Source organism: Sapajus apella, unplaced genomic scaffold, assembly GCF_009761245.1.
Source record: "Sapajus apella isolate SASKATOON/1434 unplaced genomic scaffold, GSC_monkey_1.0 scaffold84, whole genome shotgun sequence".
Lineage (NCBI taxonomy): Eukaryota > Metazoa > Chordata > Mammalia > Primates > Cebidae > Sapajus > Sapajus apella.
The window spans coordinates 6,273,942-6,346,030 of NW_022437024.1; the positions used below are offsets into that span (position 1 = coordinate 6,273,942).

A 72,089-nucleotide genomic window follows, 5' to 3' on the forward strand; every position below is an offset into this window, starting at 1 on the left:
AAATAATTTAAGAAACAAACTACATGTCAGGTAGTGATAAGCAAGGCATTATACAACAAATAATGATGAACAGTGATTCTTGAGAAAAGAACAGATGAACTAAGCCATAAGCTTAGCCCAGTTTACTCTCTGTAGAAAATTTCCAGAATTTTGTACATGGAGGGGAAATTCAGACACAATTTGGAAGTCTCCCTGAATGAAGGAGATGGAGCTGAGATTAGAAAAATGCAACATGGCTGGTGTTTGCAGACTAGAGATGCAAAGAGACACCTGTAATGACAGAAAATTCTAGATAACTTCACAGAGTAATCTTAGAGTCCAGTTGAATACTAATCAGGGCATGGATATGAAGAAACTCTTTGAAGCCATAAAAAGAGCCACCCAAAAGGATTAGGCAGATCAGTGTGTGGAGCTCTACAAGTTTGGGAGTAGTGCCTTTTCCAGTGGAAAGACTAGAAAACCTCATAATTCATGGAGCATCAACTAATGTTGTCACTCGGTAGTGCAGAAAATTAACTCTTAACTAAATGCAATTCTGGACTTATCTAACAAAGTTAAAAGCAAGAACCAAAATGATCAGATTGATTCTATGTAACATGTGTGCTTATTGTTCTCTGAATTTTTTTTTCAAATATCTTGAACACTTCGCTCTTGATTTCACATCTTTGCTCACAAGTTATCATGTCAACAAGGCCCTATCTAACTTGTGTTTAAAGCAACCATACCTCTCTCTTTTACTTCTTCCATGCCTATCTTCTTGCATGTTTTATTTTCCTCTGTAGTCCTTAGACACTCATCATTTTCTAACATCCTGTGTAAGTCACATGTTTTGTTTATTATTATGTCTTCCCACTAAAATATAAACTTTATGAGACTCTGGAGTTTTACATATTTTATTTGCTTCTGTCTCCTCGAATTTTAGAATAAAGCCATTGCCTATAATAGATTGTTGATAAACATTATTGCTTAATTTTATTTTGAAGTATGTGTTATATGTTTGCAAGAGGAAAGATAAGAATGAAAAGAACACACCGAACTAATAATACTGAATACCCTGGGAGAGATCATCTGAGGATGGTATAAGAAAACTGCCAGCATTTTTGTCCCTTATAACTTTTATATTATTTTCAAACACTTATTAACAGCATGTATTTCTGTGATAAACTAACATTATAATAAAATTATTTATTAAAGATAATACAGTGTCTGTGTTATAATATACATTTCAAGTTTATTCTATAAGTATACTATGAGCTCCAGCTATGTGCCAGACACTATGCTGAGGCCCTTGAGAAATGGCATTGAACAAAAATCAAAAGTACATTGTTTTTTTTTTTTTGGAGCTTGAAGTAATGTAATACGGATATACTCACTGAATAATAATTGCAAATACTTTTTATTGCTTATACCCTGTACTTCAAATGTTACAACTGTGTTTATTAAAGAAAATGTCAAACTGTCTTTCAAGTTACCTGGAAGGGGCACAAGAAGTCTCTGGGATGTTAGAAACGTTCTACTCCATGATTTGTTGACTGTTTTACAGGTTTAGACATGTTAAAACTTATGAAACAGTACATTTAAAATATACATACTGTTGTATATAAGTGATCTTAATGAAAAATGCAAAACTGTATATGTTTTCTTCAATTGTAAATATAACACATGCTATTGCAGAAGATTCGAATGAGGAAATTCATTTTTTAAATAATTAACAAAGCCTGTTAATGAGATTTGGGATTTGGTTTCGATTAAAGATTTAAAGGATCTTAATAAATATAAGCTTGAAACTCATTTTTATAATTCATGTAAGATTCTTGAGCATACAATTCAGCACAATAAATACAACATTTAAAAATGTGAAATAATTTTTAATTATCCTTTGATTACAAATATATTTCATGATCATGTACAGAAAATTTTGGAAAGCACAGAAAAAAAAACATCTAAAGGCTAATCATCTTTTAGCATATTTCTTTGCAAAGATTTTTCTAGATATATTTATACACAAATAAAATCATATGGCCTATATTTTTGTATCATGTTTTCATATTTATAATTATAAATAAAACATAGGCATAGTCCCATAAAATTTCCAAAAAAAAACCTGTAGAAGTGATTTTAAATTGGTATTTATTTTTCAGTAGCACTGAAGGAGTATGATGTAGTGGAAACAGCCACGTAGAGCCAGTTATATTTGGTTATGACTCTCAGCTAAGCCAATAACTGGCCTTTGACCTAGATTAACCCTTTCATCTATATCGAGATGTGTAAATAACTATGTAAAATAGCACAGCAATATCAACTTTGCAGGGTACTTGTGTGTATTTATATAAAATATATTTAGATTATCTAGTATAGTGCTTTACTGATTAGCTATAACCTAGATTTCTAAAAATGTCAGGATAGGATTACTACTCATAAATAATACCACACATATCATTCTATATATACAACTGAAACAGAAAAAGTTCCCTAGTCCTCTCACAGGGCTTGAGACCAGGAAGTGGCTTGCTTCTTCAGTGCCCTGCCGCTCAAACCTCTAAAGGGAACATACAGAGGAAAGGAAATTGTGGGTCTCTGACCCCACGGCAACATCTTCGGGAGAATGTTTACAGCTCCTGAAGCCCTAGCGGGCGTGTGTTACCATGTGTTCTTTTAGCTTTGCCGTCTGTAGGCGGCCTGTGTTAACCAGCTCAATGAGACCCTCTGTCTTATCACAAGGACAGAGGCCTTTCTATTTCCTGGAGTTCTTGCCTTGGTGTACTTGAAGAATTGGATCACACATGGGCTTGGAGAATGAGGGCAAAGTTTTTTTATTGAATGTGGAAGCAGGTCTTAGCAGATGGATGGGGGGCCAGAAGGGGAGTGGACATTTTCCCCTGGAGCTGGGCCACTCAGCTGCCGGAATCTCCTCTTCCCCTGCCATATGCCACGTGGTTGGTCCAGTGGGTGGCCTGGTGGCATCTGCTGGTGCCTGTAGGTGTGCGCTTACCTGGTGCGTTCCTCTCGGCATCCAGTCGCTTGTCTTCTTCCGCTGGTGTGTCCCTCTCAGCGACCAGCCGCTTGTGTGGACAGGGGTATTTGTAGGTGCAGGAAGTGGCGTGGTCGGCCAGGGTGGTCTTGGGAAATGCAACATTTGAGCACCAAGGCAGGAGTGCCTGTCCTCACCTAAGTCCGTGGACACAGGCCCAGGGGTGGAACCCTCACTGGGTACTGCCGTTCTCTTCCCAGCACTTCCCTGAACCCTTTCATACATACCACAACCAAGCCTATCACTATTTCTTTTACATTATATCCTTCTAGTTTCTAAATGTTTATTTTTGGGATTGGATCTTTAAAAATCTTTTAGCAAAAGTAATTGAGTATACTTTTTCAGGGCACTTGCATATCTACAAATATCAGTCTTCATTTCTCAAACAGAATTTATCTGTCTTCATAAATAGAGTTTTACAAACGTTTGCCTTGAAACTGTTTAGACATTCTTTTTTTAAATTGTACTTTAGATTCTGGGGTACATGTGCAGAACATGCAGAGAATTGTTGCATATGTACACATGGCAATGTGGTTTACTGCTTCCATCCCCCTGTCACCTACATCTGTCATTTCTCCCCATGTTATTCCTCCCCAACCTCCCCACCCCCACACTGTCCCTCCCCTACCCCTTCCAACAGACCCCAGTGTGTGATGGTCTCCTCCCTGTGTCCATGTGTTCTCATTGTTCAATACCTGCCTATGACTGAGAACGTGCAGTATTTGATTTTCTGTTCTTGCGTTAGTTTGCTGAGAATGATAGTTTCCAGATTCATCCATGTCCCTATGAAGAGCTTGAACTCATCATTTTTATGGCTGCATAGTATTCCATGGTGTGTATGTGCCACATTTTCCCTGTCCAGTCTATCAGAGATGGGCATTTAGTTTGGTTCCAAGTCTTTGCTATTGTAAACAATGCTGCAATGAAGGTATGTGTGCGTGTGTCTTGGGACTTATTATTATATAGTTTGCCACCTATTTCATGGGTGTCTACTAATTCTTCTCTCAATTCTGATGTTTGCTGAGAACAATGGGAAAATTACATCATAATATTTCAATTATATTTCTCTTTCTTCTAAAGTATTCACTCACATGTTTGGGTCATTGCCCTCTCAAGTAATTATCATGCTAAATTACTGAGCTCCTACTCATTTTTTTGTAATTTCAAATAAATTGCTATGATATTTGTACATATCCACGTACTTCCCACCTTATAATTGCCTTTTTTTTTTCTCTTCCTAAAGGAACCCATCTGGGAATTTACCTTTCTCCAAATTTATGATTTGAATGCAACATTTCTCACATCTGATCATCCTCCTTTCTTCTCTTATTTTGCTATCTCTGGTCTTTCTCTGCCTGTAATTCACTTGATATTTTTTATTCTTTCTGAGAGATTAAGTTCATATAAAGAACCACTATTTTAGCTAAGAATGTGTATACACACATGTGTTTCTTAGTCTGCAAACAAATGTATTTAACTGTAATGTTTAAGAATAACTTTATTAATAATGATCAAATTCCATAATTCCACTATTTTTAAGTGGATTAATGTGCCATATATTGTGGAAAACACAATTTGCATGAAATACAGATATTTCACGGAAGGCCTCAAAATCTTCTGATCAAAATCAAACAACTGGTTTTTCATTGCAATTATAGTTGCTGTTTGAGTTAATTAAACACAGTACCCAAGACTCAATAAAAAAATTTTAAGCTTCAACTGTGTTTTTGTATAGAAATAACTCTAAATTTTATGAATCTAAATATTATATTACCTTGAAATGGAATCTACAGTTGATAAAACATATATCAGCCTGATTTTACATAAGTGTTTTTACAAGTTTTCATGTGTCTAGTTGTTAAATGCTCATGTTGAGTTCTATAAAACGGTCTAAAAATCATACAGGCAACTAACTCATGGTTATACTTTCTTTCATGTAAAGTCAAGTAGTTCCATCACTCACATTTTTCTTAATTCATTAGACCTCAGTTGCTCCAAGATCACTAAAATGTTGGTAAAGTTTCACATTGACACTGATATGTTATAGTCTGCAAATTTCCTCCTTAGAGTAATTTATATTTCCATTATTAAAGATAAACTTGCATTACATCTATATCCAAAAGGAAGAAAAATAATGTTTGGTGGCTTATATATTTGAAAATTATGATGAAGTTTTTTCTTTTCTTGTGAAATAATATCTTGTCACTATAGACTATATTTCATATTTATAGTGTGCCTTTATTTCTTTGGGAATTTGAAATACTCTAAATAATTTGGGCTTTGCCTGGTTCTCCAGAATTGTAGAATATGACTGATAACTGCCTTTAGAATTCCTAATAGCTAAATTACAATTATTATGCAAAGCCCTACAATAGACAGTTATATGGATTGTTAAATGACTTTGCCTTTTTTGCAAACTATAATCATTTTCCTTTATTAGCTGAAGGATTTTATAATTTAAGGAAGATGAGAAACCTATAAGTCACGCTTTCAAATAAGGAACATGGATATTGCAAACATTAAATTTCCCCATAAAAATGTTAAGGCATCATTAAACTAGGTTCAGATTAATACAATTCAGTCAACTCTAGATAGATATCTCCCATAATAAGCTGAAACAATACCTAGTGATCTAAGATGTAAAACATTTTACTACAGCCAATTTATAAACCTATAAAACATACAGGTATCATTCAACCTCTTTATTAATAGTGCATGCCTTGTATTAAATCAAAACCATTTTAAAGACCCCTCCCCTTTGGCATTCCCTTCCTCAGCTGTTGCCCCTCATTATGTGTTATCTCCCTGAAGCTCATCCAAAATGAATGACAGCATCTTTCTTACTAGAAGCAGCATAGGCAATTCCTAGCCTAGTGATACAGCTTGGTTAGCCCTGAGATTTATAGACACACTTGCTGTCCTCACACTACAATATTCTATGGCTTAATATTGATGTATTTGTTTCTCTGAAGGTATATGTGCTTTTTGCTCACTTTAGAAAATGCAACTTATTGTTTTTAAGGTTTTTCAAGTTGCTTTACAAGTAAATTATGTTCGCAAGAAAACTGATATTGGGACAATATCATCTTCTAGACAATTTTGAGTCTGGTTGGAGAATTCATTTTATCACCTCATTTTCTTTAGTAAGAAAGCCAAATACTTCATATTGGCTGAGTTGCTGAGGGTTTTAATGAATTATTTTTTCTGGTTGTCTATTGCCATACAACAGTTCCAAAATTAAATATATATATATATATACATATATATATTATGCTCGCAAACCTGTAGTTGGGGAAGGGTTCTGTGGAAGTAACTTACCTCTGTTCCACTTGGCATCAGCTGGAGTAGCCCAAAGGTTGTAGGCTGGAATCACCCAAAGATTTGCTTGTATATCTATCTGGTGGTTGTGTGGTCATTAACGCTATGTGCTATCTCCAGCCTGGTGCCTTCAAGATAGCTGGATTCATACACGTTGACTCACAGCTTCCAAAGCAGAGCCACATAAGACAGAGAAACAGATGGGAGCTCTGTCTCCTTTTCTAACCTGGCTTCATAAGTCATACACATTACTTCTACTTCAATCTGTTTGTTAACATGAGTCTGTAAAACTGATACATATCAATTGGAAGGGAATTGAAAAAAACCTTTTGATGGGAGAAGTATCAAAAAATGTGTGTATGTGTTTTAAAACTGTCACACTATCAAAGGTGGAATTAATCTAATAATTTCAAATATCACTGAAAAATAATTAGCTATTCATTTCTGAAATCACTGCATAAAAATTTTAATATAAATTCTTGTTCTTATTACTACATTCCATATATTCCTTATGACAAGGTATGTCATACAAGGTTAATTTTCTAAAACATCAGAGTAAAATTAAAAATTTAAAACACATGGAAATATAAGTAGTATCTTTAACAGAAAACTTTGATCTCTGACTTATTATAGGTACGTATGCATAAATTAAACTATTATAATTTAAATACCATTTAACATTAGAGTTACTACATTTAACATAGGTAAATATGCTATTTTTAATGAAAAATTGTCCCCAAGTAATCTTTCTTTAACTGGAAAAATGATTCTAAGAAATGAAGACCAAATCTCTAAAAATGAGATGATCCAGAAGAAAAACAAAACAAAAACCAAATTAAAGTATAATTGCTTATACTGATAAATATATGTATACATAGCCAATATTAAAACTGTCAAAGATTAATAAAATGTTTATAAACAGTTGATCGTGAGTGCATCATTAAATTTGCTAAGATAACTTTATACAATAGAAGTTTATTTTTCTTTCACATAGCAATCTAACATAAATATTCCTAGTTGATAGGAAGCTGTCCTCACTTATACCTGATATGTTAGTGCCAGCCAGAAGAAAACTGTGCCTCATGACAGTCTTAGACAGAGATGGCCACAAAGTTTATTAACAGATGGAAATTATCCCAGTTGGCAGAATTTCAAGTACACGTTGTTGCTACCTTGTAGGGTAACAAAAGTGACATTTAGGATACTATTTCTAGGCAGTGATTAATAGTTTTTCCAGTTTGTCAGAGATATATAAAAGGTAAAGCTGGAATATCCATGACAATAAGTTTTAAAGGAAAGTATGTAAATGGATAGCTCTCAGAGGGATCATGAAATACACAGAGCTTTGGGTATCATTTTAACATCCAGCAGAGAGATAACTTTACAACCAGCTGGACAGGATGACCTGGCCATCGGATATCCACCTGACTCATTTTTTGGCCATCTCTCCTATGTAACTGACCCACGATAACAGTGGCCATGGTGGCAGGGATGGAAGCAATGCATAGGTCCACAATATAGGCTTTCCCTCAATATGGCTGATTAAGCACATCCCTTCTAAGCATCCAACCAGTCAGTTTCCAAAAGAAAACCTCCACCCTGAGTATGGCACCATTTCTTTGGTGGCTAGGAGAGTAGATAACAAACTGCAGATTAAATGCTAGCACCCAGATTTTGCTGTTCCAGGATCCTATGATCTGCATTGATATTGGACAGCACAATGCAATGGTAGTATCCATTGTTGTAAAACAATGCAGTTGATCTACTGTTAACTCTGACCCATAGAACAGAGTCCTTACTAAGCTTCTCAGAGTTATCTCTGCCAATTCATCAACGCATCCTTACTTCCTGAGTAAAGGAAGTTCCCCTGAATTCTCCCAGGGATCGAAGTCAGATGGTGGGTTCTTGAGACTAATCTAATCTATTAATCCTAAACTCCTCCTTCACATCTTTATAAACATTCTAAACCTATTTTGTACAATACCACATAAAGTTCTATTTTCCCATTACTTTCACTTTAGTGTATCATCAAGATCAGGCTTCTAAGGAACAGCACATCTATTTAGACCAGCTCTAGGTGTCACTCTTACAATGTTGCATTGTGACTCATGGTGAGTGATATCATGTCAGTAAATTTTCTTCTATCCAGTTTGATATTTTGTTTCAACTCTCTCCAAGGCCCCTCCAACACTCTCTATTAAAGATCTTCATCAATTGTCCACCTTGGTCCCCAGTTTCTTGACAATGCTTATTAACCAAGTGTGTACATGTAGCATTGTTTGTTGTCATAATTTCCAGTTTTGAGACCTAACTTTGAATGTCAGCAATTTGGTCACAATTAAGCCTTGAATCTCAACTTGAAAGACATCTTGCATCAAAGGTCCACAAGGGCTATGGCAGTGGCACTCTGGTCTAGGAGGTAGATGATTTTCTTCGGAAAGATACAGTAAATAGGGTAACCTGAGAAGAACCAAATGTTTGTACCTAATCCACAAATACTCATTTCAGGGCAACAAATTCCTTAATTATAAATTCCCCAATAAGTTTCTACTGCTCTCTGTTCTATGATGTATGAGTTTCTAAATCTTTTTATCTAAAAACGACCTTAGCTCTATAAATTAATATATCTGTGATAATGACCCTTGCTAACATAGTGTGTAACATGAAAATGAGGAAGGGTAGACTTTTTCACCATCAGAGCAACTATAAAATATATATATATTATTGGGGAATGAATTTGATTAAGTCCTAAGTCATATTACAAAATATGCATAGTATTATGTAAGCTACTGAATTATTGTAAAGATACTTTTAAAACAAATGCATGCAATTCTATTAAATAAGAACTTTCACAGATTGATAAATTAAGCTCTGTGACATGTTAACTGTATGAATATAATGATCCATTTCGTTCAAAAGAACCATATAAAATAAAGGTAAAACAAACTATGTCATGATTATTTAATAAATTCATATAAGCAGAGTTTATTTGGCAAGGCAAATTGAAGAGCTGTCCATCAGTACATTAGGGTGAGTACAATGCTATACAGTAAATTAAAGGCTCTGTGTGAAGCAGAGTAAACAGTCTATAACAACCAAAAGTGCAAACTGCATGTTTGAAAACACAGCTGTGGTACATGTTGAATTATTTCATATCTCCAAGGAATTCTTTTTACAAAAAAAAAATTGCATACAAAGATTAGATGCATTATCATGTGAATGTTTGAAACTCTCTGATATAACAAATCTCCCAGGATTACAGGTCTACTAAACAGATTTCCTTCTCTTTCCAAATACATTATTGATCAATTTGGCCATTGATTTAGATCCACTGGGTCGTCTCTTTTCTTTAAGTTTGACGTTTATCAGGATGTCCTTGATAATTCTGATGAACATCATTTCCACCTCCAGAGACTGCTCTGCTGCAGACAGTTCACAGAATTGGCATCGGTTATCCAGCGCCAGCTTTTGCCCTTCTTCCCAGCCAACCTCTCGCACATGACAAAGATCTCGTTTGTTGCCAACCAAAAATACTGCTGAGTCCACAGCTCTAAAATAGAGATACACAATTTTTAGCAAGATTGTTTTAACAACTTTTTTTAAACACATAGATTTATAGCCAAAGGATTATAAATTTTAAAAAATGGAGTGTGTATATGTGTTACTTATGGTCATGTGTAGTTACGCATAGCCCCATTTGCTTAAAATCATTTTAGATAGAATGTAGTAAATGGCACAGAAGCAACAAGGTTCTTAAAGCCTAGGATTTGAAGTAATGTGGACCTATTATTGAATTCTGGCGCTGTCTGCCAACTAAGTATGATTACCTTTCCCCCTTTCAGTGTCCTTTAATGTAAAAATGTGGTACATATTCATCATGGAATACTATGCAGCCATAAAAAAGAATGAGAGCATGTCCTTTGCAGGGACATGGATGGACCTGGAGGTCATTATTCTTAGTAAACTGATACAATAACAGAAAACCAAATACTGCATGTTCTCACTCATAAGTGGATATAAATGTCAAGAACACATGGACACATAGAAGGGAACAACACACACTGGGGCCTATTGGAAGGTCGAGGGTGAGAGGAAGAAGGGGATCAGGAAAAATTAACTAATGAGTTCTAGTCTTCATACCTGAGTGATGAAATAATCTATACAACAAACTCCCATGATACAAGTTTACCTATGTAAAAAACCTGCACACCTACCCTTCAACCTAAATTTAAAGCTTTTAATATATCAAAATAATCCTCCTCACAAAGAATTCTCACAGAGATTAAAGCTCATGGAGATTATATACGTGAAATGATGTATACAAATATATCTAACATAGGCTCAGGCAATGAAAGTTGCTTACTAAGTATTATTTTTCACGTTCCTTATCAATTACAAGAGAAGAGCTAGCAAATGTCTCTTTACTCATAGAGTTATTGTAATTGAACAATTTAGATAAAATTTTCGTAAGCAAAAATATTATTCGATACTTATTGCTGTTTTTGCTTAGCTAATATCCATTATAACATACTCTAGAGAAAATTGTATTACCTCACAAACTTGTCCAACTCTCCTGTTTAAGAAAATGTGTCTTTGTTAAGATAAAATGTCTCTGCAACTATCAAAATATCCTCCTTGGTTATAGTGAAGCAATATGAAAATAGAATTTGAATTGAAGATACAGTAAAATCACTAGGCTTTAAATGGCATGGAATGCTGCAAAGATATCTACTGTAAGGAAAAAATGGGTGAACACAGGCAGTCTTCAATTGGTATTGGCTCCGATTTCACTAAAAGTTGGTTTCATTCAAATGACAATGTGTGGTGAACTTTAAAAAATGTTACTAAGGTCTTTTTTTGTCTACTTTGTGAAATTATTGAAAAGAGTAAATGAGAAGGAATATATACAAATGTTTTCAAGGGTGGGACACAAATGTCAGATATAATTTAATGAAAGTGATATACTTTGCTTTCCTAGTCTTTTACAGATTGAAAACTGAAAATATTCAAAGAATTATCTAATCAACAAATTAGAAAGATTTCCTGAAAAATGTCCAATACAAATTTTTATGCTTTCAATGTGTTCTTAAATGTCGTTGAGTGATTACTTTGATTTGAAGAAGTATCAGAATTTTATTCCTGTCCCATACCTACATCATGATGCTTAAACATAAGATATTTAATGATTAAAACAGTGGAGTCCTAAAATATCAGTCATCTTATAGGATATAAGAGCTATGCGGCACCTCAGTAAAATCACATGTTTCTCCTATCCTGCTGCCACCAGTTAAATTAGAAAAATTTAACTGGTGGTAGCAGGATAGGAGATTAAAGTGGCTCTAGAGATTAAAGTGGCTTACTTAAGGCAAATCAAAGGAAAGCAAGAATGTACATCATCTACCTCCAGGGAAATACACCTTATCAATGATTATCTCATGATTTCTGTATAGTGGACACTTAAAATAGATATAAAACGTACACATGCCATTTCTCAGTAATAATATTGTGCTTTTTTTACTTGCCAGATTAGAATGCTATTTAGATTCGAAGGACAAAATTGATTAAAAGCACAAGAAAGTTTAACAATCACCAGGCGCGGTGGCTCAAGCCTGTAATCCCAGCACTTTGGGAGGCCGAGGCGGGTGGATCACGAGGTCAAGAGATCGAGACCATCCTGGTCAACATGGTGAAACCCCGTCTCTACTAAAAATACAAAAAATTAGCTGGGCATGGTGGCACGTGCCTGTAATCCCAGCTACTCAGGAGGCTGAGGCAGGAGAATTGCCTGAACCCAGGAGGCGGAGGTTGTGGTGAGCCGAGATCACGCCATTGCACTCCAGCCTGGGTAACAAGAGCGAGACTCCGTCTCAAAAAAAAAAAAAAAAGAAAAAAGAAAGTTTAACAATCACATTGAGCAAAAATAAATACTTTATGGAAAAGGTCAAAAAGACTGAAAAATGGGGAAAACTAAAATGGAAAACTCAGATGCTTAAACTTTCATCTGTTAATGAAACAATGGCTTACGGAACAACCATGTCTTCCTTCATAGTTCTTTGTGTCAAAACAATTAGGAATAAAGAATTGTTGATCAGTCCTTTATTGTAGGAGGTAAAATGGAGAAAAATGTATTCTCATATTTAGAATTTGTAAACAGTTTGATTATTCAGTCTATTTTGCTTTGATAGATTGAACAACCCAGTGACTAGAAATTGGATTTCACGGGATGCCAAATGTAATAAATCTGGATTTATTTAGTATCCTTAACAATTTTGTGAGAACGAAAAGGAAAGGTTGGAAAGCAAACTATCTTATATACAAAAGACCATTATTTTTCAAGTGAGTGTAATGTTAACAATAGAAGCTGTCTTGTAAAATAGCCATTTACTCAGGGCAAGTAACTGTTTATGTCAGCCAGGATATAAAGCATTCTCATTCCTTTTACTACATGTGTAACTCCTGTGGAATGGGAAGGTGAATTGTTCAGGGCTGTTAAATTTTGTAATTGGAAGGCTGTATTAAGCTCTTCCTAATGATGCTTACAGCTATATGATGATTTACTAAAAAGGAAGGAGAAAGGAATGAAAAATACCTTACCTTTTACAATGACTAGTTTGTGGCGCCCGGATTCTGTAGATCAGTGCTTTCGCAAAAGCAAACGAAGACCTATCACTGATGTCATACACAATAACAAACCCATCTGCCCAGTGAAGCTCACTTGTGAGGGAGAATTTTGCTTTCTGTGTCTGAAAATAAATCAAGTACGTTAAAAGTGTTGGGATCTAATACAGTTAAATAATAGAGACCCATTTCAGCTGAAGGAGATATCAGTAAGCTGAATACTAATATTTTCTAAAATACAGTTTCTTTGTTTCTCTTTTATCACTCTTTCTCCTTAATTAAAAGCGATTAAATGTAAAACAGAACTATAATAAAGTTATATTTATCTCATTTTATAACTTTTCTAGAAGACATCTCCACTTTTTCTGAAAATTTGATGAGCTACAATAATTGTCTTTTGAACTAAAATCCACACATTTGTTTTGAAAATATATAATTTTTAATCTATGTTAGTAAATGGAATACCTATTGATTTTTGGTACTGGATTTAAAACAACAAAAAACAAAAATATTATAGAGGTTTAGCTAAAATATTTAAGGTATGTTTTTATTTACCGAAAATGATCTGTCTCATATAGCTGCTTTGAAACCCTGAATGGATGTACGTTTTTCTCTTACTTGTATAATCCCATTTTAACTGCTTTAGCATATGAATGGACAAGGAGGTTTGCACTGAAAATCTATTTTACTTATTATGTTCTATTGACAACTGGTTAAAGTGTAACTCAAGGAAAATATAAAGTGAATTGATAAGCTACTTAACTATTAACTTCTGACAGTAACACTGTGACCTGATAGAAATATGCTATAGATACAGCCTAATGCTGCAATTTTAAAGATATTTGTGATATTATAATTTTTACATGAACTTACAGAAGTGCAAGATAATGAAATTGACAACACTAGAAAATAATCTCTTAAATTAAAATGAGAAGAAACTTCTGTTTTAACACGGTAACTTTTCACTTACCCCCATACCATCTTCAACTCATGATTTTTTTAAAAAAACAATCAATCAGTTAATCAATGAAAAGACTGTTTTATTTTACTTACTTGAGAACAAGAGTCATATATTTCTAGATTTAGTTGTTTTCTTTCCAAACACATATGCTTGTTATACACAGAGTCTGCAAAAATATGCATATCCACCATCAGTATGAAAATACTCCAAATGTGAACTCATACCTGAATCACAGTCTGAAAAATTCAACCACTCATATTTTAGTGGAATCATATTGTCGCTTTTTTACACTACTGGTGACTGAAGGCATGTATTTGTTGTATTTGCTCAGATAGGTTTCTTACAAATGAATCTCACCACTGTCTCTATTCATATACATGCCTTTGTGCTCATATACTTATATTCCATTCTATTGCCGTAGATGGAACATCTATGTCCCTATCTAAAGCAAATCCATTCCCTCTCAGCTAGGGATGATTTCTTCTCACCTACTGAAAGATATGGCTTCAGTAATCCTACTTCCCTCTCATATATCATATTTTTTCTTCTTTATTATATAAGCAGCAGCATCTTACAAACCTGAAAAATTTCTTCTAACTTAAATGTAGTATGACTTAATCCTTAATTCCGTATCTTGATTTTTTTTTTGCCTTATTGATACCATTAATGTAGTTGGTCACTCCTGCCTTCTAAAAGTTTCCTTTACATGACCTTCAAGGCAACACTGTCTCCATTTTTTTTTAATTCCTTGTTGGTCTGTCTTAATCTTTCTTGTTCACCTCCCCCACCCACACTGTCTTCTCACATTTCAAACATGGATCCAGTTCATAGAGTCTTTCTTTACCTAGATTCCTTTTCAGATCTCACCTAGACTCAGGTCGACACATGACAATTATTTCAGATGAACCCAGCTTATATCTGAAGCCAACCTCATCCCTGAACTCCCGACACAAATAACTTGCTATTGGACACCTCCACTTAGATACTTGATAGATATCTCAACTTTAACACACCTCAGGCTGAACCCCTGATATCCCTGCAAAGGCTGCATCTTCCACAATTTTCCATTTTGTTAAATGGCCTATACATAACTCCAGTTTCTCAGGTGAAAAACCTTAGGATTATCCTTGATTATTTATTTGTCTCATGTCACATATTTATTCCAAAATTTATGTATTCCAAAATTTATGTATTCTAAAATTAATTTATTCTAAAATTCGCTTTTAGTCTACCTTCAAAGTATATCTTGAACTTGTCTGTATCTCCTCATCTCCATTGCTAAGACTAGTCTAGGCCACCATCATTACTTGCCTAATTTATCACAAAGCCTCCTAAGTCATCTTTCTGTTTCCATCCTTCCTCTAACCTCCTTCCTGTTCCTAGCGTATCCTCGACACAGAAGGAAAAGTGAACCTTGTAGCCAGATCATGTCACTTGTCTGGTCAAATTTATTTAATGACTCCTCATTTCTCAGAGAGTTAGAGTTGGCTTCTTAACTCCTACCAGGTTACATTTAATGAAGTTTGTTATAGTTTAATGAAAGCTTAAATTATGTTTTCAGCCTGTTTCCTCTAAACTTTATAGATTTATTATAGGCTCCAAACCACAATATTTCCTTCCAGTCATTTAAAATTATTCGCTCTCAAATCTCAAAAACAGCCAGCAAGTGTCATCAATTCTCACATTTTTAGAATTGTATTATTTCCCCCTTCTAGTTTTAATTTATAAAGAGGAGTCATTTTTGCTAGTTTGCCCTCATAGAGTTAATGAGTTTTTGATCATTTGATTGTCTTTTCAAAAATTCCTCTAGGTCTTTTATTTTTCATTGAGCTGTAGCAGCCAGAATGTGTAAACATTTCATTTGTTTATGTAACTATACTATATCAAAGATTAAGTTGGGGGCTTTTGTTGCTATTGTTTTTTGGATGGCATATTGTTTTATGTTTGCTTTATTTCTTAGCTCTGGGACATCTTCTCATGCTCGAGTCCTAAATTGTATGTTACATTGACCCTTTTGACTGATGTCATTGGCCTCACAAATGAAACAACAGGAACTTTTTATGTTCTCAAATTTCTATGATCAGTTTTCAGGCTCTTGCCCTTAAATGTTCATAATGTCATATGGACTGAAATATCATGTTGAATTCATGTAGGAAAAAACACAATGTAATACATTAAACCTATTTTCTGAGATACTCTAGTTATGCTACTTCGTGATTGAATGCTAAAGATTTTTGTTTGTTTCTCATAGAAAACGCACTTGCAATCATAAATTCCTCTTATTCCAAATAAGCAATAATCAACAAAAACATTCCCCTTTTTCCCAATTTTTATATTTTCTGTAATCTGCCATTCTTATATTTTAAAAAAAGAAAAAATATTCATGCCCTCATCTCATTCCTTCAATCAGGTAAAATATTAGTACCATTATGTTGTTTAATTGGTAAGCCAAAAATATGCTCCGAATTATTGCAAAATTTCTCACTTTTTGTGTTGTACTATTTTCCATATATTATGTTAATTCTAGTCAAAAAAACAGAAATTTATAGAAAAATTTGTGAAATAATATTAAAATTATATCAGAATGCCTTGACCTTTGTTTTAGAATTTTTCTACATTTATGTAAATGACTTAGATAATAATGATATAATCTTAATCAAGGCATAATTTTCCTACTGTTTTCTTATGGTTTTACAATAAAAATAAACTTTATACTATTGTTAGTTGTGGTTTTAGTGTTAATTTTCTCTTTTTTTTTAAGAATGTGATTTAATTTCATATTTGTTTTATACCTTACAAAAAAGATGCTCATAGTTACAGTTCTACAATATTTTGAAGAGAGGATCTTAGTTTTACTGTTTTTCCACTTCCAGACTTTGAAACCAACTGACTTTCTAATACATCTTACTTAATATCAAATTGGGTGAATTTTACCACAAAACAACATTTAATTCAAGTTCCTATTTTGGCATTTCTAATCAGAATATGTGAATAAATAAATAGCTTTAAATACATAAAAATGATATAGTCTATCAAAATGCTTCTCTGTTCCTAAGTGGGATTTAATTATGTTAAAAATTTTAAGGTAAAAATGTCTAGAGTGGTGACTTACCAAAATTAGAAGCATATTCTCCAATGAATCGCTTAGTAAGAAACCTCACTGTAAGGGCTGCAAAGTAAACAATCTAGATTTAAGGCTGTTATATTTTATGATCCAGATAATTTGTTTATGTGCATAATGTTTTAGTTCTTAGATCAAAAATATGCAAAAATTAACAAAGACATTAAAATTTTATTAAATTCTGTTCTAAATAGTAGTTAACAATATTTCCATGATACAATCAAATGAATAGAAAGCTAGGAAGAAAGGGATCTTAAAGTTCTGCACATCTAAATCACTATGCAGTTCATTCATTACCACAAAAACATAAGGCCACTTATCTTTTGTAACAGAAACAGGTTTCTCATTATATTTGAGATGCAAGAATTTGACCATCTGTTTATTTTCTCTCTATCAGATTCAGTCTGACTTCAAGGAACTATATGTAAGAGTCACAAGGACACTACCAAGTATTTGCAGTTATTTAAAGACATAGGGACCTACAAATCCAGGAAACAGAAAAAGAATCTCTGTCATCCGTTCATCATGTTGCAGCTCCCGCGTTTGGCCAGTTAGGATGTTATGATTCTTTAGGTTCAAGTGGCTCTATTGGTGGCATCCTGCCATTATAATGTGACCAAAACCAAAGCAAAACAACAAAACGAAAGCATGACTTCCAAAATTAGAGTACGTATTGCTCAGTTCCAGGACATCCACCAAGCAATGACCCCTCAAAGTTCTTTTATCTCAGTAATGCTACATTTAAAATAGTGTCCACAAATCTCCAAGCAACTCTCTACTTTAGTTTCAGAGCAGATGAGTTCTATCAAGATTGCTGTTTGGCAAACTAGTGAGTATGAGGGCAGGTGTGTTGAAGTGAGGTGTAAGTGGGATAGTGATGTAACGATTTCCTGTTATTCCTATGAATTGTAAACATCAGTAGAACAATATGCAAATTAACATTTCAGATAGTTATCTTGCTGTACCTGCTTACATATTCTATAAACATGCAGTTACTTGCCTGTAAAAGTGAAAACTCCTAATGAAAAATAATGTGCATATCACCCCAGTGAGATAGTTATTATAGATGTATTTTCATATATATATATGAAATATATATATTAAAAATACATGGTTAATGGTTAACATGTCAATGTTTCTCACTCTTTCTACACTCAGTTATGCTATAGAAGACATCACCACTCACCAGATTTGCCTGTTCCTTCACCACCCAAGACAGCAAGCTTCACATCATTCATCTTGCTTTTCTGCTTCTTGGTTAGTCCTGTCTTCTGGAACTATGTTGCCCTGTGACAAACATTTTTTTTAACTTCCTTTTTATTGCTACTCTCACTTCTCTAAGAACAGCTCCGCCCCATATTCCTATCAGCCAACAATAACTTTAAAAATGTTTTCCTAGAGTAGTTTCCAATTCAGTTTTAATATAACATTTTTAAAAAAACTGGAGTTACCGTTTAGACAAAAAGGCTTATTAAGACAATACGTATATATTTATAACAAAACCTTAGCTTACAATTCTCTGTTTTTGTGTGCCTGAAATCTACTTTCTTTTAGGGCCTAAAAAAGTATAATTTCTTTTCATTTAAAAAAGTTTTAGAGGCTGGGTAAACATTTCTGTATATTTACTTTGATTGGATTGGTTTGTTTGTTGTATTAGTATCAGAGCCTGTATCTGCTAGGATTTCTTCTGTGAAAAAAAAGGGGGAATCCCCTAATTCAATCACAAAAAGAGAATAAGTATCTAGGCTTTAGATGTTTAGGTTTGACACCAATGCAAATAAATAGCTAGACCGTGTTTGTAAATCATATGAGGTTCTCAAGAAACAAAATGAGCACTATAGAGTTTTAACTTCTCCAGTGCCTTATTTAATAAGTAATTTCTCCTTTAAAAAATATTTTGTCTCTGGGCACAGCGGCTCATAACTGGAATTCCAGCACTTTGGGAGGCCGAGGTGGGTGGATCATGAGGTCAGGAGTTCAAGACCAGCCTCACCAACATGGTGAAATCCCATCTCTACTAAAAATACAAAAATCAGCTGGGCATGGTGGTGCATGCCTGTAATCCCAGCTACTCAGGAGGCTGAGGCAGGAGAATCACTTGAACCTGGGAGGCGGAGGTTGCAGTGACCCAAGATCACACCACTGAACTCCAGCCTGGGCAAGAGAGTGAGACCCCATCTCAAAAAAAAAGTTTTGCCCATAGGCAACAGTAACATTTCTGGAGAAAAATAAAGCAATCAATGTCATTTATTAGAAAATAAACATAAACCTGTCATATTTCCTTATGTAGAACATTGAAATTAGAAAAAAGAAAAGAGAAAGGAAAGAAAATTGGGAAGTAGTATTCTGGCATAGTTCATTCATGCTGTATAAGAAAGAGGTAAATTTAATATGCAAAACGATGAGTTTTTCATACTTCTTTTTATCAGATTTCCCTACCACTCCAAGTACCCCGTTATTTTCTTTCTCTTTTATCTCCAATTTAGTTATATACAAATTCTACAATAAATAAGTCTACATGTGTGTACTAAATTTTGAGGCCCAACTGAAAAAGTTTCATTTCCAGACTAAGTTGATCACAGGAGTAATAATTTGCTTTTTTAAAAAAATGCATTTATTTAACAAACATTTCCTACTTGCAAGTATATTTTAAAGCTATGTTAGGCTTAATAACGCACTATTGTTAAATCATGAATTTCCTGCCTTGATAGAGTTTACACTCATCTGTTAGAGAAAAGGGAAACAATTAAAATTACAGTAAATAGAATTGTTGCTAAAATTGGACTGGGGAAAGCAGAACACATGGATATAAAGGTCTTCAAAAAGTAGATAAATCTTGAAACATGAGTAAGAACCACAGAGAAAGTGAAGAAAAAGTGATTCGTGATTAAGGAGATGTGTCTATTCCAAAAGAAGAAACAGACTCCATAAAGGAAAAGGAGCAAGAGAGAGGATGACAAGTTCTGGGATCAGCAGGTAACAGCTGAACCAAGTTACACTTTTTCTTTACTACAAATTTGAAAGAAATAGATATGATCCCTTTAATTTCTGCAGTTATAGAAATAGTAAAAAGAACAACTGTTTTTCAAAGGAAATTTGCCAGCCGATTTATTATACCATGGAATTATTTTTTTTTTCTCTATTTGGAGAAATGCTATTCTTGTCTTCTTAAGAAACTTTTGGTGTTTTTAGATGTTGAGTTCCTAGGAAGGCAAGATTTAACTTCATGACATACATGATATTGAAAGCAGCATATGAATTGTTGTTATCAACGTACAGGCATTCTTTTCCCATGTCCTCTTTCTACCTGCTTCCACTTGGATTCCAAAAGAGGATCTAACAAGAAAGCAGCCTGGCAGTGGAATAGAGTGAAGTTGTAACTGGAAGAATACAAGCATGAACATATTTTCTTAAGAACCAGAAGCACCATTTTTTTTTAGATGAAAAGTACTAAATATCAATCAATATTCTAATAGCCACATTATTATACTATTAAAAGTTTCTTACAGCTCTCTAAAGAAATAATCATTCATATCCAAAATCAAATCATTTACTCCTATATTTATTCATTTATTTATGACGTAGGTCCCATTACTAACTTCTAACATAATAGAAATATAGGCTTTTTCAAATAGAAAAACAGAAACAAAGGAAAAAGGAAAAAAGAAAGAAAGAAAGAATGAGAGAGGAAGGAAGGGAGGGAGGGAGGGAAGGAGGGAGGGAGGGAGTGATAGAGGAAGGAAGGAGGGGGTGAGGGAGGGGGGAGGGTCGGAAAGCGACTGGGAGAAAGGAAGGAAAAAGAGGAGAAAGGAAGGGAAAAGAAGGAAAGGAAATTGGGGCAAGGGGGATTCGAATGCAAATAATATAACTGAAATTGAATGTACATTTAATTTTTATATAAAGAATTCTCTAATGCCTACTGCTGATTATAAAATAAACCATGGAGTCTGGGTTTTTGAGTATCCATCACCTGAATAGTAATACATTGTACTCAATAGGTAATTTTTCAGCCCTCACCCCTCTCCTGCCCTCCACCATTTAGAGTTTCCCATATTCTCTATTTCACTCTGTATTTCCATGTGTACACATTATTTATCTCCCACTTATAAGTGAAAACATGCAGCATTTGACTTACTGTTTCTGAATTATTTAGCTTAAGATAACTGCCTCCAGTTACATCCACGTTGCTGCAGAAAACATGATTTTATTCCTTTTTATGGTTGAGTAGTATTCCATGGTGTGCGCACACGCACATGTGTATATACATATATATGTATATATGTATACACACACCTATACACATATATACACATGTATGGATATACACACACACATACATATATGCGCATCTATACAAGTATGTATAGATATATGTGTACATATGTGTATATGTACATATACATATGTACATACATGTGTGTATATATCTATACATACGTGTATAGATGTGCATATCTATGTGTACAGATGTATATGCTATATATGTGTGTATGTATAGATATATAGAGATATATACACACACACACATATGCACCATAAAATACTACATATATGTACATATATTTACACACACACACACATATGTATACTATATATATACACACACATACACAGAACAGGTATATATAAAATATAGAAAATATGGGGTGTAGGGGTGTGTCTGTGTGTATGTGTATATATATATATATATATATATATATATATATATATGGGTGTGTGTGTGTGTGTATATATGTACATACACACCATATTTTCTTTACCCAGTCAAATTTCAAGTTTGATCAAACATTAAGTGATGGTTATGTTAGTCTCATGGGATACTTACCAAGTGTGTTTATTTGTAGGTTTATTCACAACAAATAAAAACTTACAAATGGATTATTATAATCAAAATTATTAGTTTCACCTCTAATTATAAGTTACTAAAGGGGTTCAGCTAGAGATTTATCACAAATCCTCCAAAATCTCTTCCAGAGAAATTATCCACATCTGGACATTTGCCTAGCCAAATGATGAAGCTATTATAATAATGGCCACTAAAATACAAAAGCTTCTATTAACCCACAACCCAATATTATTTTGGCTATAATATCTATTTCATAGAACTAATAATTGCTTATTTCAACAATCTCCTAACAGTTCAACATCACTTTATACATACAACATCAGGCTGCCCATGTAGAGTACTTTTGCATGTGATTATTTTTGGTGGGTTGTTTTTTATCAGAACAAGTATGTGAAACTGATAATTATGAAACGAACATACTTCTCACATTGTTTTGTCTGTGAAGACTATTTTTAGGGCCTATTCCTATTTTAGTAACAGATTTCGCTTACAGCTACAGTACTTGCAAGTCTTACTTCAAAGTTGACACATCACATCATATCTGAATACTGAATGCCACCCTATGGTGAAAGCTGCAACTCATTTATATTTTCTTTTCTCTCTCCTCCCCTCCTCATCATCCTGTTTTCCTTCCTTCCCCTCCCCTTCTTTCTGTGGCTATTTCTATCTCTGTGTCTTTACCTCTTTCTTTCTCTCTCTTTTTTTTCCTTTTCTTTCCCTTTTCCTTTCCTCACTTTTTACTGGGTTCTTTTAGGAGCTTTTCTGTATCAGTGGTATTCTAAAATTTCACAATGATATCCCTTGTTGCAAGTCACTTTTTTCATTAATTGTACCAGTGTTCACTTTGCCTCCTAAATATGGAGATTCCTGCTTTTCAGTTCTGGGAAATTTTGTTGTATTATCCCCTTACCAATTTATTCAAATCTGTCTTCCACATTCCGTGTGTCAGAAACTCTTACGTTAGTTGAACCTACAAGGTTGATCTCCAATGACTCTCTTTCTTTCCTATTGCCATACTGTCACCTTTGTGGAGTACAAATATGTATGGAAGATATATATATATATCTTCCTTTTTATTGCTACTCTCACTTCTCTAAGAACAACTCCACCCCATATTCCTACCAGCCAACATTTTGGAGTCTGAAGGACAGTGGCCTTCTTCTCACAGCTCCACTAGACAGTGTCCCAGGGGAGACTCTGTGTGGGGGCTCCATCCCCAAATTTTCCCTCTGCTTACTCTGGTAGAGGTTCTCCATGAGAGATTTGCCCTTGCAGCAAACTTCTGCCCGGACATCCAGGTATTTCCATACATCCTCTGAAATCTAAGCAGAGGTTCCCAAACCTCAACTATTGTCTTCTGCATACCCACAGGCCCAACACCACATGGAAGCTGCCAAGGGGCTTGCATCCTCTGAAGCCATGGTTCTGAATTGTGCCTTGGCCCCTTTTAATATGGCTGGAGCTGGAGCAGCTGGGACACAAGGCACCATGTCCAGAGGCTGCACAGAGCAGCTGGGTGCTGGGCCTGGTACAGGAAACTTTTTTTCCCTGGGCCTCAAGGCCAGTGATCGGAGGGGCTGCTGTGAAGTCTCTAAAATGCCCTAGAGACATGTACCTCATTGTCTTGGCCATTAACATTGGGTTCCTCATTACTTATGCAAATTTCTGCAGTGGCTTGGACTTCAATTTCTCCCCAGAAAATTAGTTTTTTTGTTTCATGGTCAGGCTGAAAATTTTCCAGATATTTATATTCTGCTTCCATTTTAAACATAAGTTCCAGTTGCAGATCATCTCTTCGTGAACACATATGACTGTATGCTTTCAGAAAAAGCCAGATCACATCTTGAATGCTTTGCTGCTTAGAAATTTCTTCTGCCAGATAATCTAAATCAACTCCTCTCAAGTTCAAAGTTCCACAGGTTTCTAGGGCAGGGGCAAAATGCTACCAGTCTCTTTGCTAAAGCATAACAAGAGTGACTTTTGTTCCAGTTCCCAATAAGTTCCTCATCTCCATCTGAGACTGTTATCAAGCTGCAACCCAGGTGTGAGGTGGGCCTCTGGTCTTCTCTGAGACCCAAGGGGTAAAACAGCCACTTCTCCTCCTTTTGTGATTAGAGGATTCTGACTACTGTTTTCTTGCTGACTACTAGCCAGCAACCTTTTTCAGCTCCTGAAGTGTTCCTACAGTTTCCTGCCACTTGGCCTCGTTCATATGCCCTTCCTCAACATGACCGCTTACTGCTTTAAAGCCAGCAATGAAGGAGAATCTCTTTCATGCATGCTAGCAACTAGCAAAGAAAGAAAGATAGGATGGACGAATGGATGGATGGATAGATAGATGATAGTTAGATAATTTATATATATAATACATTGAACATATACATAAATAAAATATACTGTATACATATGAAAACACTATAAATATGCATGTATGGAATATAAATATGGTTGTGTGTGTGTGTATGTGTATTTCACAAAAGTGACATTCTATCACTTTTGCCATACATTAGTGGTTAGAAGCAAGTCACAGGTCCTGCCAGCACTCCAGGGTTGGAGATTATACAACATTGTGACTCACTTGTTCCTATGGTTTGAATGCTTGTTCCCCTTTCAAAACTGATGTTGGAATTTAATTATCAATCTAATGGCATTGGGATGTTGGGTCCTTAAGAAGTGATAGGCCAGGCCATAAGAGCTCTACCCTCATAAATGGATTACATAAAGGGCTTTTAGGAGTGGGCTCTTTGTCTTGCCTCTTCTGCCTTCTGTCATCTGAGGATCTAATGCTCCTTCCCCAGAAGAATGCAGTGTGCAAGATTTCATCTTGGAAGAATATAATGGCCTCATCAAACACCAAACCTTGTGGCACCTTAACCTTAGACTTCCCAGCCTGTGAGTTAATAGACTTCTGTTCTTTATAAATTATCCAGTCTCAGTGTTCTGTTGTTTACGCCCTCACAAAATACACTAAGAATTTTGGGATCACTGAAAGGCGTGTATGTCACATGCCTTAACTTTTTATTTGACGCTTCTTCTGAACAAGATATATCTGTCTTTTGTTCCGTTCACAAAAATAAGTATTATTGATGCCAATATGATCACATTTTTACATTAACGTAATAATTTGTGGCCATAACTAGGATTGAATGTGATATTCTGAGCCAGAAATCTCCCTATAATCTCATTGGCCATTATGTCATGAAATTTTTGTCCTAAAAAATGAATTAACAAATCAGCATTTGAAAAACTGAAGTATTTCTGTTTGCATTACAGGCATACATCTGAGATATTGTGGGTTTGGTTCTAGACCACTGCAATAAAGCAAGGCATACCAATTTTTTGGTTTGTCAATGCATATAAAAGTTACATTTACACTATACTATAATTGATTAAGTGTGTCATACAGTGACATACAAAAAAATCAATGTACATACCTTAATTTAAGAGTATTTCACTATACCATTTAACCCAGCAATCCCATTACTGGATATATACCCAAAGGATTATAAATTGTTCTATTATAAAGACACATGCACACATATGTTTATTGCAGCACTGTTCACAATAGCAAAGACTTGGATCCAACACGAAGCTCATCAATGATAGACTGGATAAAGAAAATGTGGCACATATACACCATGGAATACTATGCAGCCATAAAAAAGGATGAGTTCATGTCCTTTGCAGGGACATGGATGAAGCTGGAAACCATCATTCTCAGCAAACTAACACAAGAACAGAAAACCAAACACCACATGTTCTCACTCATAAGTGGGGGTTGAACAATGAGAACCCATGGACACAGGGAGGGGAACATCACACACTGGGGCCTGGCGGGGGGTGGGGGGCTAGGGGAGGAAGCATTAGGAGAAATACCTAATGTAGATGACGGGATGATGGATGCAGCAAACCACCATGGCACATGTATACCTATGTAACAAACCTGCACATTTTGCACATGTACCCCAGAGCTTAAATTATAATAAAAACTATAATAATAAATAAATAAAGTATTTCATTGCCCAAAAATGCTGACACAAAGATACAAAGTGAGCATCTGCTGTTGGAAAAAAAAATGGTGTTAACAGACTTGCTTGATGCAGATTTCCCACAAACCTTCCATTTGTAAAGAATGCAGTATCTGTGAAGCAAAATAAAAAAAAGCACAACGAAATGAGGAAAACCTGTATTTCACTGGATAGTGTCAGGAAGCAAGCCACATTGCCCATAAGGTGCTTCAGAGAGTAAGACAACCATATGTTATCTTTCTTGTTTATTCTCACTGGCTAAGTCATTTATTTTGAAACATAAAAATCAGAGCTGTCATTATTTCAAAAGTTCAATAAATACATAATGAACACCTATTATGTGCCAGACACTATCCTAAGGTATTAAAAGTGAAAAGGAAATATGAATAAAATGTACATCCTTTTCCCTTGAGGAGTATTCATTCTAGTTAGAAGATTTAACATTTATGTAGTAAGTGTAAATTCAGGGGTAAGTATAGGGTGCCAAGGGTCATCAGTAAGAGAAACCTAGCTAAATTCTAAAAGAAAGCGGCAGTAGGCTAAATAATGGCCCCCAAAGATATTAGAACCTAACCTGGAACTTATGAATGTTGCTTTATATAGATAAAGACTATTTGTAAATGTAATTAAGTTAAAAATCTTAAGGTAGGAATGTCGTGGGCTGAATGTTCAAGTCCTCCAAAAATTCATGTGTTGAAGCCCAGACCCCAATGTGATGGTATTTACAGGTAGGAGCTTTTGAGAGGTAATTAAGGTTAGATTAGGTCACAAGGTGGGACCTTCATATTGGAATTAGTGCCCTTGCAGGTAGAGGAAGACAGAAAGGTCTGTGTCTCTCCACTGTATTGAGTTCTCACTAAGGAAAGGCCATGTGAGCAGACAGCAAGAAGGTGGCTTTCTACAAGCCAGAAACAGCACCCTAACAAGACACTGAGTATGCTGGCACCTTGATCTTGGATTTCCCAGTGTCCAGACAGAGAGAAATAAGTGCCTGCTATTTAAGCCATCTAGTTTATGGTATTTTGTTATAATAGCCTGAGCTGAGTAAAACAGGAAGATTATATCAGATTGCCAGTGTGAGCCCTAAATTCAATGAAAAGTGTCCTTATAAAAAAGAGAAGGAGGTTTGACACAGAAGAAGAGAAGGCAATGTGACCACAGAGGCAGAGATTGAATTGATGTGGCCACATGCCAAGGGACACTGGAGCCACCAGAAGCTGGAAAAGGCAAGAAAAAAATTGTCCCCTGGTGTCGCTGAGGGTGACGCCCCACTGATGCCTTGATTTCAATGTAGTGAAACTGAGCTCTGATCTCCAAAACTCTAAAAAAAAAAAAAAAAATAGATGTATGTGGTTTTAAGCTGCAAAGTTTGCAGTAACTTGTCACATAACATAAAAAAACTAATACTGAAGGTATTGCAGACAGAGCTAACAGCTTGAGCAAAATCACAAAGGTAGAAAGCAGTATGGTAAATCCTGGGCACTGAAATGCCTCTGATTGAGAGCCAAGAATTAGGTAGAAAATGATGGGAACTGGGGCACATTTATAAGACACAGGTAATTCATAGTGACCTCATATGGCAAGCTATGGACATTATCCTAAAGGATGCAAAGAGATATCAAGAAATTTTAAGTATGAGAGGAAAGGTTTTTGATTATACGTTCTACTCTGAAAGTAACATGGAACATGGTTTGGAAGTAGAAAGAGAGGAAATAAAAAGAGAATGAAAAAGGAGAAGCAAGGATACCTGTTAGAAGACTAAGTACCCTCAGAAAGGGTCTTGACAAGCATGACAATGAGATAAAGGGAAAATGTTGGAGAAGTAGCCAATAAAAATCTGAATATCAGCAAGATTCGGTGATTGTTTTGTGGCAAGTCAGTTCTCCCTGACAGTCACACAGAGTCCTCCATAGCACTCCAGTTATACTGGCAAATTTCCATGGCATCTGCCTTAACCTTAGGTTAATAACTAAACAAAGGGAAATTGATGTCCAGACACCAAAGCCAAAAATGAAACACGTTTGGTCAGAGCCGTCCCCAGGCTTCTAGCAAAGCCCAGGGCAAGTCAAGATAAGGGAAACTTTCTCAAATTCCTTGTACAAGGAACTGTTTGGGGTCCACAAAACCTGGGATGAATCAAGACAGCCCTACATTCTTCCTTGTACCAAGACTCATCTTGAATTAAATAAATTTGTTGGAGGTCTGAAGCAACTCTCTAGATCCAAACCATAGGTAACTTAAAATAGAAGTAATCAGCTTGGTACTAGGGGCCTCATAGATTAAGTAGATTTAGTGGACATTTCTTCATCATCCCAGTACCAGGGGCCGCATGCATTAGTGTATTTAGAGGACATTTCCGGCCTCTGATGTTTTAGTTAAAACAAAATTCATCACCTATAGACATAGGCAAATATGATACCGCACACAGGCATATAGTTCAAAACAGGTATAAGCACTGGAAAAACTTAGAATTCTGAATTGGTCTCATGGATTATCTCTGATCTTCTCCTTGTACCTGGTTACAGAAATAAACTCTTTTTTCCCGGTTCATCTGCATCTCATTTTTGGGCTGCAAGAACACAAAACAGGACCTGGTTCTGTCCAGGAACAGTCTGATTAAATTTTGACTTAAACAATTATGTTGATAGTGGTGTCATTAACTGCATTAATTTTTGTTATTTTTACTGCAAGAAATAGTTTAAAGGAACATATGTTTCCAGTTTTAGACGTTAAGTTTAAGATACCACTGGGGCTGTGAACTTAATCTGTCCAGTAGTGAGTCGGCTGTCCAATGCTCAAGCTAAGAGAAGTAAGAGAAGAAGCAGAGGTGAGGGAGCATACGTTTGTCTTAGCAACGCTTTCAATGCAGAGTTAAGTTTGCTTTTGTAACCGGGTTTATAAATTGATAGTGAAAAAGCTTCTGAAAAACATTCATTTTGGTCTCTGGAAAAAAGAGAATGCTGTTTACATAGACTTTTCCACATTTTTAAAAAAACACTTTCTTTTTGTATTGTTTGGAATCATTTCAGAAGGAGTGGTACCAGCTCCTCTTTGTATGTCTGGTAGAATTCAGCTGCAAACCCATCTGGAACTGGACTTTTTTTGGTTAGTAGGCTATTAAGTGCTGCCTCAACTCCAGCCCTTGTTATTGGTCTATTCAGGGTTTCAAATTCTTCCTGGTTTAGGCTTGGTAGGGTGCAAGTGTCCAGGAATTTATTCGTTTCTTCCAGGTTTACTGGCTTATGTGCATAGAGTTGTTTGTAGTAATCTCTGATGGTAGTTTGTATTTCTGTGAAATACTATGCAGCCATAAAAAACGATGAGTTCATATCCTTTGTAGGGACATAGATGAATCTGGAAACCATCATTTGCAGCAAACTGACACAAGAACAGAAAATCAAATACTGCATGCTCTCACTCATAGGTGGGTGTTGAACAATGAGAACACATAGACACAGGGAGAAGAGCATCACACACTGGGGTCTATTGGGGGGCTAGGGAAGGGACAGTGGGAGGTGGGGAGGTTGGGGAGGGACAACATGGGGAGAAATGCCAGATATAGGTGCTGGGGGGATGGAGGCAGCAAGCCACATTGCCTTTTGTGTACCTATGCAACAATCCTGCATGATCCGCACATGTACTCCAGAACCTAAAGTACAATTTTTAAAAAGTGAAAAGAAAAACAAAACAAAACCAAAAACCAGTTTCTTAAGTCAAGATATATTTTTTTAAAGTTTACAAAATATGTAAACTTTACATATTTTGTAAACTTTAAAAAAATATCAAATAAAATGTTTTTGCTTATTTTAACAACGCTGTAAATAAGATTTCTAGATTATATTATTCCCAGTTTATTGTCATGCACACTGAGGCTCAGAGAGTATTTTAAGTAGATAGCCAAGAGAAATATTTTCAGGAAATAGAAGCTAGAATTTCAGCTACAATTTCTCTGACACATAATCCTAATGTTCTTTCTACTCCACCATGCTGTCTCTTGACATTGAGGTATCTTTTCTCAAACATAAATGATTCTTGTTCTTAGCATTTGTTCATATTTATTTTTTTAAATCAGCTTACAGGATTATATAACAAAACTGAAAATGTTACAGAAATCAAATTAAAAACAAATTACATTCCTATAATACATAGCAGAAAACTCAACATATAGTAGATATTTCATTCGGCATTTATTGATTGTTGGCTATCTTTGAATGTATACAATCAACCTAAGATTAGTTTCTGAATTTTCATTTAGTAGATGTAAATAGTCAAGTTATTATAAATTCTACTATAGAGAAATCATTTGTCTCTGATAGAATTTTGTTATTTATCTAAGCAAAGACTAGTTCCCTGTCACTTTGATAATTAAATTCTTCCCAAAGGAACTCCAGCTGAGAACAGAAACCTTCCCATGAGAATCTGAAACAGAATTTCCTTTTGCAAATCCCTGCAATCTCATGGTCTTTATTCTTAGACTTGTTTTCATTAATTCAATGATGCCAGAATTTAGCTATGTTCGACCATACATGTTGCAAATGAAATTGTATTTTGTTATTGGAATCTTTAAGATAATATTCACCCAAAATATATTTGATAAAGAACACTATTGGCAATTTTCTTCCCAAAGAATGAAGGCTTTTTTTACATGACAATTGCCTTGATTGGTTTTCTTCCCTATATGGAAATATTTTTAAGTCATTTATGCTAGTAGGCCTGTTCCTAAGAGCTTGGAATTGTTCCCACTATTCCCTGTTCACCAGATTGAAAACTGAAATAATGACCATTTGGGGAATTAAATTTGAGCAGTATTTCTCCACTGGATCCTATGCCTGGAAAGTCCAGCTCCTCCTTAGGGACCCACCTCTATATCCACCTCCATTTCAACCAAGCAAATCCTTCAGCCTTGGGTGCCCTATTCCTCAGTGATTATTGATACCAAGTCAGCTTTAATACTACCACTAAATCTTTCTCAGTAAGAACAAAATTAATATTGAGAAACAAAGTATGTTCAAAGATGTTCAGAAAAACCATGGATAGAAATAATTCAGTGGGTGATTGGTGGTAGTAAAGATGAACAAGCAATTCGGAGAAATGTTTGTGGAAACATGTTTGCAGAAACTGAATGAGTTAGGGATGATGAAGAGTTTTCAAGCCTGGAATAGTAGGACATTAACTGCCTTATTAACAGGAGCAGGAAAACTGGGAAGGAAAGATAATTTGGGCTTCAATATTATCATATTTTAGAGCAAAGTGATGGCCAGATATCATTAACACAGAGAAGTCAAGCATACAATGAGAAATACTTAATTATTTAATTAATTGAAATGAAGCAAGCAACTCAGAAAGTATATTACATTTATCTATAGTCAGTGAATGGAAATCATTATATGAGATAGCTATTACAGAAAAATTATGACCTTTTCATTAAATAAACTACTTTGTACATAAACCTCCTATATAGAACATTTTAGATTTTGTGTCTTTTAAATAGATTATTGATATTTAGGTTGTATTACCATGTCCAGAGAAACAGGGAATATATATATTTCCTGTATCTATTTCTGTGGCCCATATGGTGCCCAAAACACCTCACCTCCAAGGTTGCTTAGTAAGGATAGCAATCAATAGTAACTGAGGGTTAGAAAGGCACCATGCATGTGGGCTTGGCTTTTAGGAAAGGAAAGAACCTACCTGAAAAGCACGTGAACCAGGATAGCCTGTATGGAGAGCTATTTTCAAGAGCCTAGGTGAATTTCCTTTTGTTAGGCAAAAATATATACATTACGCTGAAAAATTGTATATATGATGAAAGTCATTAGCTTGAATCTCACCGTTATAAACTCTTAGCTTCAGGTTTCTCTTTCCCGATACTTTTTTAAAGAGTGCCTGTCTGTGAATATGAACTAGCCTCTCCCAGATAGTCTCTATAGAGAGATGGACTGTGTTTCATTTTTAGCGGGAAAATGTCTGTCACAGAGATCTATCTATACAGCAAGCTGAAATGAGCAGGGCAATGATAATAAAACTTATTTTGTTGATGGGAAGCAGAGACAGAGAGATTAAAAAACTATCTCACCAAAAAATTACACAGCAAAAATTGGCAAATCTATGCTTTAAACAAGTCTTGGTATTAAAATTACTTTGGGTTTCGTAGAAAAGTGCAAGCATATTTGGGGAATTTCCAACATTTTATATCTGGAATACACATATTTCAGGTACTTGTCATATTGTAAATCACTGATCAATAACTCTGATACATTCGAGTATCAAGCAAATAACATACATGTGTGAAATGGCCAAAAATAAAACAAAAGGCTGTTCTGTATATGATAGTTAACTGAAGAATGAATTTTCACCTCACTTAAAGTTAGAACAGAAAAAAATAAGCTGAAACTGACTGAACTTGTGCCCTGCAACAGTAATTTTAAAAGCCCTTTACATAAGTGATTACGTTGTAGATTTTTGGGAATTTTGCAATTTTAACATGATATAAAACATAATTTAGATATGTTTTAAAAAAGTTTTGAATGCACCCAAACACAAAAAGTCAAGATTCATGTCATCAAACTACTTGTTGGTTCAAATCCAGGACTGAAAAAATCTCACAGAGAAAACCAAAAAAAGAAACCGAATACTTTACCAAAAATAAGTTGAAAATAAATCATAAAATAAACTAAAAATAAAACAAATGGGAAGAAAACAAATATGCTTATCCTGAAAGGAACCTGATTGTAAGAGCCATAGCCCTGTAAAACTTTGTTAGGTAAAAATATGCATGAACTTCTGCAAATGCCATGTAATTTAAAACTCAGTAATGCTGACAGTAAATTATTTTTCTAAATTTTCAAAATCAGACATCATTACTCATTTTCACAGTCGAACTGACTTGTTTTAAATTTGATCTTATAATACAAATGATTATCATTGCCTCTTGCATTTCAGATCTTCCATATAGAATAATTTTCTTCTCCTGAAATCATATATTTTATAAATTCCTTATGTGACAATCTGTTGGAAGTATACTCTATGCTTATTGAGTCTGAAACTGTCCTTGCTCTTGAGCGATAATGTCTTTGGATATATATTGGTTGGCTCACATTTAATCTTAGTCCTGTGAAATGATTATCCCATTTTAGTCTGCTTTTCACCATTGCCATTCAGAAAAAACTATCAGTCTTCAAAGGCAATCTATGGCTTCTCTCTGGCTTTTTCCCCTAGGATCTTTCTTTCAAAATAGATGCATAATATTTGTACATATTTATGGGATACCTGTGATATTTTGTGTACAGAATGTGTAATGATCAAGTCATGTATTTAGGGGATCCATCACCTCAAGTATTTATCATTTTTATGTGTTGGGAACATTTCAATTCCCCTCTTCTAGCTATTTTGAAATATATTATACATTGTTGTTTACTGTAGTCAAACGACTTTGATATTGAACAGTAAAACTTATTCCTTATATACAACTGTATGTTTATATTCATTAACCAACCTCTCTCCAACCTCCCAACCCACCCACAAATCCCTAACACCCCCTATTATCTATCATTCTACTCGTTGTCTCCATAAAACCAATTTTTTTTAGGTTCCATATATGAGTGAAAACGTACTATTCGTCTTTCACTTCACGTAATGTCCTGGTTTATTTCACTTCACGTAATGTCCAGTTCCATCTGCGTTGTTGCAAATGATAAGATTTCACTCTTTTTATGGCTGACTAATATTCCATTGGGTATGTGTACCGCTTTTTTTTTTTTTTTTTTAGTCATTAATCTGCTGGTGTGGATACAAGTTGATCCCAAATCTTGGCTATTGTGAATAGTGCTGAAATAAATGTGGGGATGAAGATATCTCTTCAGTTTACTGATTTCCTTTCTTTAGATATATAGCCATCAGTGGGATTGCTCGATCATATGGTAGTCCTATTATTATTTTGAGAAACCACCATATTGTTCTCCATAGTGGCTCCAGTAATTCACATTCCCACTGGATGTTCCCCTGGGTCCATATCCTCACCAGCATTTGATATTGCCTGTCTTTTGGATAAGATTCTGATATAGTGTTATGTTTTCACTCACCACTGATGTCGAGAGGTTCATTAAAGAACTGAGAGTAGGCCAGGCTTGGTGGCTCACACCTATAATCCTAGCACTTTGGGAGGCTGAGACAGGTGGATCACCTGAGGTCAGGAGTTCAAGACCAGCCTGGCCAACATGATGAAAACCCATCTCTACTAAAAAAACAAAAAAAAAAAAAAAAAGCCAGGCTTGGTGGCAGGTGGCTGTAATCCTAGCTACTTAAGAGGTTGAGGCAGGAGAATGGCTTGAACACAGTTGGCTGAGCTGAGATCACACCACTGAACTCCAGCCTGCAGTAAGAGTGAAACTCCATCTCAAAAAAAAAAAAAAGAACTTAAAGTAGAAATCATATTTATCCATAAGGGCATTCAGTTTTAGAGTCCATGTGACAAAATTTCTTTTGCTAAGAAATAAAATTCTAATAGTCACTTGTGTCATTTTTAGTTTTATTTGTCCATAAAAAAATATTACTTTAAAAATCTCTGTATCTGACTTAATTTAAAGTTAACCAAAGCATATCTACACTTTATTATGCAAAATAATATAGAATAATGTCAGATAAAAATGTAAGATAATTAATTTTATTCTCTGACTTATTTCTAGTTTGTGGCTATACATTAGTTTAGAAGCGTAATCTTTAAACAGCCTCATTGAAGCTTCATAAAGCTTAAAATCTGGACTCATGAAATTAATAGCTGTTTCTTCCTTCCCTTGCTCATTTTAGCTAAGATCCAAATAAACAGTTTAAAGCTATCTGTGAAAGGATAATTATGCCAATCAGATTCAGTTGATTGTGTTCTTAAAAAATTAGAGCCCAGAAAATTAGTCTTTGCATGTTGCAATTCAAATCTTTGTAATTCACAACTATAGTAAAATTGTCATTTAAAATGACCTTCAGAATAATTCAGTTTAATTTGAAATATCCTAGTGTATATCAAAAGAAAATTGGGGGTGTAGCAGCAGATGTGTGTCTTATATGCGTTCCATAATTTTTAGAGTTTGATTTCTGTTTAGTTACCTTGAGTATTTTAACCTCATCTTTATAGGACTAGTGGACTAAAAGTCTACAGTTTTTATTAGGAGGCTATCTCTTTAATTCCCCAATCCAGTCTGGTGGGAGAGCCAACAAACATGGATAAATTCCAAAATGCTTGTTTCAAAGACCCATTAAAAGCATTATTCTTAGTCACAACTTATCCTTTCCCTATCTATTTCAGACAAGGACGTCTACTCCCTCCCTCCAGTCTTCTGCTCAATTTCAAAAATACACTTTTGCTTCTGACCTTAGCTCTGGTATACATAACTTCTGACCCAACTGTCATCTCCTGGCTCATAGATTGTCTGAATTCAAAGTGTGTTACATTTGAACTAAATTCCCAGATAATTCACTTGTCAGCTTTAGCCTTTGGCAAGTAGTTCATGATCTCCCCAATGTGACTTCTGTCAATTCAGACCACTGTGTTTAGAACTAAATTATCTCTCAGCTTTAATCTTTAACTTTATTTTTAACACTTCCATTTCATAGATCAATAAGACTTGGAAACCAAATCAAAAATGTTAATGTCATTTCAAGTCAGCAACTTGCCTGTTCTAGGGAAATTATCTGCTCTGTGGGATGAAAATTTTCTGTTAAATGAGTTTATGTAGAATATGATAATAAAGTTGACTTTTTAAATAACAGGTACAGTCTCCACAGTGCTGTGCACTTGATAAAATGACCCCTGTGATAATAGAAAACTCAACAATAAGTTGTAGTGGTTAACAGACTGAGCTCTGAAGTCTCAGCATCCATCAACTGTTACTAAATAATTTGGAAAATTGGCTTCTCCTTTATGCATTTCAGTTTCGTATCTATAAAATGGGTATGATAACTGTGACTCTGTCAAGGGCCTTATGCAAAAATTAATAAGTTATTGTATAAAGTAAGCACTTAAGGGCCATCTCACTATTATCTCACAATTGCTTTTGATATTAGAATGATTCTCTAGGTCTCCAGTTTCTTAGGATAGGCTGAGATTACTCCTGCTCTCTTATTCTAGCAAAGGGAAAGACAATGTTGTGTCAAAATATACAGTTACAAAAAATATTCACTCTGGGTTCTAAAATCTAGAATAGGAGAGCAGGAATAGTCTCTGTGCAATAGAGTTACAATCTTGAGCTAACAGTATGCCCAGAAGAATAGTTTCCTTTTATGAGTTCTTATTAGCTGCCTGTAATCCCAGTTACTCAGGAGGCTCACACAGCAGAACTGTGTGAACCCGGGAGGCAGAGGTTGCAGTGAGCAGAGATTGCACCATTGCACTCCAGCCTGGGCAACAAAAGGGAAACTCTGCCTTGGGGGAAAAAAAAAGTACAAGATAGTACTACTTTAGTTTATAGAAGGGGCAGAAGAGTTAAGCTAAGACAGTACTACCTTTATATATAGGAAATTCGGGCCACTGACCTGGCCTTCAGTGTTTTAGAGCATCTCTTCTCAAAATTTAATAGGCACCTCTGTGCTACTGTTACTAGTATTATCCAAAAGGATTCATCACCCTATACAATAACAGAGGTGAATAATTAGTTCACTAAGACCAAGAATAACATCTTTCCTCATCTAAGCATTCTTAGTACCTACCCAGGATTTACATGTGAATACCAATGATTAATATTTTGAGAGAGAAGTGAAGGAAGTGAAGGCAAGTCACTAATTTCAAAGCAAGTTTTCATGATAGATCTATAGGATGTGTAACTAAGTGGGATCTCAGAGATTGTCTATTGCGGCCCTTTTAGCTAACAGGTATTTTAAAGGATTCCTCCTGGCAGAGCTCTCCCAATTTATTGTTTTGATCTTATAAACTTATCAAACTTTAATCCGGAATATTCTTTTTTTCTCCTAAATTTTCACTTTGAAATTTTGTCTTATAAGTCAATATGTTCTGTAGCCGTTGTATTATTTTATCTGAACCACTTTGATTATTGCTCTTTAATATTATAGCACAAGATGTACTTTAAAAAATTGTGTGTCAGTTGGGCACAGTGTCTCACACCTTTAATCCAAGGCAAGAAGATCAGTTGAGACCAGGAGTTCAAGGCTGCAGTGAGCTATGATCATGCCACTGTACTCCAGCTTGGGTGACAGAGAGAAACCCTGTCTCTAAAAAACATATAAATAAATAAATAAATTGAAAAATTGTGCTCTGTTTTAATGTAAAACTATTGTTCTTTAACTAAAGGCTAATCTTTAAGACTAGCTATTATGTGGGTACATATATATGAATAACATACACACAGTTAATATAAGGAATAAATACATCAAAATTGTATATGCAATTAGTAAATAGTTATGTAATTAGTTACAGACTAAGTTAAAGAATGGTTATACATTTCATTAAAGTTTTATTTATATGTAAGTGTTGTAGTCACCCCCACATGCACAGGATGAACCCCACTCAAATTTTGCTTTGGATATTGAAAAGGGTAACCCACACCAAGATGGGATGAAAAGGTTTATTGCTTAAATAATGAGGCTTTCTGGGAAGAACAGTGCAGCCTCCCGAGCAGGCCTAAATGCCTTAGAAAAGCAGGGAATTGTCACTATCTTAGCTTTTAGTGTGATTGGGGGGGGGAGTGGAGCGAGGGGTCCAGTGCACATGTGCCATGGCCTGTGGTGTTGGAACTTCATGCAGGCACCAGAAAGCACTCAGGCTTTCTCATCAGCTTGCCCAGATGTGGGGTAGAAGGGAAAGAGAGAAGAGTACAGCTTCAAAGCTACCAGCTCTGATTTTATCTTAAATATGTAGGTGCATTGGCAAAACTTAAGGAAATAATAATTTGAAGAAAGCTTAAAAATATGCATCACATATTTCCAGATAATTAAGCTAACTGCAATAAATGGATAATAAGGCATTTCAACAAATTTTTCAATATAGCAGAAAGTATAATCATTTCTTTGTTAGTCCAGATTGTTCATCATTCTTTTTAAATGTTGCACACAGTTCAAAATATTTCTTACAGTTAGAAGGTTCATAATATAAAACATTCCAAAGGCATGTAAATGTTTTATATTAGTGTAATTTATATTTGATTATCTTAAATTACTTTATATAATTTCCACCTTTTAAAAAGCTATAGCCTTTCAACTAACCTGCTTATTTATAAATTTAACATTTTTACTAAAGCCAAATAATCATGAATCCACAAAAGACTGTATTCTAAAATTCATGAGATTTTATTTTAAGAAATATGTTATGTGATTTGGCTTTCCAATATTGACTGATCTTCCAACATAAAGAAGCTCTAACTGTATTAGCAGAAGTTTATTCTAAAACACCAGTATTTCTACCATAACAAGAGCACAGAGGTTGAAAAGTTCTGAACCTACTCATGACTTTAATGTTTCTACTTTTAGACCAAGACTGACCTTTCTCAGGCACGGGTTTTGAAGGAAACATTCACATGACTTTTGGGACTTTAAAAAATTAGGAACTTTCACCCTCAAGTTTATATGATTGATGGCCATACATTTCTTATTTTATAGCTAGGGTGGGATGAAAATCAATGTTGTTTTGACAATTTGGTGGCAAAAACTCTAAAGAATGTTCCTTTCTTAAAATAGTATGAAAGATCTATTTTGGGAATATGAGATTTGTTAGTCAAATATTGGTAACTAGAAATTGTCATTTCTATTATATAGTCATTGTGTGTGTTCTTGCCTGCTAATACTGTTGAAATTTAAAAATATGTTGAAAGAATTTTGTGAAGCTGGAGTATACATGTCCTCGTTAGGTAAAGAGCAAGAAGGCTGGGTGTGTTGCCTCACATGTGTAATCCCAGCACTTTGGGAAGACAAGGTGGGTGGATCACGCGGTCAGGGGTTCGAGACCAGCTTGGCCAACATAATAAAACTCCGTCTTTATTAAAAATACAAAAAATTAGCCAAGCGTGGTGTCAGGTAGCTGTAATCCCAGCTACCCGGGAGGCTGAGGCAGGAGAATTTATTCAACTCGGGAGATGGATGTTGCAGTGAGCGGCAATTACACCACTGCACTCCAGCCCGGGCTACAGTATGAGACTCTGTCTTCACAACAACAACAACAACAACACAAAGAGCAAGAATATTTCTGCTATTGAAATTCAAGCACTCATCAAGCCCAGTTCAAAATTTACTCTGGCCTTCAAATTTACCCAGGTATATCTGATGTATTTAATCTCTCATGTATTTAATGATCTTATTGTGTAACGTAACCATGATAGCATTTAGTTACATTAATTCTTGGTAACTGTTCTGAATTTATATAACTTTCCTGAAGTTTTTCTTACAATGATTCAGTCTTGGATTGATATACCCTTTAAAGCAATATAAGGCCAAGCGCAGTGGCTCATGCCTGTAATGCCAGCACTTTGGGAAGTTGATGCGGGAAGATTACTTGAGGTCAGGAGTTCGAGACCAGTCTTACCAACATGAGGAAACCTTGTCTCTACTAAAAGTACAAAAATTACCCAGGCATGGTGGGAGGTGCCTGTATCTCAGCTACTCGGAAAGCTGAGGCAGGAGAATTGCTTGAACCCGGGAGGCATAGGTTGCAGTGAGCCGAGATCACCACTGCACTCCAGCCTGGGTGACAGAGCTAGACTCTGTCTCAAAAAATAAAACAAAATAAATAAATAAAAATTAAGGTAATATACATTAAAATGAAATCACAATTTTTACAATATTAAAAGATGGGTGAGAAAGTAATCTCAGGCAGAAGTATTTCTCTCTGGAAATAAGCAGATTTTTGATGAAATTTATGTCCTATAAATGCTGACCAGAAAGGATCCATGAAGAGGGAACTCGTAATGATGAAGTAAGTAAGACGGCCCATCCTAGGAGAGTCTGTCAGGCACCATCATGTGTTTACAGAATCCATGGCAGCAGGAAGAAAGGCTGTGCATGGTTTCAAAATACTGAACATGTCTCACCAATGCCACTAAGAGCCCAATTGTGAAGACAAATTACAAGCCCCTAATCTGGCACAATTTCCTAACAGTGCCAGCCATGGTGGCAGGTTGTTTTCACTACCCTCTTGCATTGTTGCAGAAACAATCATTTATACTCAGAAGAACAAATTCATATCTCAGTTACAGATCTGCTTTTCATATCTGAAATGCTCTGTCAGAACCACCATTCATGATTGATCCATCACGTTGACATTCCACACATTATCAGGGAACTTATTTCATGGCAAAGGGATGGTGGGGTAGCCTACTGAAAGCTCAGTTATAACATCATTAGGATACAACAGCTGTACACTCAGAACACTCTCATAATACACGATGTATGCCTCAAACCAGAGGCCACATCACATGTCATCTACTCTGGAACCATCTACCCTGGTAACAAAGGAAAATAGAAAAAAACATTGACAACAATTAAACACTTACACATATCTGCGAACACCATCAGTTGGTCAGAAGATTTTAGTTCATAAAAGGTTAATGTTTCCAGCAGGGGACACTTGATCTTATTAAATTGAATGCTGAGACTTCTGGCCATTTTGGGCTCCCCACGCTCCTGCTTTTACACATAAAGTGAGAGATCACTGTATTGGCTAGTATGACAGATTCTAATTTCTCAGGAGAAAGCAAGCCAGAGTTAATCAATGAAGATAAGGAGAATACACCTGAAACTGAGAAGTTATCATGGACATACCCCTTAGTATTCTTCTTCTGAGAGTGCCATTACATTGGAAATTTGAAAATACCACCCTATAAAGTCAGGACCAACAAGGATTCAACCTATGTAAATACACAGGTTTCAGTTCACTCATCAGAAAAGGAAGCTCATCTAGCTGAGATAGTTATGGATGGCAATTCTCAATCACAAGCACTAAGTATAATTATTTTATTTTTACTCAATACAAACTTTACTGGCAAAAATGGTAATTTATTGTCAATTGTTTTAAATTAATAGTTTTCTTTTACATATTTTAATGGATATAAAATATTTTACCATCAGATTAAACAGATAATTACTTTTATCTAGCCATCTAATTATTTTATGATTTTTATCTTCTCCTTAATCCATTTGAACTTTATTGATACTTTGAGGTATTTCTATAATGTCTGTCAACATAGTTAATAACCCTACACTATTATTGAGTGATTTCAATTTTATTTATTTTAATTATTATATTCAATTAATGCTTTCTCAAAAGGCTTGAAGTATAATCTTTACTATTTATCAACTTTTTGAGTTTTCACATTTTCATCATTTATTTTATATACAGAGGGTCTTATTTGTTTTACATTTGATAAATATGTATATATTATTTCAATTGCTGACAAAATTTATTTTAATAAAGAACTATCTTTTATGAAAAGCATATTTTGACAATTGGTAAGGATAAAAGATGACTTTTTGAGAGCATGTAGCAGGAGGTGTATACTCTGAAGAAATAAGAAAAAAAAAAAAATTAAGGGCAGAGAATTCCTAAAAAAGAGAGTAGTAGATAGAAGGGGAGAGAAAAATGTCAACTAATAGAAGAAGTCTCACATGAAATAGAATAACTTCCTTGGTGGCTGAAGGACATTTACAAATGGAGATTTCTTCCTTTTTTAGTTCAACAAATATTTATTGAATGTTTATGGCAAAGACATTATTTTGGCTATTGAGTCATAAATCCCTCAAAAAGCTTATATTTTATCTACATAGTTGTTCAATTATTGAAAAATAATAAATACAAAATCAAGTAAATCAACAAGAATTTCGGACACCAATATTTAAAACATAAGACAAGACAAAGAATGATGGATATGATTGATGCAAAAAGTGGGATGGGGTGGGTAATTAAGAAAGACAGTCTAGGCCATTTTCTAGTTACCCACTTTTGTAAATGTCACATAGATTTTTCACTGGGAAATAACAAGGCAGCACAACTACGCACTTTGCTGTCTCAAGGTGACCTGAGTAACAGATACACAGAGACTCATCACTGACAGACTGTCAAAGAAATGATGACTGGGCAGATTGTGACGTGCATCTGTTTCTTAGTAATGTGTGGACTATAAAACAAACAGTGAAGTTTGTGCTTTATGAAGTTGCTCACAGGTAAGAGAAAATGGTAAGTAAAATGTGAATTGTGTTTTTGGGGAACTGGTATTTAATTAAACTGCAGTAACTGAAATGAATGCATATCTGAACCATGCAAAGCCCGAACTGCCTGCGTATGAGTATGTATGTGTGAATGTACTTATTTATTTTTATTTATTTTATAGTTTAAATAATTGACCTTCATTCCCCAAACCAAAATACTGCTTTTTATGCTCCCTTATTTTTTTCTACTTTTGGGAAATTTTCCTCAGTCCTTTCTATTTTATAATGATAATTTTATTTAAAAAATTAGATTTTATGAAAGTGTATAAGGTAGACTTTTTTATAATTTCAATTTTTAGATTCAGGGGATATATGTGCAGATTTGTCCCATTGGTATACAGGATGATACTCATATAATTAAATATTGAGTCATTTGTTACAGGAAACTTATATTTCATTTATTTAAAATTATCAAAATCCTATTACTACTGAATTAAATGAGTCTTGTGTTTTTCAAATGAATTACTATAACATGCTGTTACTTTGTGATGGCATATTTTACTTTCAACATTTCTACCTGGTTATTTCTGATATAAGTAAAGGAAATATTTTTGTCAGTGTACTGAACACAGTACAGTAGAATTAATAGATTTTTTAAAACTTTATTTCTTAAGTATCTCAAAATACAAAAATAAAATACATAAATATTTTTGTTTCTTTTGTTTTTTCTATAATTATAACTCATAAGTTATACACTTATTCAAAATTATAAATGTATATTTTTTCTATTTTATTTCATTGGCTATGATCTCTAGAATGATATTTTTATGGTCCTAAATTAAATACAAAATTTAATATTTTGTGATTAAGTTGTTAGTTTTTAATTGTGGTAAGAAAATTTTTTTTATTAATTTTTTAAAATACTACAAAATTAGGTAATACAGCATATCAAATGTACATACTTTTGTCCTTTGATTAATTTAGGTTACATAATTATTTGTACAGATTTTCTAATATGACTTTCTAAGGATACTGCCTCCCCACTCAGAAGAAAGAGTTCAAAGTTGGTTCAGGATGCTTCTATTTAATAAACTCTGTCCTCTGTCTATTACAATAGTTTCAGCATGTAGTTGATAGGATTCCCTAATTTATAACATTCATTCAAGATTTCCTTTTTGTGTTCCATTACTAATCAGAATGGAGGAATAGAAGCAAGAAAACTTTTTTTTCCCATAAGAGTTACAACATAAGAGATTGAAAGAAAATAATACTAGAAAAACTAAGATAAGAAATGGTCAATACAATGCTAAGGTTTGGCTGTGTCCCCACCCAAATCTCATCTTGTAGCTCCCATAACGCCCATGTGTTATATGAGAGACCCCGTGAGAGATGATTGAATCATGGGAGCAGGTCTTCACCATGCCATTCTTGTGATAGTAAATGGGGATACGAGATCTGATGGTTTTAAAAAGGGAAGTTTCTCTACACAAGCTCTCTCTCTTTGCTTGCTGCTATCCATGTAAAATGTGACGTTTCTCCTTTTTTTCTGCCATGATTATGAGGTTTCATTTTGGAGCTTTAGGATTTGACTGCTCTGCTGGACTTTGGAATTGTCTGGGGTCAGTAGCTCCTTCATTTTGGGCAATTTCTTCCTTTTGGAACAGCTGTATTGACCCAATGCCTGTACTCCCAATGTATCTAGGAAGTAACTAACTTGCATTTGATTTTACAGGTTCATAGCCAGAAGGGACTTGCCTTGTCTGAGATCAGACTTTGGACTATGGACTTTTGAGTTAATGCTGAAATGAGTTTAGACTTTGGGGGATGTTGGGAAAGCATGACTGGTTTTGAAATGTGAAGATATGAGATTTGGAAGAGGCCAGGAACAAAACTATATGGTTTGGATCTGCGTCCCCACCCAAATCTCATCCTATAGCTCCCGTAATTCCCATGTATTGTGATAGGGACCCAGTGGGAGATGATTGAATCATGGGGGTAGGTCTTTCCTGTGCTGTTCTCATGATAGTGAATGTGTCTCACAAGACTGATGTTTTGAAAAAAGGGGAGTTTGTCTGCACATGTTCTCTAGTTGCCAGCTGCCATCCCCATAAGATGTGATTTCTTCCTCCTTGCCTTTTGCCGTGATTTTAAGAAACTGTAAGTTCAATAAACCTCTTTTCCTTTGTAATTTACCTGGTCCTGAGTATGTCTTAATCAGCAGTGTGAAATGAACTAATACAACAATTATTCCATATGTATCGAAAAAAGTGAAATATCTAGAAATAAGAAAAACTAGAATCTAGAAAATTTTTGCATTTATCTTCCTTTCAGCACCTTAAAATTACACTCATGGACATTTTAAAACTGTTTCTATCAGTAAGTTTCACATTACATTTATTCACTCCTAAAACCAAAATACTTTTACAATCATCATAGAAGGTACATGGAGTATTCTTTTAGATTTCTTTTCTTACAATTTTGGTCAACTTTTCAACTATTTTACATGTATATCATTGTAGAATAAAAATATTAAGTAAAAAATAAAAAGAATAAATGCTTCTGTGGCTGTGTGTTTCTGGAGACCAATTACATTTTAAGAACAATAAACAATATTGTACATTCTTATTTTCTGTATACTTCCTCCTATCATTTACAGGTTATTTCTAAGCCAGTTATATGAAATTTGGGTTCCTTTTAAGAAGTTCCACAACTGTGACTACACTATTCTAAGAAGTTCATTTTAACTACTGAAAGTACTGAATTAACATTAATTAGGTTATAAGGAAAACATCAATTTTTAAAAATTGGGTCTGTTTAATCACGCTTAGTTTCCTAGGTTGGGTTACTGATTATTCTTATTAATATGTTTGCACATTTACATATATTTTGAGGAAACATTGAAAACAAATATGCTATGTAATTCATAGGGTCATATGACAGCTTTAAAATGTCATGTCTTAAATATTGCCATTAAAATTCAATGTAAGTTTTCAGGAGAGTTGACTTAATAAATAAAATGAATTAAACCTAATATGGTTTGCAGGTGGCTTGACATATAGTCAATGCTCAATAAGTGGCAGCAATTATAAATAATTTAGAATGGGAAATAATACTGTAATTCCCCTGGATATGTGAATTCCTATAGTCAGGTGCAATTTACAGTTGTGTTCATGTATTCTAAAAATATCTCAGATTATGCAAAATGTAAAATCTCTTAGGAGACTTGATAGATGTTAAAAGTCAGTAGAGAAAGTTAAAAGGTAAAATAAATCATATTCTTAATAATACTGAGAAAACTTTGTAGGATTATTGATTATTCTTTTTCTCTTTCTTGGCTTTAGACATACTTCTACTCAGGTAAATGTATCCCATCCATCCATTCATTCATTCATCCAACTTTTACTAAGTGATGAAAGTATGATAGCAATGGTCTAAGTGATAGAGCAGGCCTGTCTAAACTTGCCTTTTCTTTATCAGGACTGTTCTTCAAAATAATTCAGTTCTCTCTTCTTCATCTATGTCTCTTCCTTCATTCCCTTTTTGTTGTAAAAACTTCCCTAGTAAAGAATAAATATTGAAAACATTATGTATGCCTTCTTTCTGAATATGATCTATAAACTCTAAATTTATCCAGAGTGGCTAAACTATAAACTGAGAATATTTATTTCATAAATTAATTAAATGATGTTAAAAATCTTTCTGATTAAAAGTCAGTATAGGTGAACAGTTTATTTCAACCCAGTACAAATATTTCTCACTTTCTTTTTCCCTTCCTCCAGCTGTACATGTCCCCTGTAAATGTGCCATTTCTCTTGTTCATTCTATTCATCTTTTATGCTGTTCATTAAAATGTTACATTTTATACCCAGTATTGTTCACACTCTACAAGGTTTTTATCACTTAGATAAAAGCAATCTGCTTGATGCACAGCTGGTTTCCAGTATGAACTAATTGCTTTTGTGATATGACTAAGACACCTAATGCCACACAGAGCACTGCTGAGCTTTTTCACATATGTAAATTAAATTACTTGTAGATGAACTTGTTTTATAACATGTGTCTGAAAAGAGTTTCAGTTCATTTAGTCAGATGCCTAACATCAAATCCTACTGAAAATGTGCCTGCAATGACTAGATATTTTTCATTTTATATCTCATATTCTTGATTTATTTGGGTTTCTTATCACATATCTCTAATTCATAATATTTTAATGAATACAAATGTTTTAAATGTTCATACCAAATTTCATACCTTTATCTTAGTGGCTTCTATTTTCCATTCCGATGCACTAATCAAAATTTGTAATCAAAGGAGTTTAACTGAACTATATTTTTATTTGGTTTGCATAGCTATTTCATCATTATTAATGTATGACATATCATTTAATGTCCATGAATGTGTAATTCTGAAAATTAGCTGTTTGGTTTTAATTTCACATCCCTGGACTATTTTCAAGACATCACATGCTGTCTTCTTGCTCTACATCATGTCTATTTTCACTTTCAAATTTACAATTTTCAAGTGATGCATTTTTATGAAATGCCTTCATAGTTTTTTACATAAGTGAAAATGGTTGAGCATAATTTACAAGGTATTTTGGGGTTAAAAAGAGGTACATGGAGTAGCAATAAAATATAATAGTGGCTCTACTAAAATTTTCACATAATTTCCTTCATGTTTTATTTTAGAAATTGAGGTTTTAGTGAAAAAAATAAGCATGTTTACTACATCTGTGACGTTGTATTATCTTTGTCTAATGATACATCAAGCGGAAGCACAGGTTGGATGGGAACTAGTGGGAAAGAGATATTTTACAGATGAAACAAAATAAAACTTCTGAAAAAGCACTTATTTCTAATATTTAAAATTCAGAACCTGCCATTTTTAGTGGAAAAAAATTAATAGAAGCGTAAAAAACTTTCTATATAAAACTAACTTATTTTACCCAAATTTAAATGGACATATATTTTACACAACTATTCTGTCCTATCAATAAAAACATTTGACATGTTTACCTGTAATTCACACAAAGGTGGTAACTATTTATAAGAACTGATTATTTTTTCATAAAATCACCTAATGTAAGGTTTTTAGTTTTGAGAAGTGTACAAATGTCTGAATTATGTGTAACAACAGAATAAATTAGATACTAATGAGTATTGAAAGCAATCAGGCAGTCTAAGCAACTAAAATGGAACTATAATGACAAAGATGGATCAAGAATATTGCTGAGAAAGATGCACAATTATAAAAATAGATAAAAGCAAACTATCATAGAATTAATCAAGTAGAAGTATCCAATAAAAAAAGTTCAATAGAGTATAATCACCATGAAAAAACATAGGATAAATATGTTACATTTATGTATTCTGAAGGTGAAGCTATTGGGGAAACATTTAGAAATAATAAATATGAAAAATGTAGTCATGATTTAAAGATTTCAGTCAACCCGTATTCTAAAATATTTGCTTTATTTTAAAAATTATTCACAAAAGATACATAGAAAGTAAAATTATAGAGAACATACATGAGAATGACAATTTTTAAAAGAATTCATATAGATATCAAAATTAAACTATATTCTAAAAGTAACCCTTTCTGTTTAATAAAACATGAGATTACTAAAGTAGTTGAAATTTGCCGGAGTGACATAAATTTTTCATTGTATATCTAGTGATAATTTATGAACACAGAAAATATGGGTTAAATAAGATAAAGGTAAGTTCATTGTAATCATAAAGCAATTAAATTATTAGTCTATGTAGATACTCTCACCTCTTCTATAAAGGACCATAAAGGAACTAATGACTTGTCATATATATACAACATTATATGGGTAACATTTCTTTTTAAGTTATATTTGTACATGGTAAATATTTTACAACATATTTTAATCAGCCAAATGTTTAGTTGTCCTCTAGATTAGTCAAGCATTGATCTTAAAAATAATTGATGATGATTATGACGTGTTATATTTCTCAGTTTTCTCTTGATATGGTTTGGCTGTGTCTCCACCCAAATCTCATCTTGAATTGTAATAATCTCCATGTGTCAAGGGTAGGGCCAAGTGGAAATAACTGAATCATGGTGGAGGGGGGGAGGTGTTCTCCCATACTGTTCTTGTGGCAATGAATACGTCTCATGAGATCTGATGGTTTTATAAATGTGAGTTTCCCTCACAAGCTCTCTTGCCTGCTGCCAGGTAAGACATGCCTTTCTTCTCCTTTGCCTTCGACTGTGATTGTGAGGCCTCCCCAGCCATGTCAAATGTGAGTCCATTAAACCTCTTTTCCTTTATAAATTACACAGTCTTGGGTGTCTTCATTAGCAGTGTGAGAACTGACTAGTACATCTATTTAATTAAAAAAAGTAATTCCTGTGTTTAATATACGTAGATATGGTGGTTTGTCAGTATAAGCAAAGGAATTAAAAAAGATAAGACCAATGACTGAATTATTTTCAGGCAATATTGCTTTGATTCTGATTTTTAAAAGCAATAGTATTTTGGTTTATGTATAATACAGTTGTAAGTAAATCCAACAAGAAGTGAATGATGCACCACTATAAGCACAGAATCTTCTAATATGTAGCCGACTTTAAAGGAAACATCCTAGAATTTTAGGGTATATAAAATCTTGTTGGAGAAAGAACATACGCTATAAGAGACCAGCAACTCCAAGGCACAGGATCTATAATTGTAGTGAATACGATGATAGAGATGTGTGTGTGTGTGTGTGTGTGTGTGTGGTGGGGTTGGGGGGGAGCATTATAGAGCTGTCAGGAAAGGCTTCCTAGCATTAGTACTTGAAATGAGAAGCTTTATCAACTGAAGCAGAGAGTGAAAACTGCAACATTCTCCTGGAAAATGAGGTAACAAAAGTTAAGACATTGGGCTATGAAGCAACTTGGGTGTCGCTTAAAGAAATTTTGTGCTGTTGAAAAAGAACAAAATAGAGCAAATCAAGGTGAAGTTGAGAAGACCAGCAGCATCTGACTCTTTTTAAGTGTGGCGTTGTATGCCATTTGAGGAGCTTAGAATTTAGGAAATGAGAAGGTACTCACAAAGTTCAAACTGAGGATAACATACTTTTATTTAATTTTTAGCATCACAATTATGGAATGAGTTTAAAAAGTGGATTTAGACTTCGTTTCCAGTCATCTGGAAGACTAAGAATTATCCACACCACTTTCTCCATTGATCTAACTAAAGTGCCAAATAAAATATAATAATAAGATAACATTGTTAACAAACAAAAGCAATAAATTTAAAGGCAAAAGGAGGATATCCTAGAGATACACAAGTGTTAGTGCCATCTTAAGTCCCAAGTATAGTGAAGTTTCCAAAAAAAAATAGTCTTGAGTCATTACCTAGGTAATACAAAAGTACAGATGACAGGATATAAGTATTTAGCTTTCATTTTTGTGTATGATGGAGTAGTTTGAATCTAACTGATCTTCAGTGTAATAACAATTACATAAGCAGAGAGGGGACACATAACTACTTGATGACATTGGGCAGCAATTAGGAAATTGAGCCAGGAAACTGAGTGACTGTAATACTTGAAACAAGAGAAACATACAATAGGCTCCACATGGATCTAGCTTCATCCTTGAGGCAACCTTCCAGTTTGTTCCATTGTAGTGGCACAAACAGAGATGAGTGGTCTTATCGCTAGGAGGGAAAAGAAGGTTGGAATTCACAGGTGCCAGAAAATATGGAAATTAGAGAGAAAAATCCTGAAGCAACAGGACCAGAAGCTTGAAGTTTGGAGAATACATTAAATACTTGAATTTAACTTATGCCTGAGTATTAGAGGAAAAAATAATCTGGACTCAACAGAGTGATTAAAGGTAGTTTGTGCTGTCCACCATCAGTATGTCAGAGGTATTGTTTCCTACAGACCATACTTGGACTTTATGGGAGGTTGTCAAGAGGTCATTTCAGAGAGTTTTCTTCCAAAGGAAGTGTCCTCAGTCTAAAAAAGAGAATCACTGGGCTATGCATTGTCCTTTAAAACTATAAGAATGTTTGTGATGCTAGAGAACCTCCAAATATCTAAAAATATCTCCACACACAAAAAAGTATTTAATACCCATTAAGCCTGGAGAATTCCAATATCCAATCACAAGGCAATTGAGGCACTTTTTGTTCCTCATTTTTCCATTCTCACTACAATTCCCTCTCACTCTGCTTGGACTCTGCCACGTAAGAAGTCACACTATCCTGTGACCTCCATGCAGGAGAGGACACAGGAAAGCTCCTCAATTAACTGCCCCACCAAATTTTTAGCCAACAGTCAAGATTAATGGCCAGCCATGCAGGTGAGTCTTCTTGGCCATGTATCTAGCATACTGAGCTCTAAAATACTGCAGCCTCAGCTACCATCTGATTACAACTGAGGGACTGTTAGGGAAAATTCCCTGTGTTTCAAAGACAGGAATGTCCCAGTGCCATGCCTCCACCCACACCCCAATCCGGCAACCTAGAATTCTTTGTCCAACTTTCCTTTCCAGGCTAGGTAGAAATTCCAGGTGAGCTTCCTGGTTCAAAAAGCCCAGGAAAAGCTTTGGCAGGAAGGGCCTTTGTTGTGGGCAGGACAGTCAATCCAGCGTCAAAGTCAAAGATGAATCACTTCAGAGGAAGTTTGAAGGAACTCCTCTCTTTGGACAAGAACATGAATAGGGCGGGAATAACTCCAAGATTAAAGTCCCCTGCCCCTTACCTGTGTGGATTTCCCTCTCTGGGATCTGGGATCCCCTCCCACAACAACGTGGGAGCTGTCTCTCTGTGTCTCTCTGTCTCTCTGTCTCTCTCTCTCTCTCCCTAATAAATCGCTTTCTGCTAAACTCTTTGGGTCCAATATTTATAGAAACAGTAAGCTCACCACACCTCCAAGCTCTCTTCTTCCATTCCTGGGGTAGGGGAGGCCAAGAACCTTGGGCACATCCAATCTGGGAGGGAGCTGAGCCCCATCCCATCTGGCGACAGGGATACACAACCACTGAGATAACGAAACCCTGAACAGTGCAGGCAAGGCTTCTCCAAATCTATGACCTGTAAGATCATGCACAAAACAAAATTGTTTTTTTTAATTACTGATTTTTTGAGGAATTTTTTATATGTCAATAGTAATTAGAACACGAAATCTCTCTGATCATTTGGATTATTCAGGAAATATTTGCTCCCCATTGATTATAAATTTAGTCATATGATTTGCTGAGGCCAAAGAAAAGACATGAAATGAGATTGTACATTGGATTTTGCTCTCTTGGGTCTCTGACTTTGTATTGAGAAAATAGTTGTGCCCCTTTAGATTGGACCACAGAATTAATACATTAGTAACAGCAAGGAGCCAAGCCCAGGTAGACATAGAGCCTGAAACACAACTACCTATTAGCTGCAAGTCTGCAGACATTAATGATTATCCCTTACTGGTTTATTCCAGTGAGATTCTGTGATTGTTAGGCAGGATTTTTGCAACAGTAGCTGACTGGTAACAAAACTCAATCTGAAAACAATATACAAGTATTATTTGGAGTGGAGTTGAAAATCAGGGGAAAACTATGGGTCAGTTAAGGTAATGAAGCAGTGATGACTAAAGGCTTGTGATTTGAGAAGGTTCATGTAAGAATTGTGGCTACCTTTAAAAACTTAGTTTCTTCTTTGAAACAAAGGAAAGAAAGCAGTGGTTCCAGGAAATGAGACCGCTATGAAAGAGGGCTGGGTTCTATGATAAACATTACAGAGTGCACATGATCACAGGAAACTATTATTACACATTTTAAACTTATCCAGAGAAGATTTTAAAGTTTATGGCAAGCAAAATATACTGGGGACCATAGCTAGTGACCTCATCTACATTCCTCTAGCTGTTACATTTTTCCATTGGAAAGGTACATAATATTGTAGCTCACAGACATGAAGCCTGATCTTATGTGGACTCTCCAACCTCCTTTTTATCTTAATTAAGACAAGAAACTCCACTCTTTCCCTACTTTTGTAAGGTCAGAATGTAGGCTCCATAACCATATTCTGTAACAAGTAATTGAACACATTTATGTTATAATTATCCAGCACTAGTTTTAAAACTGACCATTAAACAGTCATAACTGTATTACATGAGGTCTTTGCTACCATTAACAGATTATAATTTTGTTTTTTGAAAGGGTAACTTGATTTTAAGAATAGTTGTTCTGAGAGAACTAATTTTTTATTTTACTTCTTAAATAAGTCTTGGGATTTTCTTAAGCTAAGAAATACCAGATCCTCTCTCTTGTTCTTTTTTTTTTTTTTTGCCCAGGCTGGAGTGTAATGGCATGATCTCAGCTCACTAAAACCTCCACCTCCCATGTTCAAGAGATTCTCTTGCCTCAGACTCCTGAGTAGCTGAAATTACAAGTGCTTGCCACCACACCTGGCTAATTTTTGTATTTTTAGCAGAGGTGGGGTTTGACTATGTTGACCAGGCTGGTCTTAAACTCCTGATTTCAGATGATCCACATGCCTTGGCCTCCCAAAGAGCCACTGGCCCAGCCAGATCATCTCTTAAATATGAAAGATTACTTGAAAGACCCATTTGTAAATGTTAGTGTTAAAATACTTTGACCTGCAGGAGCTCAGACAGCTGTCCACTGACTAATCAGAACTTAGTTGTTGTACAACTTAATTTGCTAATTTTTTATTTGTGCACGTTAATTTTCATAGTAACATTACATAAATACGATGTTTTTACTTAAGTGCCCTTTACACTAACAGGGACTATCAAAGGGTTAATTTGGTTTTGTTAAAACAAGTAGACCTTGCCTAATAGTACTTACTCCAGTCTAAAATTTTCTATTACCTAATTTCCTTTTAATCTCATTTATGGGCCTAATTATCAGAAAAAATACACATGTAAAAAATTTAGTGCGGCCTCAATTTAGTGCAGCTGCCTTAAATTATATTTGGATCAATGTGAAAAAGCCACAAGAGAAAAAAAGAAATGGCCCTGTGATGACAGTAAAGATGGTTTCAGTGTGTGTTCATATTTATTATTTTGAAAACATGGGATCATTTAATTAAGTTGCCTTATCTTTGGCCTTAAATTCTTAAAACGACAGCCATATTAATCCAGCAAAAGAATTACTTTGGAATTTTAAAAGTCTATTGATTTTTTTTTCTTTTAAAATCTCTTCAATGAAATCTGTCTTTGGAGGATTCTATGAAAAGAGCAAAAGATGTCTTTGCAGCCTGGCTTTTTCAGACACTTGGCAGTTTAATGACTCATCGTACTTATAAATGTCTCTGATTAAGCCCTTTTATTTTTATTCTGTAATTTAATTTATAACACTACGTTTTGCACAAAATTTTCTTATTTCTGCTTCCTGATTTACTCACCACTAAGTGTCCACTTATGCAGCTGATAGTCTCAAAAACACCAGGTATGTTTTCTCTACTGCCATTGATAATCGTCTATAATACACCTGTTCTTTCAAATGAACAGTGATGTGACTTTTTTGCATATGAGATATATTTAATACAGTGTGTGAAATCATTTAACTAAAAATCAAACCTCATATTGATAAGTATTACTAAAGAATAATACTGAATATCAATTGTATCTCTTAAATGCAGTTGTATTTGGATCTTGTAGAGTCATGTAACATTGATGCCGCTGTTTGTTTACTAGGGCATTAAAATTTCTCAGAGCATAGTTTGTTATATCAGATCAGAAAATGTTCAAATATGATTTTATATAATATTCTTTTTACTGAGCGTTCAAATATGACTTTACACTAAAGCACAAGTTGCAACAGGTATAAAATTATAACCCAAATTGCCAGACCAAAATATAATTTTCCAAAGAAAAGCTATGAGACTTAGTTCTAAGACCAGTCAGTTCCCTCATCTATTTTGAGAAAATAAAATTATCAAAGAAATTTCACAAAGAAGTTTTCTTTGGTGAGGGCTTTTGCCTCAACTTTGAATTGAGTGTATGACTCCTACCTGGAAAATCTAGAGAACAAGGAATGTTTCAGTGGCAGATCCAAGAAATACCATTACCATGGGACGGTTTCACGCTCTAGCCGTTTTCAGACATGTTACATAAATGCTTCCCAGGGATGAGAGTCTTGCATACTGGGGACCAGAAGAAAGCTAGAGCTGTGACTCATGATACCCTGCAGGCTGAAGAATGGGCTACAAATAATTAGCCATCTCAGGAGACTTCAGGGAAGAGAAACCTAGCAGATGTCCCTCTTGAAGGCCTGGAAAGTTTTCTTTAACCATTTGCCAGACCCCAGAAGCTAGAAAGGTTCCACAAATGAGGATTGTCCCATTATTTTCCCTCTTCTTCCTCCCTCTATGCTGAACGTGATGGAAGGCAGAATTGAAGCTAGCTGTGTAGAATCCACCTGAAACAACATATATAACAAGATTTCCACAATTATCATATTAGTACAAATTCACTTTAATAAATGTCAGGGCTCGGACTTAACTGGAGCTTCAAGTCAAGTGAATAGTAATTTGCTTTTCATAAGAATTTTGATTCAACAGACGTTGCCTATTAGTTTTTGAAAAGGAGTACTATGTCTTACATGTTTGTTCTTCCCTTGATCATGAGCTAGATCACCTTTAAATGTTTGGTAACTGATCCACTTGTGAAGGCAAAATGTGGTTTAGAATATTTAAACATTCAAAATGGTAAAAGTTCACATTTATAGTTTATATACAAGCTACGAGAGAGGTTATTATTTCCCCCTATATCAGAAAAGGAAATCAATGCTGAGAAACTTTAGTTTCCCCGAATCATATTTCTGGCAGAGCTGGAAGTGAACATTAGTCTGATTAACTTCAAAGGCTACCCCTTTTCCACCACACTGCATCAGCCATAGTGAGCCAAATTAATTAAATTACAAACCTACGTATTCACTAATGTAATGAATTAGAACAAAATCAAGCTGTTCGGATAACATCCAGCTAGATCTCCTTACTATATCTTTGAGAAAACACAAAACCAAACACCAGTATCTCTGAGAGCTTACCAATTTGATTGGTTTAAACAAAACTAAGTTTTAATTTATGTGGTTTGTTACAAAACCAAGAAAATTCTGGAACTAATTTGTCTTAAAATATTTACAACAGATAGAATCCATTCATTCATATCTGTACTTCACTGATTCATTAAATACTTGTGAGGTCAGTTATGTGCCCAGTACTGTTCTTTTCTCTAGAGTTCAGATGTGAACAAGAAAAATGTCCCTCTTTTGATGTAACTAACATTTTTATTGGAGACAGACAATAATCATAAGTAAATGAACAAGCAAATAAGATTTTTAACTGGAATTCAACTTACTAAATAAAAGACTTCCATTTAATAGATGTTTTCAAAAACAGAAAATCACATTTAAATAAGTTTTAAAGCAGTTATTTATTATATAAGGGTTAAAAGTATTGATTCACTGGTTATACATATATTTGATCTTGCTGAGAGAAAAGTACTAAAAGATAGTGACTTCATATTATTCATGGATACTAAAATACTCACTATTCTTAGCAGCAATATCTTAAAAGACCACAAGATGGTGACATTACTCTATACACACAAATCTTTGACTTATGGTATAAAATTTCAATTTTTCCAAAACAAACCTAAAGGTTTTACTATTCTAAAAACAGACATGGGATTTCAAAAGCAACTGCTCTAATCATGTTAAATAGTGATTTTCCTATTTATATATATTTTTAAATCTATGGGCTATTTTAAAACAGCACTATGACTAAGTGAATCAACCAGAGATTTGGCAAACTTTAAGGTTGCACTCTTAAAATTTGCTACCCAAATTATGGTGTCTTGTCTGTTACATTCACACACAAAATATTTTCTCATTCACCGTTTTTTGGACTTCCTTTGGTTGTCCTTGATAACAAATTGTAGAGTGGTTGAATATATATCAAAATAACAAAATATCTTCACATAGAAAGAGATTATTACATTGATGGTTTCTGTTTATATTAAATAAATTACTTGTTTTAGGATAATATTATAATTGTCAACAGCTAAGAATTCCAACTAACAAAACATTCCAAAGTAATTAAATATGTCTTCCCATCACATTGGGTGTAATCTTTCTGCATCAACTCCACATCCTACTTCACTCCTTATCTTCTCCTCTGAATCATAGAAGCCTCCCTTTCTAATATGGTCCTAGGTCGAAATCTGACAATATGAGGCTCTCATTTGAGATCTAAGAAGAAAAGGGAGGAGATCTTATTTTCTGAAGAGAGTTGCAAACAAGGATATGGATAAGTAGCAAATGGGAGGTTTGCAGCAATAACTAAAACAATTTCTGTAAATCACACATCTCAGTGCTTATGGGCACCTGGGATCTGCAGGTTTTCCCAAGATTGTTCAAGGTAATAGCATTTTGTATGGGGGTTCTGCAAGTTTCACATTTGAGGGTTGTAGACAGCTGAAATAATTGCGTGAAATGTAATTTCTATAACCTGTAGCAGCAATTTTTTGACCTTTACTCCCCTGTCCAATTCAATGGATGTGTAACCCTCTAATATCCTGTGTTGCAGCCAGTACTTCTTGGATACATAAAGTGCATCTGCTTTCTGCATTTAACTCAGACTAATATACTACCATAAATTCCAAAGCAGTAAAATGAGAACAAACCATATGAAACTGTTTCTATGTTTAAATACCAAACTTAAGTGCATAAGATGACATAACAATTTCAGAAGTTTAGTTATAATAATAATCACAACCAACCCTCCTATCAAAAAAAGCAAGGCACACAGATCCATAGTGACTGTGAATTCTTGCTGGCAATTCTGCAAGAGTGCTTTTCTAAGGAGTGTTCCTTAGACTCATGCGTGTTTCCTGGGAGTAAACACTCAGTCCTTATTCTTTTGATTTTACCCTCCGGGTACTGTGTTTTTTTTCCTCAGCTACATGTGAAGAGCAATGCTTCTCGTGAGTAGACATTCAGGAAACTTAAGGCCATTGTACATCTCGAAGAGACACTCTCTTAATTCGGGCTGTTTGTGCTTTGGCAGTCCAATCCTCTCAAACATTATTGAACTTTTGTCCATTTTATTCATCTAAGAGTTGAAAATGTGCCGAGAGAAACACTCACAATTATTTTCAAGACAAGGCTCTGTCTAAAGTTATCAGGCTTTCTCGGGTTAACCAAACTCTTAGTCAATGGCTTTGAGCCGTCTTCTTCAACCCACATATTTACTGGGATCACGATGATCCATTTAGAGGTTTTAATAAAGGACTCTATGAATGCAGCTTAAATTGAACTTTGCTTGTAGATTAAAATTTAATCAGTCTTTGTTGCTCAGAGCATTTTTAAATGAATCTTTTAGTGGTTAGATAGGCAGAGTTGTATCTTTCAGTATTGAAAGATTTTCTCTAATAAATTGCATTTTCTAATTATTCGATGCTAAAATATGAAAATGCAACTGAACTTTTGTATTGTCTGGTTTCCATAAACTTTGATATACTGCCTTTTAATTATAATTATCATCTTTAGAGTCTACATAGAAAGGCATATTGTTTTTAGTATTGACTATATTATTTTAATACTTATAACTCTGTATGTGAACAGATCAGAAGATTATAACCATAGCAGCACCAAACACTTGCATAATGCATACCACGTATGTGTACACTTTTCATTTTACTTTTGTCAACCAGCTCAAGTCCCACTATAGTCTATGAAGTAAATGCTATTCATGTCCCAATTTTACAGATGAGGTCACGTAGGTAATAAACGGCAGAGCTGTGTATGTAAAGCACTCACTAAAATCCTTGGGAAACATTAATTGCTAAAGAAATGGTCACATTTATTATTGATATCATCTTTGTTTCTTGTGCCCAAACCATGTTTTCTTTAGAACTGATCTTTTGGTGTTCAGGCCCATTAAGGAAAAGAAAGAATAGTCAGGTTGACAGAATTGTAAAGGAAATATATTTTTTCTTCACCATAAATTCCTGATAGCTCATAAAATATGCAATTTAATTCTTTTTTGGTATGTGAAAAGAAAAAAAAATGTGTTCTTCTCTTGATTCTCACTAGTGCCTTTCCATGTATATCAGTTCCTGAACTACAACAGTCCAGCTCTTTTCCAATCCATTCTCCACATTGCCATCAAGTAGCTTTCTATCCTGTAAATCTCATTAACTCTTCTTTTTAAAGCTTTTCAATTGCCTACTAGATAAATGTCAAGCACTTTTTCACAGCACACAAAGGTCTTCATGAATTTATCTCAGACTTTCTCTTCAACTTTATTGTTCATGGATACCCTTTGAAAACTTCTAGATCTGACATATCAAAGTCAGAAGTACATTGCTCAAATTTGTAATGCTATTTCATAACTTCTTGCCTTGGCAAATTTTGTTCTCTCTGCCTGGAAATTATAAACACATCTTTCTAAATTTAATTCAAGAGTCTCCCCTGAAAATCTCAAAAAGAGTTAACTTTCTCTATTGTCACATGTTACATTTTTCATCAAAAATATTTAGCACTTACAGTAGTTTTTCCTCAAAATCTATTGTCTATCTAATACAATAATTCAGTCTCTATGTTATGGGAGACTATGACTATCTTTAGGAAAGGGAAAATTTATTTTCATAGGTTTAAAAATGAAATATTTGCTTTTCAAGTAAAAAATGTTAACATCTGCCTATATTGGAAAAAACAAAACAGAATGTTTCAAATAAAAATATATATATATATATATATTTCTTCACTGACTCAATGTGAGTGAGTGCTATGCAGCTGGTGATATAAAGATAAATAAAGAAGTTCCTTCCAATATTACACGATACAGTATGTAGAAAGACATTGAACTGTACTTGCATGTAACTCATGGAAACGCATGCTGTTTTTAGGACTTAACATCCATGTAAATTATGACCCCACTATGTCGTCAAACAACAATAAAACATTAGGCAGCAGGCACTTTCAGTCAAGTTAACTGTATATTATACTCTAAGACACTACCATACATGTAACAATAATGGGCAAATTATAAAAAGTTAAAAATTATAAAGCTACTTTGTAGTCAAAAAACAAAAAAAGTACAAGACAGGGGTGGGAACTGAGTTCATTATTTCAAGCCACATAATTCCTTAAATTGTTTCGTGTGAAATGAAGCCAGATGAAATTGCCATGTTCTGCTGCTACTGAAAATTATATGAAGACGCAAAATTTTCTAACGTCACTACTGGACAGGAAATCTGAATTGTTAATCTAAGATTATATTCTGCACTAGAATTCCTAAACAATTGAGTGAAGTCAACCAAAATCTAAAAGATATACAGAGTTTGCAGAAAATGAGAAGTCCCACTCAACTGAGCCTGAAATCGAAAATTCCAAAATAATAATCAAATTTAACAATGAAAATAATGATCCAAAATACTAACACGTCAAAGTTGAATTCATGCCAGATAAAAAGAAACTAACTGGCTGGGCTCAGTGGCTCACGCCTGTAATCCCAGCATTTTGGAAGGTCGAGGCAGACAGATCACTTGAAGTCAGGAGTTTGAAACCAGCCTGACAAACTCGGTGAAATCCCGTTTCTACTAAAAACACAAAACATTATTCAGGCATGGTGGCACACACCTGTAAGCTCAGCTACTTGAGAGGCTGAGGGAGGAGAATGGCTTGAACCTAGGGCGGGGGAGTGGGGTCGGAGGATGCAGTGAGCCAAGATCACGCCATTGCACTCCAGCTTGGGCAAAAAGAGTGAAAAACTTTGTCTCCAAAAAAAACAAAGAAAGAAAATAACAAAATTGTTTTAAAAGATTAAAACAGGAACAAGTATGTTCAGTCTTTAGAAAGCTAAGTAAAACAAGTGCATCATTTAAGAATCAACTCCAAAAGTGAAAAACTACAATTATAAATGATAGAAAAAATGAATAGCGACTGCACGCGGTGGCCCATGCCTGTAATCCCAGCACTTTGGGAGGCTGAGAAAGGTGGATCAGGAGGTCAGAAGATCGAGATCATCCTGGCTAACACGGTGAAACCCCGTCTCTAATAAAAATACAAAAAAATTAGCCGGGCGTGGTGGTAGGTGCCTGTAGTCCCAGCTACTTGGGTGGCTGAGGCGGGAGAATTGCGTGAATCAGGGAGGTGGAGGTTGTAGTGAGCCGAGATCGCGCCACTGCACTCCAGCCTGGGCGACAGAGCAAGACTCCCTCTTAAAAAAGAAAGGAAACAAAATATTATCTCAAGAAGAAAAACATTCAATAGAAGATAAGTGAAGACATTCAATAGAGAATTAATGGGTGACAATGAGGAATTTTCTTGGTGTGCAGTAATGAGAAAATTAAAATTTTAAAATATAAAACAGCAGCTAAGAGATATAAAGGATAAATTGAGAGTCAACTCTCATAAGAATCCAAGAATCACGGTTGAATGGTAGGAAATCATTTAAAGAAATAAAGCTCAGTGAAATATTTGAGTCTTGATAGAAAACTTACATTCATTAGAAAATAAAGATAATCAATTATAAATGCAGATGGAGAAGAAAGTCAGATTGCCAAAACTGAACTAGAGACAATTAGAGTCTCAATACACTTATCAGGACTGAAAAATACTGGAAGATAATAGTATGATATTCTTAATGTGCCAAAGAAAAATAACTTTCTACTGAAATTTCTATTTTTGGCCACATTATCATTCAAGAAGACTGATAAAGATATTTTCAGGTATTAAAAAAATGAGAAAATCCATAGTCCACAAATTCACACTGAAAGATTTATTAAAATATATGCTTATACAAGAGGAAAGCAGCCAACATAGAAGGAGTAGTCATATGAATATTATAATGTAAAATGACAAGTTGAATTAGTTACTGATTTATGAAACATAGCATAGTTAATTGGAAACTAAAAAATGTAAATGGTAAAACTAAGATTCTATTTAGTAGTAGTCGGAGGGAAATAGTTCTAAGTTAAAGACTGAAGTTTCTTGTTTTTGAAAGAAGAGAAAAAATAACACTGCAAGATTTTAAATTGTGTTAAAAATTTTAGTTATGTATGTACATTCCACACTTTAAGCATTGTAATAGATAAATACTCTATCACTTCTAAAACAACAGGAGCTTCAGAAAGACAGTGAGAATACATATTCTGTCCAACCAAATTTATTAAACGAAAGTGAGGAATTTAAAAAATAGAGCTGGCAAATCGAAAACACAAAATAAGTCGATGTGTGTTTGTGTGCATACACACACAAGTATAAACAAATGGTATTTATCTACTTAAATAAGAAAATTAAGATAAAAATTCTGGTCAAATCTGAATCAAGGCATATGGTAAATGTACTTAATCAAGACATATGATAAATGTACATCTCACTGAAAAAAATTGAAAAATAAAAATATTCAGCAAGAAATCCAGAAAAATAATTTTTTAAAAAGTCAATGTAATAGCATATAACACAGATCAATTTAGATAACTGACATATTAACCTTAAAATGAAGGTAAATTTAAATTTAATGTAAAAATCAGAGAAGTGAATAAACACAGCACAAGACAATGAAAAGCAAAATTCAAAGACTGTAGTGGGCTCACTGGGGCTCATAGATAGCTGGTGATCCTGTCTTTCTGAACATTGAAGTTTGTACTTCTTCCCTCCTTTGCAGTGAGTCACTCCTATGTGATTAAGTAATGGAATGTGAGCAGAAGAGAAGTGTGTTCCTCCTGAGCAGAGGCAGTAGAAAGCTCATGCATGGTTCTTTAATCTGGCTCTTTGCCTGCTCTAATATATATATAAATGTTTCCATGACTCAAAGCTTAAAAAAATAATGAGCTTGGTGAAGTGGCTCATCCCTGTAATTCCAGCACTTTGGGAGGCCAAGGCAGGATTATTTGAACCCAGGGGTTCCAGAGCAGCCTGGGTAACAGTGAGACACTGTCTTAACACAAAATACAAAAATTAACCAGGTGTGGTGGCATGTACCTGTTGTCTTAGCTACTCAGGAGGCTGAGTTGGGAGGACTGCTTTAGCCAGGGAGGTCCAGGCTGCAGTGAACAGTAATAGCACCACTGCACTCCAGCCTGGGTGAAAGAGCAAGACCCTGTCTCAAAAAAAGAAAGAAAAAAGATAACATTTCCTCAAAATCTTCAGAACTGAAGACAATAGACGCATTGCATAGCAAAAATGTGAAATGCAGCTAAATAATTTTTGGTGAAAATTGTGTAATTGTAAATATGTTTATTAATAAAATAAGACACCCTGAACAAATTATTAAGTAGTCAACACAAGAAGTTTGGAAAAAGAACAAGAGTAAATCTAAACTTAAAACTGAAAGAAAGGCCAGGCACAGTGGCTCAGGCCTGTAATGCCAGCACTTTGGGAGGCCAAGATGGGTGGATCATGAGGTCAGGAGGTCAAGACCAATCTGGCCAAGATGCTGAAACCCCCTCTCTACTGAAAAATACAAAAATTAGCTGGGTGTGGTGGCATGTTCCTGTAATTCCAGCTACTCCGGAGGCTCAGGCAGGAGAATTGCTTGAACCTGGGAGGTGGAAGTTGCAGTGAGCTGAAAGGGCCTCCAGCTTCCAGGCTAAGTGGCAGAGCAAGACTCCATGTCAAAGAAGAAAGAAAGAGAAAGAAAGAAAGGAAAGAAGGAAGGGAGAAAGAAAAGAAAGAGAAAGAAAGAAAGTAAGTCAAATGGTACATACAAGGAATTTTTATTGAAAATATTTGTATACTACTCCCTATATATCTCACGATATTTAAAGCATGGTCAGATACAAAATAGATGTTTACATAAGTCAAAGTTGATTTTGTTCTAAGATGTATCACGGTTACCTTGAAATGAAGATTGAGGGGACACGTGGAAAATCCCTTTAGTCAAAAGTTTTATTATGTTAATATTAATTTGCTAAGAGAGGAGTAGGAAAAGTGGGGTCTAAACTTTGAAACATTCATTTCTCAAAGCTAAATTGCTGCTAAATTCAAAACAGTTTAATATATCATTTCTTTCTGCTAACGTATAGAAAAATACACTACTCTGTTGGCAAGCTATTATTATATGAAGTTTTTGCTCTGTAGTGTTCTACAAGCACTCTAGTAAACAATAAATTTAAGAAAGTTCCATTTTCATAGCAGATGAGCACTATGCAAGCCCCGTTATATGACATAAACTGAATTTGCACCACAGAGTTTAAGTAATTTAACAGCTAGGCTAGATATTTAAGGCAAAACACGATGCAATGACAAGTTTCTAGCTTTAGTTTTTCATGTTTTACAAGACTGATAACAAGATGATTTGTTGATTTAGCCAAGTAAAAGATAGAATGTAGAAAAAATTGAACCAAAAGAAGGTCAGGATTTAAAAATATCAGATATATACATACTTATGAATAAAACAATATATTCACACTCAAGAACATAATGTAGAGGAAAAACGTAGCTATCTAAATATGGGGAGAGTACACCATGATGACAAAGATGCATAATATCTTTTAATCAATATACAAAATGTTACAGTTGTGAATATCTTGGTTATTTTCAACTCAATTTAACAAACATTTATTAATAAGGAATTATCTGCAAGCATTGTGAAAGGTACTGGAGAAACATAGAAATAGAATTAGAATGAGGGTAACAGAAATCTCCTAATCAAGAAAAGAACAAATAAATATAGACAAGTAAACAACAAATAAATAAATAAGTGAACAACAAATAAGTCAAGTAAGTGAACAAATAAAATCTGAGGTCATGATGATATCACAACTGAAATATGTGCGCAGAATTATGCAGAATAAAAACAAATTTACTTTACCTAGGACTCAGGAATACCTCCTAAATGAGATGGTATCTGATCTGTGTTCTGAAGACAGGGGAAAAAGTCTTTGCAAAGACACAGGCAGGTTACAAAGCATGACTGAGTTAGTGACCTCAGCAGGGAGGCCTTCCACCTGGTAGGTCACAATTGTTCAAGACTCTGTATTAATGTTTTGAATATGACTTGAGTAAGATATCAACTTACCTGAGCTTTGACAACTTATCTGTTAAGAAAGGATTGCGATGCCTTTAGGATAGTTAAAGGTTTAGAAATCATGTGTGTAAAAGCACATTATAAAACAATAATTAATAATAAATTAATAATAATAACCATAATTCATTGAGTGCTTAATATTTTAAAAACTAAAATTAACGATTTTAAAATCTAATCATATATAATTCCAATTACAACCCTGTGATTCATATTATTATCCCCATTACAGAGGTGTAAACTGAGTGAGACTGGATATAAAACTCTGAAATTTCTTTGCTCTTGAAAGAAAATCCCAACTCATAATCCAGCCTGCAAAGCCCTGCATGAACTGCTATGCCTATCTTTCCAGCCCCACTAATTTTTGACACTGCAGCCTTACCTGTGAGTGGCCTTTACACAGGAGCCTCTCGATGTACCAAGCTCTTCCATGTCAGATCACCTCACCTACTGTTTCCTCTGCCTGGAGTAGCTGTCCCCTCCTCTTCAGTTAGCTAGTCACTTTTACTCTCAATTCCAACTTCATACATACTTTCCTTCTCCTTGCAGACCACAACAGATTCATCTATTAAAATAATCTGGGATAATATCCTGTACTTTCACTGCATTGCACTCATCTTAATTCTAAACAAAAACAACTTGGGTAATTAATTGCTACACGTTAGTACCACCACAATCACCTCTGTCATAATTCTATTAGGGGTGGAAAATTTCAATCCTATTTTCCACTGTATCTGCAGTATCTAGCACTGTCCTTTGTTCATAGTAGAAGCTCAACAAATACTTGTTAAATAAAGAAAGGTTCAGAAAGAACACAGCCATGTCTAACTCCAAAAGTTGCACTCTTAAACCACGAATAATTGATTGCCTGAGTGCTTATACTTGGAAGTCATTATTATTACAATGTTTAAAATTTGCTTATTGGAAATTTAAAGTATTCTCTAGAATATCTGAGAGATGACGTTTTTATTGGCAAAAGCACACAAGAGAAGGAAAAAAATGAAGAGAAATAAAGTGAGATCAAAAAATAGAAAAGGCACCTTTATTTAAATCTGATGACAGCAGAAATGGTCATTTAAAAAAGTGCTACCTAACAGCAGTTGAGGCTTTCAGAAATAGAGGTAAGGAAAAATATGGTTCAGCAATAAATAAGCAAAAGGTAGAAACATTGGCATGTAGAAGCAGGGCAAGAGGCCTTTAAGAGAATCAGAGTTCCACAATAAAGACAACTCAATATCAAGAGATACCTGTGATATTTGGTATATGGAGTGGGGGAAAAGGAAGATAAAGAGGTGGTAGAAATAAGCCACTTGGCCTTTCTTGAGGGATAGGATATATTATTAGAAAATGAAACTACATCAGGATCTTTTTCAATAAATTAAGTCACAGAGCCTTCTCTGTGCCTGTTTATCTCTCTGTACCTAAAGCTTTAAATATAAAAAATATTTACGATATTATATCTTAGCTGTTCAGAAAATGTACATGGATATGTGTGTGTATTTGTGTGTATGTATACCTGAATATTTGAAGCAGATATTAAACTATATTATTATATGTTCAATAGGTCAAGAAGTCTGAGGCACATATTATATGTTTTAGAAAAATTTATATTTAAAATTAAAATAAAAACACTCAGAAATGTCAATTGATAAGCAAAAGCTCTTGTCATGTATCCGTAAAACCTAGCTTAGCCTACTGTTGAGAGAGGTAATTGGTAATGCATGTGTCAACTTCAGTGAGACTTGGACTGCCAAGATAATTGGTGTGTTTGTGAGCGTGTTTCTGGATGAGTTTTACATTTGAATAAGTAGACTGAGTAAAGTAAATTACCCTCCCCAGTGTGGGTAGACCTCATTCAATCCATTGGAAGCCTGAATAGAGCAAAAGCCATGGTAAGGGGGAATTCCCTCTCTCTGCCTGACTGGTTTTGAACTGGGGCATGACTTCTGCACTTGGACTGGAATTATACCATCAACTCTCCTGGGTCTCCAGCTCGCAGACAGCAGATTGTGGGACTTCTTTGCCTTCATGATTGTGTGAGCCAAATCCCTAAAATAAATAAAATAAATCTCTTTGTCTAGCTAACTAGCTAATCCTATTAGCTCTGTTTCTCTGGAGAACCCTGGCAAATAGAGGAGACTCAAATTTAATAGATGTGACTTTCCTGAATTCCTGGTTATCTAGAGAGAGCAAAACCACTCTGTCTTAAAGATGTCTAGAGATGCTTGAACTTCCAATGCTTACCAACACTTTGGGCCAAGTGAATAAACTTACACTCAGAGTAATTCAAGTTATACTCATCCCACTTACAATGTTCTCTCCTGTTCGATCTCCAGATCCTTTTTTTCCATTACAGCCAGCATCCTCTAATAAGCTGTGCCATTTTATCAGATAGTAGAAAAACATTGTTTTGATTTTCCCCTCATTAACTATAGAGGCCTTGTGTAGCGATCTTTCAAACGTTACAAAATTTTTAATGTAGTAATTTGTAGATTAAGCATTTGCACATATTTTAGTTATTAAAGTACTCTCCTGCAAGACAAGGGAAGAACCAGCCTGGCTAATCATAAACATCTACCTGTCATTCTGGTGAGAAGGTTCACCTTAAATTCAAATCCAAATCCAAAGGTCTTTTATTTAATCCTGGACTTGATATACTAATATTTCATTACAGATTTTTGTCCCTATGCTTTTGAGGAATATTGGTAAATAGTATTCTTTTCTCATAATGAAATTACCTTTGCAAAAACTATAACTGAGGAAATTATAACAGTGAAAGTGATCAGACCTAACTAACTCCATCCTGCTTCTAGCCTTTAAGCTGCCCTTGTTCTTTCCTGGGCATAGGCCAAATTAACCCAGAGAAGGAATTTAGTTTATAGTTTGACTCTGAAATAAAAATGAGAATAGCCCTTTCCCGAAAAGAACCCCTTCTTCCCTTGGGACCATTCTGCTTTTTTTAGACTAACAAATTAGCTACAAAACTAGAAATTATGGTTTAGGGATCATGCAGCCTCCGGCTGCAAGAGCCTGAACCTCCCCAAATTGCTCCTGGTGATAACGTCACTATTGTAAAACCTAAGATCAGTGCTTGAGATATTTTGCAGACCCTGCACTCAATTGATCAGTTGACACCACCTAGACCAGTAATCTGACTCAACTGGTTCTATGGTCCCACCCAGGAAGAAACACCAGCAAGAAAATCTCACTTCAACTCCCTTATGAGTCTGTCTCTAACCTGACCGATTAGAACTCCCCACTTCCCAAGTCACTACCCACCAAATTATCTTTAAAAAAACTCCAGTCACCAAATGCTCAGGGAGACTGATTTGTGTAGTAATAAAACTCTGGTCTCCTGCACAGCCAGCTCTATTTGAATTACTCTTTGTCTGTTACAATTTTCTGTCTTGATAAATTGGCTCTGTCTAGGCAGTGAGCAAGGTGAACCCAGTGGATGGTTCCAATAGTGTTTTTATCTAGTTTTGGTAATTAGGTAAAGCTGGCCTTATACAATGAGTTGGAAAGATTTCAATCCTCTTCAGTTGACTTAACTCTTTTAAAGAATTCATCAGTGAAACTATCCATGTGTGCAGTTTCCTTTGTTCAGTTTTAAATTCAAATTCAATTTATTTAATCAGTGTAACACTATTCATTTTATGTTTCTTCTTAAATGAGTTTTAATAGTTTGTGTCTTTTCAAGGAATTTATCTACTTTAAGCTTTTGAAATTATTGGTATAAAGTTGTTTATAATATTTTCTTATCAATTTGAATGACTGTAATGATTCCTTGTTTTCATTCCTAATAATGATAATATAAAATCTCTATTTTTATCTCTATTTCTGTCAATCTGGCTACATATTTACCAATTTTATTAACATTTTGAAAGACGTAGCCAGGTGCAGTGGCTCACGCCTGTAATCCCAGCACTTTGGGAGGCTGAGGCAGGAGGATTACCTGAGGTCAGGAGTTCGAGACCAGCCTGGCCAACATGGTGAAACCCCATCTCACTAAAAATACAAAAATTAGCCAGGTGTGGTGGCAAGTGCCTGTAATCCTACTTACTTGGGAGGCTGAGGCAGGAGAATTGCTTGAACCCAGGAGGTGAAGGTTACAGTGAGCTGAGATTATGCCACTGCACTCCAGCCTGGGCAACAGAGTGATACTCCATCTCTAAAAAAAATTTTTCTTACTTATGCTTACTTTACCTTTCATTTGCTTTTCTTATTCCAATGTCTTAAGATGAAACTTAGGTCTCTATTTGAGTCCTTTTTTCTTTTCTACTAGAAGTATTTTCTGCTATAAACTTTCCTCAAATCACTTCTTTAACAGAATACTATAAATTTGTATATTGTATTATCACTTGTTTCAGTTAAAAAATGTGTAATTTCCCTTGTGACTTTCTAACAAGGTAGAAAGTTTGTTGACTATTTCCTAAATGTTCATGGTTTTCGAGATTATTTTGTTACTGATTTCCACTTTAATTTTATCATTCAAGCTCATAATTTGTATAATGTTCATTATTTTAAAATTATTAAGCCTTTTGTAGCTCATTAAATGGTTTCATTGGAAGTTTCATATGTATCTGAAAGGAAATTATATTCTGCTCTTGTTGTATAAACTGTCATTTAAATATCAGCTATGCCACAAATCAGTCCCATGAACCAGACCTGTTTTCACTTCAAAGCTACAAGAGAAAATAGGGAAACGAAAGAAAATTCACTTCCACTTGGGTTACTGCTGAAGATGTTAATACTTTTCCATACTCAGTCTACTCTTATTTCCCTGCAGAGTTCTTAAGCAGTTATTTTTCTTTTGCTGGTATTGCAACACTCTTTTTAAATGAGAAAAAGTTTGAATAAAAGAAAACTCATGGCAGTTTAACAATATTTCGTGAATACTAGTTACAAATAAAGCCCTAATGCAGATTACCTCATTTGTTCCACATAAAAAATGTACAGTTATTCATTATTTATTATTTATCCCCATTTGACAGAAAATAATGGGAGGTTTTAAACACTTAAATAGCTTGATCAAACTCCTTCAGTTAACAATTAAAAGAATTCAGGATTAAGCATAGGTTGCTGGCCAACAATGTCTATTTATATTCTTATCATTAAAGCAAACTAAAATCTGGCCTGAGAAATCCTCTGTATTTCCATTCATGAGTCCCTATAAAGAAACCATAACACAACTTAGTAGGTAGGCAGACTGAATACCTAATGAAGGAGTATGCTTCAGTACTGCAACTTAGTATCAGCCAAACCTAGCAGCCATACTTCAACCACTCACAGGTAGCTGACTGCTTAAATCATGTTCAAATAAGGCAAATGCCAAGCTGTAAACAGTCCAGCAGTTTCTTTACCTCACTTCTGTTTTTTGTACCCTATTATCCTTTTTCTGTCCATGAATTTGCTTCAACCATTTAACGTCCATGGTGTCTCTCTCAATCTGCTCTGATTCTGGGGGACTGCCCAATTCACAAATTATTTTCTTTTTCTGGTTCAATTACACTCTGTTACATTTGATTTGCCTAAAGTTTTTCTTCTAACAAATCTGGTGTCACAAGTGGGATCTAAAGCAAATTTTCAGCAACCTCCAGGAAAACTAGGTGACCAAAAGAGGTGCCCACAGCACTGGCTGTGCTCACTGCTCCCTTGATTGTAACTGGTGATCATAGATGAGATTTGTCCAGGATTCTGACCTTCATTAATTTGTGATATGAGCTCTCTGAATTTATTTGATTAATATTTACACTGAACTGGGTACAGAATCAGATTATGCCTGATGATTAACTGAAGCCTTAGGTAGGTATTCTTATTTTTGATAATGAATCTGTCTCAATCCAATGAGTCTGGGACTCCAACTTCTGGGACTTTAGCTAATTTTATATATAAAAATTATGAGCCCAGAATGTGTGTGTATCATTAGGAAAATGGGTTAACCTTATTAGAGAAAACTTAGAAATAAGATAGCCACAATGGAGAACTTTTACTTTGGATAAAATTGTTTATTTTTGAGACATATTAAGAAAAGGAGATCAAAAATCTCCACAAAAACCTTGCAATGAGTTGTTTCATTGGTGTTCAGAGGCCTCTAAAAGACTAACTGAATTATAATGATCTCTTTTAAAAATTCTTTGCAAAAAGCAAATGAACTAACCCCAATTGTTCTTTCTCTTTATCTGTCTCTGCCTACATACTCTGACACCACTAATCTTTTTGCTAAATTACCCTTTTGTCACTCTGAAGATGATGAAAAAATATAAATTAGACAGATACCTAACAAAGTAAGACCTTCTGATCAGCCAGGCATGCCTGCTGCAAGCACTTTCACACTGTGGTATAAAACTGAGCTTAGAGTCATTGGAAAAGACTTCCCTGATCCAAGAAAGACTTCTCAAAAATTTACTGAGGAAATTAGGATCCTCATAGGAGCTTATGATTCAAGACTCCCCGACCTTTATCAATTTATTCACCTAACAGTGAGGCCTGATAAAGCTTGCAAATGGATAACAGCAGCAGAATGGGACAAACCTGAGCAGGATGTTAAAGACCCCTCCAAAACTTTATTTGTGAGAAGGACCAAAAGGAGCTAGAAAAAGTGCTGAAAACATTTTAAATTCAATTTCCAAATTTTCCATAGAAAGCCAATCAGTCCGTCATGCAAACAAAAGCAGGATGAGCCAGTTTCAGATTACAGAACTCTATAGAAACACTGTTTGTGAAACATTCTGGGCTCAAAGTTCAGCAAGGAGTATTTCCTGCCGGAATGGAAATGGCATTAACTGCTCTATTTATAAATAGATTCCATTTTGAACTTAGCAATTTAATTAAAAAACTTAAGCTGGGATGGAAAGTTATAGATATGACTAAATTGGTGGCCTTAACTGAACATTTTGAGAGGATTCTAGAGTTAGAAAAAAAACCCAAAAGGTTAACAAACTTATATCTCTTCAATTACAACAAATACAGGGGCCAGAACCAAACAGACCTCCCCATTTTCCTTTTAAATTACAACCAAGAGGTCCTATAACAAGAAATTCTTTACTCCAAGATGTCTGCTTTTATTTCCAAACAACTAGGACAGTGAAAAGAGATTGTCCGCCTTTAGCAATGATCCACCCATAAGCCTCCCTTTAGGCCCAACTGACCACTAGAGAGAGCCCAAGAGACCTTTGTTTTGATAACATTGATGAGGCTCCAAGGAATTCTGTGATTAAATTCCTCCCCATTATTCCCTTAAATAAACATGGAGAAACAGAGGTTAAAGTAAATGGGGATGCATGGAAAGTCCTGGTGGATACTAGAGCTATTCTATTAAAATCCCACTTTCATATAAGCCAATACACTCCTTGGAGTAGAAAGGTTGTTTCTGTGGTGGGAGCTTCAAATCAAATTCAAGAGATTCTGATATCTGAACTTGGGACTCTTTTCAGAAAACTATACTTTTTTACTATGTGAAACCACTGCAATAAATTTGCTAGGGCAAGCCTTACTTTCGAAGCTAAAAGGGCACATAAAATTTTCCTTAGAAGGAGAAAAAAATCTTAGTTTCCTGAGTCTCCTGAACCAGAATTGTTATGTTGTCTACAGGCAGAAATTGAAAAGAACAAAACTTAGGCTGCAATACTCCTGATCATTCAAAAATACCTGAATGTTCACAGCCTCTTCTTCAACTGATGTAGGAGAATTAAAGTATGGAGCCTATAAAAGTCCAAATAGACCATTCTACACTTTTGCTTAAATTATCACAAGATCCACTAAAGCCTGAAGCAATTCAAGGGATCTCACCAATTATAGGTTTAATTAAACAAGGACTTCTAATTTCATGCACCAGCCCTAGTAACACTCCACTCCTACCAGTTAAAAAGCCAAATGGACGAGACTAGAGATTTGCTCATAATTTATGGGCACGTAATAAAATTGTAATATCAAGTTTTTCTGTAGTCCAAAATCCTAATACTCTGTTATTGAATGTACGCCCTGATTCCAAGTGGCTCACAACAATGGATCTCTGCTT

The 72,089-nt window shown here is 34.8% G+C and overlaps 1 protein-coding gene across 2 annotated transcripts; it reads right to left on the reverse strand.

Moving 5' to 3' along the window:
* Positions 1–9,296: 9,296 nt before the first annotated feature.
* On the reverse strand, positions 9,297–18,358 carry RERGL (RERG like). 2 transcript variants are annotated; one of them, XM_032253770.1, is made up of 5 exons: positions 18,236–18,358; positions 17,041–17,097; positions 14,021–14,094; positions 12,944–13,092; positions 9,297–9,899 (listed from the first exon to the last, which is right to left on the reverse strand). In XM_032253770.1, the coding sequence occupies exons 1-5, from the start codon at positions 18,285–18,287 to the stop codon at positions 9,617–9,619; spliced, it is 615 nt and encodes a 204-aa protein (XP_032109661.1). In that variant the 5' UTR covers positions 18,288–18,358; the 3' UTR covers positions 9,297–9,616. The 2 variants fall into 2 exon arrangements, with proteins under 2 accessions (XP_032109661.1, XP_032109660.1); XM_032253769.1 differs by lacking the exon at positions 18,236–18,358 and adding an exon at positions 17,372–17,550 and having other exon boundaries at positions 17,041–17,099.
* Positions 18,359–72,089: the final 53,731 nt, after the last annotated feature.

What these genes read in the sequence shown, in the direction of transcription:
- RERGL (XM_032253769.1), bottom strand. Translation starts at nt 17,424, where the DNA reads ATGGTCAAATTCTTGCATCTCAAATATAATGAGAAACCTGTTTCTGTT. An exon ending in AAACCTGTTTCTGTTACAAA is followed by an intron (nt 17,100 to 17,371) that starts AGATAAGTGGCC and finishes TGTTTACTTTGC; the next exon opens with AGCCCTTACAGTGAGGTTTC. An exon ending in CAAACTAGTCATTGTAAAAG is followed by an intron (nt 9,900 to 12,943) that starts GTAAGGTATTTT and finishes TCTCTATTTTAG; the next exon opens with AGCTGTGGACTCAGCAGTAT.